General features: G+C 39.7%; 2 pseudogenes; one reads left to right on the top strand and one right to left on the bottom strand.

Moving 5' to 3' along the window:
• Nucleotides 1-14,135: 14,135 nt before the first annotated feature.
• Nucleotides 14,136-50,378, bottom strand: LOC111177956 (DNA topoisomerase I, mitochondrial-like; annotated as a pseudogene).
• Nucleotides 50,379-68,303: 17,925 nt separating this feature from the next.
• Nucleotides 68,304-69,690, top strand: LOC111175384 (lupus La protein homolog pseudogene; annotated as a pseudogene).
• The last annotated feature ends 2,399 nt before the right edge of the window (nucleotides 69,691-72,089 follow it).

Raw genomic sequence — 72,089 nt, forward strand, 5'->3', positions numbered from 1 at the left:
GCCAACGCGAGGCAGGAAGAGTGGATTTAGAGCAAAAGGCTCATTAGTCCGGGACCCACAGCTCAGTCCCCGGCTTGATTTACTGCTAATTCATGTTCTCTTCTCCATTTTCACTTCTGCAGCCAGTGAATCAGGGACTAGGGCTCACGTTCTGTTTTTCCTCAGTTAACCATCACCAGTTCCTGCTGCATTAGCAAATTGCTCTCTTGAGTATCTCTTTGCTGAAGGTTGGTTGCCTGGGCAATCTCAGTGGTCTTGACCTTTTGCAAAAGGACTTGGGGCAACAAGCTGCGATCATTAAAAACCACAAAATGGGGCCATAATAATGATTAGATTTGGGTTGTTTTTTTTTCTTTTTTTTTCTTTTTTGGTACTTTTATCCTCCGGTTCCTTCAAGAAAAAAAATATTTTTCATGATTCTTACATATTTCCAGTTTCCTGAACAGTTCACGAAGACAAGGCACAGTTATAGGGCTGCTGAGGGAAATACATGCCTCCAACTAACCACGCAGAGGGCATGGGGAGCAAGGAATGGAGACAGATGGAGAAAGGACAAAATTTCAAATGCTATTATTTAGATTTTACAAAGATTTATAAATATGCCTTACTTTAACCAGATATCAACTCTCTTAAATAGGTAAGAAACTAACAGAGCTTGTGTGTATATGCACTGTCTAGTGCTTCTAGAAAGTTCCTGTCTATGACAGTAACAAGTGTGATACAAGGTTGCCAGGCCAGAATGACAGCACCAGCTTTCTACAAACTAAATGGAAGCTTATTGCCTGGTTTGTTTCAACAAGTATATTTCTATAGTGTGTCTTATGTGTTTTCTAAGTGTTCCTAGGTGACTTAAAACTCTACTTTCAGCCTCATTGTGAACTGAATTAAATGTAATAAAGCTTGGATTCCAAGCCACGTAATTTCCACTGAAAAGCTGATAATATCTCGGTACTCATTTACCTCCCAGAGCAATAGTCCGTGGGCTCATACATATCAGTTACGAATCTGGGATTAGAAGGACTTGGAAAATGGATCAAGAAGTTAATTAGGGGCTTCCCTGGTGGTGCAGTGGTTGGGAGTCCGCCTGCTAATGCGAGGGACGCGGGTTCGTGCCCCGGTCCGGGAAGATGGGAGGATCCCACATGCCGCGGAGCGGCTGGGCCCGTGAGCCGTGGTCGCTGAGCCTGCGCATCCGGAGCCTGTGTTCCGCAACGGGAGAGGCCACAGCGGTGAGAGGCCCGCGTGCTGCAGAAAAAAAAAAAAAAAAAGCTAATTAAAATGAAGGTACAAAAATACAGAGAGAAAAACAAGAGTATGTTCTTAAACCCCTAAATATTAAGCACTGCCTATGGAAGCAAGCTCTACAGACCACCCGTAGTGGCCCCTGCGTGATGTGGACAAAGCCATTGTGACTGCACCTCATGGAGTCTTCCCAGCCATCTCAAGCCCAGTGGTTTGGAGTGGAGGTATGATCCTGGGTTTGCTGCAGGTCACTTACATGGGCTTCTTTAGGATACACGAGCTGCCTCAACTGAATAAATCCAACTTCCTGGATAAAATGTTTGTTTGTTTTATTACTGTGGATGTCCTACCCAACACTTCTCTCTCCTGGGATCCTTACCATACACTTCAGGATATCTTTGGAGAGATAAGTGTGGAAATTTTACTGGGTTTTCTGGGGAAAGAGTAATATATGTTGATAAAATGTTAATGACACAGGCACAATTAAGACAGCAGCTACCATATGGTTAATCATCCATTCTGCTCTTACAACTATCTAAACAAGCCATTTCAGAACCAGTAAGTGAGAATGTTGTGACTTTCATGAAATAATCGTAAACAAATACAGTATCATTAAAATATCCTCACATAATGTCGTAAAGTCTTCAGGATTAGATGATTACATACACCCGACCCTTAATAACAGAATATTTTCAGACGCTACACAAATTATTTAGATTTTTCAACTCAACATCACCTAATAAGATTTGTAATGTTGGGATTGATGGTATTTTGGAGGCAAAAAAATGAAGACACAAATTAACTGGAAGGTCGTCTTCATCACAACCAATCTAGAAATGCAAAAAGCCAATAAAACCATGGTTTATATTAAGTAGTCACTCGGTTTGGGCTCAGCTTATGGGAGGCAAGCTGGTATTTGGGGACCAGGGTAGAAGAAGACATGAAGGGGATTAAGTAACACATCCTAACGATAGCAAAAGATTCAAAAGAAACCAGCTATTATGAAGGTCTCCTAAGAGCAATCCTAGGTCACCTCCAAAAGTTACATTTGTTCTGATACAGACATTCAAGGACTTGATTCCAGAATTGAATAGATTCAAAGTATTCAGATTATTCAGTAATCCATGCCAGAAGCCAAGGGGATCTCAGAAAACCTATAGAGTATTAGGAACTCAATAAATGCTGATTCTGCTGAGAGATGATGGCAATGTCAGGACAGATACAGACAGCAATAAAAAGCAAAAGCTGAAGATTATGTTGGAAATAAAGCATAAGTTTCAGTTAGTAAAATATAATTCACCCAGACTGCTCCACCCTGATGAATCTTAACCGTAGACATCCAGCTAAGTGTCATATCTTAGACCTTGTATAAACCTTTACATGGTAGTTATGAGTCCTAGAAAACAGATTTAAACAAATGTGTCTTCTTTTATTATCCATCCAAAGGAGAAAATATTTCATGTATTGGATGTGGTTGGAGACTTCCTGACCAGTAGTGCTGACGTACAAGCCAAAGAGTTGGTCCTGCTAGCCTCAGAAAGAACTAGCACAGAAATAAGAGAGACCCTTAAGCTCATTTTCCTCAGAGACAAAAATGACATGAGCGTTTTGTCCAGCCTTGAATCCTTTCCCATCGTGTACATTCTGTGGCATCATGAGTAACTCACTTTATTTATTGAGTTATAACTTCCTCATCTGAAAAGCAGATACAGTGTTATTTAACTTGCAGTGCTTTTGTGAAGATTAAATAGGATAATGTGTGACAGAATGCCTAAGAAATAGTGGATAAGCAAGAGAGCCCACCAGCTCGTCACATAACGGGAAATGCATACCATAAAATTGGGGAAGTAAGTTATATTTATATGTCAAAAAAGACTTCTCCTGTGATTTTACTCAAAATATATTACAGAAGTCTAAGAGTATCATAAGTTCTTAGAAATTAATTGCAAGCTGCCCTGAGCTGAAACAAAGCATCTTTTAAGTAAAAGGGAAAATTCAGCTCTGTTTGGAATAATACAGATTCATGGTACCATCTTTTCATGTTTATTAATAAGAACAAACTGAAATAAGGAGAAGAAATAAGACATGTCGTGTGGACTTATTTTTCTAAAAAAAATGGAAATGCAAATATTTGGATAATTTTTTTAAAATTTTAAATGAATATGTTTCGTTATTTCACTAGTTAGGATGTTAATGAGTGTGCCTGGTATAAGGGATTCTCTCTCGGTTTTAATCACTACCACTAAAATTGTATTATTTTTGATTACGTTAACTCCCATTTGTCTTATTCTACAACTGCCACGACTGTGATTAACTTAAATAACTTGTAGAAATCATGGCACATAACCTGAACATCATGTCTTAAAAATTTCTTTAAAAATTTATACCAACCATATATATTTAAAATGTCTACCTAATATGTTGACTCACATCCCACATTTTTCAATTGATCTTCCCCATGGAGTTCTGACTCTCCCCATTCCAGGCCAGGCTGCCCTCGGCCGTGGTGGGGTGAGAGCCATCTCTTCCCTCTATCATGAGAAAACATTCCACATAGGAAGGTCTTGCTTCTTTGTCTAAAGCTCTCCCTCAGTGTTAAATTCTGAGCTATGTATTCAGAGGAACTAGAAAGCAGTGACGCTACCTGGAAATGTTACACATTAAACCTCCCTGGGCCCTTTCTCAATACAGCATTGGGGGTTTCCCTGGTGGCGCAGTGGTTGAGAGTCCACCTGCTGATGCAGGGGACACGGGTTCGTGCCCCGGTCCGGGAAGATCCCACATGCCACAGAGCGGCTGGGCCCGTGAGCCATGGCCGCTGAGCCTGTGCGTCCGGAGCCTGTGCTCCGCAATGGGAGAGGCCACAGCAGTGAGAGGCCCGCATACCACAAAAAAAGCAAAACAAAACAAAAAAAACCAGCGTTGGACCTGAAGACATGGATGTGGGATGGAAGGAAGGAAGGAAAGGTCAAAACTCCATGCTGTAGCGGGATCCTCGCTCCTGAGCACCATGAGTTCCTTGAGGAGAGTGGGGTAGCATCCAGTGTGGCTGGAGACATCCGGGAAAACCCAGCCTGGTTCACAATGTAACCCTGGACCAAAGCCGACTCCACTGGCATCTTTCCTTCCTCCCACAGCCCACAGAGTGCCCTGCACCCACACACCTGCCTCTCTGGTACATGGGATGCTGAGGACAGCCTCTGCCTGCTTTACTCAGCCAGTACTAATCTCACAGCTTGATTCTGAGGCTAATTATTTGACTAGGACGGTCCATCCTAACAGTTACTGTGGAGCTAACACCGTTGAAAAATAGAACCATTTAGCTACAAGAAACCCATAACCTAGTCAGGGCTCAGCCTCTACGCATTAAGAGCCACTGACAGCTCCAAGTGATGGGGCCCACCTTCTTCTCACAGAGCTTTAAGTGAGGAGCTTGAAAAGCTTCTCTTTTCAGTGTTCACTACCTTATTACCAAGAGAACATTCTTACAAAAAAAAAAAAATCCTTCTGGTACAATTTAAACCAATTTCCCCTTGTTTGGAGGTCCAAGAAACCAGGTGAATTGCTTGAGAGAGTGTAAACTTCTTAGGCTTCTAGAATGTTCACAGTGTCAGGAAGATCCTTCGAAATCATAGTTCATCTCCTTCATTGGAATTAAAATGCCAGGGCTTCTAGTAACTTGACCAAATCCATACAGTCAGTTAATCAGAGATCCCCATGTGTTTTAACCAGATGCCATACAAATAAGTCTAAGTCCTTAATTTCTGGAATTATGATGCTTGCCCAGGAAAAGAGAGAAACTCTGAGATACTCAGTGGTAGTATTCACAGGTAATTATCAATAAATATATTTTTAACGTTTAACGTATATGTTTTACAGAAATGCCAGTTTTTGCTTTAAATGTCTTTTTTTTAACCACTTACCCTAGCAAGGCATGAGAATATACTTTTTGGTTCATCTACATTAGTAATAGCTGTAATCTGTCTTTTAAGGGTGTGCCAGTCTTGATAGGTGTGAAATGATAGTTCATTGTTACTTTAATTTACAAATCTCTGAGTTTTAGCTTCTACTTAATGTTTTTTCCCCCAAAATTTGAATTTTCTCTTATGTAAATAGCCACTTAATTGCCCATTTGTCTATTGGTTGTTCATATCTGCCTTACCAACTTTTAAGAATTCTTTATGGGACTTTCCTGGAGGTCCAGTGGTTACGACTCCGCGCTTCCACTGCAGGGGGCATGGGTTTGATCCCTGGTCAGGGAACTAAGATCTCACATGCCATGTGGCACAGCCAAAAAAATTTTTTTACCATCTTAAACAAAAAAGAATTCTTTATAATATAAAGTGTAATTACCCTCTTTATTTAATATTTTCCCTAAATTTATAGTTTTTTGATTGAGTTTGTTCATGATATCTTTTGCCATATGAAAGTTTCAAAGCTTTGAACAAATATATCTGTTTTTCTTTCATAATTTTATCATAAATTCATTCTTGATCATGAAAAAAAATAGAGAAACTCAAACAATATGAGCAGGTTTAGTCAAGGGTCGGATCACCTGGATTCTACTCCTGGCTCTGCCACTTATATTGTGACTTTGGGGAAATTACTTCATCCGCCCTTCAGTTTCCTCATCTGAGAGACAGTGTCAGTGATGATACCGACCCTACATAATTGCCATGAGGATGACATGAGCTCACACACAATAAGAACAGCTAACGTGCTTTCCTATGTCCAGCGTGCTCTATGTGTACTCGATTTCCACAGCAAACCCTCGAGGTAGACACTATTGTCCTCCTCCTTTGACAGGTGAGAAAACAAGAGTCATCAGAAAGTCCAGGCACATGGTGAGGGATCAACAGACCTTGGCAGCAGGCATTAACACCGTCATCATTATCGTTACTAGTGATTTCCACACAGGTTTGCCTTCAAAAGTTTTTTGGGCAGATTGGTCTGCCATTATGGTCCAACCCAGGGCAGTTACCAAGCTTGGAAAATGGATACAATTAAAAAAAAAACTCACCTGAAAAAAAAAATCTGCAGCCCAAAGAAAACCACAAACAGCATTCCAAAGCCAAATGAAAATAACATTGGCATTGTGCACTCTGGAATTATCTCCATGCCGCTCGCTTTGATCGTATGGATAACAAAAAGGACAAAAGAAAACTTTTTTTCCCCGACTTGCCTGTGAAAATCACAAACATTTCAATATGTTATTATAGTATTAAGATTCACAAAACATATGACATTCACATATATTTCTTTTTTCCTGAAATGCTCTTGTGACACTTGACAGCTCATTAAGGATCCGTACCAGCCCAAGCTGGGCTTACACGTGCTGGGAGCCAGCTGCTCTCACCTCTCAGAATGGAGCTGCCACAGGTGTGGACCGGCCAGTTGGCAGGGAGGGTGGATCGGAGAAAGAGGATGTTTAGTAAGACTTCCTAGCCTCCCCTGCTGCCTTTTATTTTGACATACAGGGCTGTAACCCAAAGTGCACACGGATTAGAGACATCATTTTATGTCAGTTGTAAGACAGGATACAACAAAACCTGAGAGCAGATATCCCAGCATTTGTCTGTCGTGACACTTCCAGAAGGGAAGGTGCCACGGTCCAATCAAACAGCCACATTTTCACATTGGGTTTTCCTTTGCCCACTCAAGCTGTCAGCAGTTCTTACTGGGGGATTTCTCAAACTGCAAAATTTAACTTCTTACAAAAGAATTATGCTACTTCCCTACAAATGGGTCCATGATGCTGTGAATGGGTGGGTGTAACTTAGAAATTGTTGCAATCCTAGAAAAAGAAAGTCACAACTCAAACCCAAAACCTGATGCCATCGGTTTCCAAATAGTGACACCTACCTAGCATGTCATGGGTTATATTAGAACATAGCAATTAAATTTAACTTTTCAAAAATAGCCAATTTCAATCCGTTTGCTCATATAAAGAATAAACAATAAATACGTATTGAGGGATCAGCAGGGTATTAAAAGACGATTCTTCCAGAACACATAAATTGCATAGTAACAGATGGCTTAAATTTATTGAACACTTACTATATGCTGGGGAAATCATTCCATACTTCACATATGTTGTCTCAGTCAATCTTTAAAAAATAAGAACATTAGGCCCAGAGAGCTGAAGTGTGCTACCTACAATCGCATAACAAGAAAGCAGCTTAGCTAGAATTCAGACTTTCCATAGCTTGATTCTAAAGGTTATACTCTCCTCTAAAGCTCACTCTCTCAAGGAGGGACACACATTCCTCGAGGTGTTTTTTCATAGGCCAAGGTGCACGTCAGTCAGGCTGAACATGAAGCAACTTCCCAACTTTTCACTGTAGTCCTAGAGAAACAGCATGTTTAAGTGTTTGAAATTTCGAGATACTCTATCAAAAGTATTTCTGCAAAATTCCCTTTTTTTTGTTCCAGCCAGCATAAATGTTCGTTTGTTTCCTTGTGAAAGCTGGGAAAGCAAAAACATTTTATATGTAGCAGGGGATTTGAAAAGTTGGAGGCTGACTTGCATAGCTGATGGAGACATGGTGGCCTGTCTGATGTCTTAGAAAGCGGGCGGAGAATTGCAAACTGGAATTTAAAATGTGTTCTTCATTTTAATGCCATTTATTAAATTTCAGAAAACAACACAAGATCCCACAAACCGAGTCAACTTTAGAATCGATCAACAAAATATATACTGACTGTATTTAATTCGTTTCTCACCCCAGGCTGACCCTCAGTAAGTCAAAACTACGGAAAATTCTAAGGTTTGTGATTTTTGCATCATGTCTCACTTGACATCTTTAAAGTGAAATTATTTTGAAAAACATAGTTTCAAATGAGAATAGGGTTAGCAGGTAAAGATGGCAAGTTTTAAGTGTAGCACTGATACTAAGAAAATCAGGTGTCCGGATCAGCCCAGTAAGACAGTGACCACAGTGCCCTTGCAGGGAAGATGCAGCCACTACCTGTGTGTGAGGATGGTCTAAGCAGTAGGGAGGAAGGTAAGCTTCCAGGCTTACGTGAAATATGTGTTACGTTATTGTGTGGAAGAGAATGAATTGCCCTGAGCATAACCCTATGAGCATAACTCATGTCATTTTGTTTTCAAAAATCATGGACATTTTGAAAGAAAAATCAACAAATTATTTACAGCTAAACAAGAGAGAGGTCTTGGCTAGAATCAATTAAAAAAGAGTGCAAATCAAACAAAAATGTTTCTAATGCTTGACGTTTGTTTGATGGCCAGTTTCAGAATTACCCTGAAAGACGATGCTTATGAAATAAGAGAAAACTAGGTAAAGTCCTGTTCTTCAGATATGAAAAATGTCTCCTTTTGATGAAAAGAGACAGCAAAGCTAAAGAAAAAAGTTACTCTCCTCTCACTACATTGCCAAATAATGCAGTTTCAAGCGCCCCCCAAACCCAACTGATTTGGTTGAGAGGTTTTAGGTTCTTAGCTAATGAATTCATATTATATTTTGGATGTTTTCACTATATTTATAATGATCTTATCTATGAAGATATGTTCATTGAAATGTTTATCATTTTTCTTTTTTTAAATTTTCACTAGAGTATAGTTGATTTACAATGTTGTGTTAGTTTCAGGTGTACAGCAAAGTGACTCAGCTATATGTATAGATATATCCACTCTTTTTTTTAAAATTAATTAATTAACTTATTTAGGCTGTTTTGGGTTTTTGTTACTGCATGCGGGTTTTCTCTAATTGTGGTGAGAAGAGGCTACTCTTAGTTGTAGTGCGCAGGGCTTCTCTTTGCAGTGGCTTCTCTTGTTGCGGAGCATGGGCTCTAGGTGCACGGGCTTCAGTAGTTGTGGCATGCAGGCTCAGTAGTTGTGGCTGGTGGGCTTTAGAGCACAGGCTCAGTAGTTGTGGTGCACGGGCTTAGTTGCTCCGTGGCATGTGGGATCTCCCTGGACCAGGGATTGAACCCGTGTCCCCTGCATTGGCAGGTGGATTCTTGACCACTGCGCCACCAGGGAAGTCCCCATATACTCACTCTTTTCTCTTTTTTAAAATTTTAACAAGAAGCATACGTATGGGAGTAATTTGTCAATCTGGTACTATTCGCTTGAAGAATGGACAGGTGTCTGCATGGCTAGGGAATAATCTACAAGTAGTTAAAAGCATGAGTCATTGTGCATTAAGGCCACGGAAACCCTGTCTTTGCCAGGGTTAATGAAAAAGTTTTTTAAACGGATAAATCCTGGCATATATGTTTGTTGACCCAGTGTTGGCTTGTTTGCCATATGTCTTCTTAAATCCATGCCCTAAATCAAGGCAAACCTACATACGTTTCAACTTCCCATGAAGATTGCTGTAGGGAAGATAAGGTTGGGTGAAAAAATTTGACCTTGGAGAATTATTAGAGACTCTTGATTTGATACATGTTAAAGTATCTGTGGTAAAATTTTAAAAAATATCTTTCATCAACGGAAAGACTGTGAATGAGTTTTTCCCAGACATTGTAATAGAATCTGATCAGTGTATGAGAGACCCTTACAGTGAAGCCCCCTATAGTCAGCCGTAAACACAAGTGACCTAAGAGACACAGTTAATGAGCCCCCTCAGCAGTAGCCTGAAACACCGTGGCACAAACCTTAAACGCCCTCAGGGTGACATAAATTATTGAGCCAGGAGGCCAGAGAGAATGCCTGTCTGAAGGCTTTTATCTTCCTTTTTGGGGGGAGGGGCTGAATTTTGTCCTCAGGTTCACCGGTAAGTGGTCCACAACCCCCCAGTCCCCACTCCAATATGTCCCTTGCCTAGCAGAATTTTGGGCAGCTGTTCTTAGTCATTATTCTGACTTTAAAAGTATCAGAAAATGCCATTCGTTTGCCTATTACATGAATCAGGGTCCTTACGACTTGTGATGTCAAAATGGGACCAAATCCATCTGGGCATTGATCTTGTTACTCAAGATTATCTTTATGTAATAAGGTATGATTTTCTGAAATTGCAAATGAGATCTGCATTGAAATGCATTGTCTTTTAGAAATGACATTTAAATAAATTTTTATTCAAATCAGCCATTGTTCACCCGTTATCTAATACAAGAATTTGTTTTGTATTTTGTCTTCTGAAGGTGAATAATGTGAAATGTTATTACTATGTAAGGGAGCCCTGTAATAAAACCCTGTGCCGCTTCCTTTAAAGAATAAATCAAAGTGTATTTACTGTCATTCGATCAACATTAAAAAAACTCATCTCCTGGCCCCAAGATTTTTTTGATCGGCATATCTGGAACCTGATTATAATTATGTCTTTCTCAGTTACCTACTTTCTTTCTTATACCCTCATAGCTAAGCTAACATCTACTTTTTTTTTTTTTTTTTGCGGTACGCGGGCCTCTCACTGTTGTGGCCTCTCCCGTTGCGGAGCACAGGCTCCGGACGCGCAGGCTCAGCTTAAACATTTAAGTTCTCAGTCTATTCAAGGTGGATATTTGCACATGATGGGTGTGAACTGGGACCCCTTTTCATTCTCCCCTGCGCTGGGATAGCTTATTTTGAGCGCTTGATTTGTTTAGCAACCTTCCTTTCCACACTAATGTGTGACGCTGACTCTGTCCATCAGATTTCCCTACGCGCATGGGTATGTTCCTGGGCTCCGTTCCTTTGGTCTCTGTGACTTCCGCTGCATCCATGTATACTGTTCTCTGTTGTCCTTGTCTGTTAAGGCCGTTCTGCCGATGTGAGAATCTAAAAGCATCCATCCTTCCATCTCTTAACTTGCAGCGGCTTGCCTTCTCCTGTGTTTGGTGATCTTCGTGACAACATCCTTGACTTTAATCTGTGGGAATTTATCACAAGCCCAACTTAGGGAAACAGCCCTCCAGCGGAGCCCGTCTCTGCTTCTGTTGGTAGTCAGAGAACCTGTGCAGGATGAGATTTTATTGTTTTTCTTTTTCTTTTTGATGTCACTTGCTAATATGATTCTACGTTGCTTTTGTTTGTTTGTCTTTGTAGTTGTTTTAGTATTTACAGTCACCCGTGTGTACTGAGAGCCTACAATGTACAAAGATAAATATAATAAGATATTATGTCTTGGGTGTGTTGGACATTTAAAATATGATAGGTACTTTCAAACGCGTGGTACACGCATTATCTCCTTTAATCCTTCTAACAACCAGATGAGATGACTGTGATCATTATCTGCAATTTATGGGTGAGGAAACGGAGGCTTTGAGAAGTTAGGTTTAACGGCCCAAGATCGTACCGCTCTGTGAAGTTGGCATCTACTTCAGAGCCGACGCTCCTAAGTACTATGTTGGGCTGCCCCAAAGGCAAACATGCATCACTAACACAGCCCCTGTGTCCTAATCTCAGCTCAATCTTATTAACTGTTCAAACGTGCTCATTGATATGACCATGTGTGACATTCTATATGACTAGTAAAAGCAGGAATTTCAATAAATGAAAACAGGAGTGTGACGTGCCCTGTTGGTTGCAGGAAATTTCTCTGATTCTTAAGAGCGTATATTTTAAGATATCCAGTCTTCCTCCACATAGCCAAGTATTTCTAAGGAAGCTGACCCCATCATCTGATCCAGTGGGTCTGGAGGAGTCTAAGGAGCCCAGTGGTCAGAAGGCTAACCCTTGCCAAGGGTTGGTATGAAAAAAAAAGGTGGCCAAAATCAGGCCAATGAACCACGGGAGAAAATCTTTCCGAGCATGAGAAGTTGTCCTTTCCTACGGACACAAGAGATATAAAGGTAAACTCCTTTCCGCCACTAGTTACTATTGTCTCCAGGTGATATGTTACAGCCGTTTGTGATCACAAGAGGAAACCAACTATAGGATGAAGCCAAAAGCAGAGATAGTGGAATACAGACTCAGTGGAAAGTACTCATCAGACCTTACTGGGTACCCTACCCCCCCTCTTTTTTCATTATGAGAAATAATACATTACCTTTTGATTGGTAAGCCAGAGTTTTACGATACTTGTTGCTAAATCCCTTATATCTGATGAATGGTGGAAGGAATTTTATACACGTATCGCTAAGTGAAAGAAACCAATCTGAAAAGTCTACATACTGAATGATAATAACTGTATGACATTCTGGAAGAGAAGAAAAAAAAAACTATGGAGACAGTTAAGAGATTAGAGGTTGCCAGAGTTTCGGGCGGGGGAGGGTATATAGGCAGAGCACAGAGGAATTTTAGGGCAATGAAAATACTCTGTATGATACTATAGTATGACTACATGTCCTTATACATTTATCCAAACCCAAAGAATGTACAACACAAGACTAAACTTTAAGGCAAAACTATGAATTAGAGTGATTATGATGTGTCGATGTTGGTTCACCAATTATAACAATTGTACCACTCTGCTGGAGGACGTTGATAATGGGAGAAACTATGCAAGTGCAGGAACAGGGGGCATATGGAAAACTCTATAACTTCTTAGCTTTGCTGTTAACCTATAACTGCTCTAAAAAATTGTCTTAAAAATATCTTTTCAGACTTCATAAAGTAAAATCTAAAAAAAGGAAAGACAGTAACAAAAGTTACTTAACTCTGGGAGTAGGGGTAAGAATGTTATTAAGGATGGGAATTTGGGAAGTTTTTTAAATTACTGGTAATATTTTATTAAGTTAATTAGTGTGCACACCAGTGGAGCAGCATCTCCTTGGAATTGAGACCCTTAGCACCATGTGTGCTATGGGTCTTATCCCCTCCTACTTTATTAAGAAATATATTATAGGGTCATCTCTTCTTTCTCCTAGATGATCAACATTTCCCTTATAAATGTCCTTGTCCTGTAGTTTGGGGTTGTGAAATATAGAGACTGTCTTATACACAAAATATTCATAGCACTTAACTTAGTGTGAAACTTACTAAAGATGCTGTATTAATTGTTTCTTCATTTTCTGTATTGTATGATGGTTTGACACCTTCAAAAGCTTTCTGGCCGAAAGACAAACCCATTTCTTAAAGATAACAACGTGCTGAGCTGGGAGCACATTTTTCATGTGCAAACCAACCAATCCGAGTCTATGGCCTCAACCACTCCCTTATCTATTTCTCACAAAACAAGCTCCAAGTCATCCCTGGGCCGGGTACCACCAGCGAGACACCATCCTATAGCCCAGGCTTTCCTGTAATTATCCAAACCTAAACTCTTTACTCTGATTTGTCTTGCTTTTCTCACAGAAATCCCAATAAAGGCTATGAGCTGGAATTTCCCCTTGTTCCTGTCTTCTCCCACCTGACCCAAACCTGGTGCTTCCCCTGTGGCCCTGCATCTCATGTGGTGGCTCTCTAGGACCTGTGTGTATAATCAACTCTTCCTTCTAAGCCTCATTCTTATTTCCTCCTGTGGCTGCCCTGACATTATCATACCATATCCAACATTTACATTCTTAGAACACATGTCAAATAAACATGTGTATAGTCTTGCATTGCCTAACAAATAAATCAAAATTCTTGATGCCTAAATGTCTACCTGTAGCTTCTACAGGGTTTCACTATTTTGTGTATTATGTACATAATATATAAATGTTTCTTTACCTTGTGCTCAAAATATGTTTTTTTAAGTGAGCTCAAAATTTTCACTAGTTTTTTAAATTGATGCTTAACTTTTCCCCACATTTGGGCAGACTTTTTAAACCTTCAAATATTACAAGGCTATTGGTTACAAAGAGCCAGCTTCTGTGTACAGGTCAAAGCACCTACACAGAGAAGTTGAGTTTCTCCATGGAAATTCATGGGTTTTGTCAAACTTGTTTGGAAACCAATAGATTGTAAAATCAGCTCGGGATTGCTTTTAGTTTGTCTGAGAAGCAACTGGTTAATCTAATGGATCCTGAATCAATGTCATTTTGTCGGAACAAAGGCCATGAAGGTGGGAGGAGAGGAGGAAGGGGCAAACTCTTTTCTTAAACTTTTGACTTAGATCAAGTGTTACAAAAATAATGATAAGGAATGAACAGCCACCTAGTTTACTTTACATTAGTATACATTTGGCAGAATTGTCTAATATGGGTCCTGGTCTGATTGAATTGCATCCAGGAGGCTCTTAACATCCTTCCACATAAAAATCACCGTCAAGCTGCCAGAGTGTCCCCACCGACTTGTTTGGCAGCATGGAAATCTGTGGCCTCAGACATGCACCAACAAGAGCGTGGGCTCCCTGAGTTTGCAGGGACCTGATGTGTGCCTTCTGAGACAGCTCTTTTTTTTTTTTTTTTTGTACAAAATTCCCCGATCTGCTTAAATGGTGAAAAAAAATAAGTTCCAACGAGGCACAGAGATGCTCATTTAGAATTCAAAGTCTTCGCCTGCCATGTCGAGAGCCCTCTGTGTCTTGTTGTAGATCTTCTCCACGGGCACCCCAAACCTCTTACACCAGGCGACACTGATCCGGGGGTCCAGGTAGTTGAGCTTGGACGTGCCCAGGGCCACCTGCTTGCTCTCCTCCTTGTCTGTGGCCTGCAAGCTCAGTCTCCCCAGCTGCTCCTCCAGTTTCTCCAGCAGCCGTCCCCTCTTCTCCAGGAAGCTCTTGGACCTGCTGTCCCCTCTGGATTTGTGGTCGGCCCTTGCCTTCTTCAGCTGTGCCTTGGCCTCGGCCACCTGCTTCTTCTTCGCCTCCATCTTCTACCGAAGAGTCTGCATCGACATCGACTCTTGGGAGTCGCCCGCTGATGGTTGCAGAGAACGGCAACGGCCCGATTTGCTCGGTTGTAAGACAGAATCTTAGCGGCTACGCTGTCTTCAACTCTGGTCAGCGCTCTCAGCTGGCCCTGCAGGGTGAGGCTGCCGTTGCAGGTCCGGAACACCTTGGCCGTCAGGCCATCCAACAGGTCCCGCAGGTGCTTGTTCAGACTGGCGGTGGTCAGTCCGTCAAAGAGCTCATCCCCAGGGCCTTTGTTCTCCATGAACAGCTACAGATTCTCGTACACCGGCTTCTCCACCCGCACTCTGTTGTAGCAGCGGATCGAGTCCTGTCCCAGGAAGTCCAATTCCACGACGTACGGGCAGCCACCGGCCTCTGGGTGCAGCTGGATGTGTTCCACGCGGAGGGAGCAGTCGCCCACCGTGTCAGCCGCGTCGCCCTCCTCCGTCTCGTGCCCGGCTCGCAGCGCCAGCTTGTCGATGAAATAAAGGGCCACAGCGCGTCGTCTCGCCTTCATTTCTCGGGACTTCCAGTCGGCCCGGTACTGAGAACGGATCTCGCCCAGACTCCTTTCAAGCGCCGAGCCACTTCATACTTCTCCCAGTCTCTCTCCCGCTTCGGCTTGGAGCTGGGGTTCAGCATGGTGTACTTGATGGAGTTCTGCACATTCTCTGTCCACGCGGCCAGCCACGTGACCGTGCGGTCGCACCGCACCTCCTTCCACCGGTGACCTACTGGAGGCTCGGGTACTTCGGAGTCCCTGCTGCAGTTGATGGTCACGTCCTCCGGCAGGACCCTCCTCTTCAGCATCCCCATCTTGGGGTGGTCGCCGCGGCCCCGGAACAACCCAGGGGGCTCGGTCTTGAAATTGCTGATCTTCTCTCGGTGCTCGTCTAAGATACAGCTCTTTGACAGAGTCAGCCCAGTGCATTTTCCATGCGGGAAAAGTGTCGTTATACCATAGGAAACACGGTGAAAATATCTGAAGTTAGGGGTTCTGTGGGATCTGAGGATTGATTCTAAACTCTAAGTTCCTAAATACACACAGTAGAGGGCCACGGTAGAGTTTTCAGGAGTGGCAAGGGAAACGCAGCTTTCATTTCTGTGTGATATTGAAGCATTTATTGTATCAACTAGTATCAAACAAGCACAAAAGCTCAAACCTGTATCGAGTACCATGCTTCCAAAGAATGGCCAAAAAACATGGAGCGTACTAAAGAGCTTACCTAACTTCCACGACCAATAATTTAAAAACTAAAAATCTGAAACTTTCAGTGCCTATAAGGCTTTGTTTAAGAACGGGATGAGGGATTCTGAGAAAGCGTCGGAGGAGACTGTACACCTTTCCTTTTCGCATTCCCACGCCTGCCTTTACTGCAAACCATGGCTAGCAGCCACGCTGAGCCCCAAGCACAGACCAGCTCTGCTTTCACCCAGAGATTCCAGTCCAGGACCCAGGGGACAGGAGGGGAAGCTACATGCAGCTCAGGTTTGTACACTGAAGCCAAATAATTGGTGAGTTTGGCCAAGATTCAAGTTCATTCTGAAGCATTAAATCGAAGTGTTACAGGCTTGGTTCCAACATTTAGAACAGCCCAAGTAGTGAATTGCCAATCAGTTACCTTCCTCTCCCTGTAATCAATCTAATCTAGGTGACAGAAGCGAAGAAGTGCCAGGACCTGGCCTGAATGGCAAAAAATAAGCCAAAGAATTAGAACAGTAAATCTCATTGTTAACAACCCTTCTGAGTAAGGAGGAGGTATTGAAGAAGGAAAGGAATTAATCCAACAAAGAAGACACGTGGAGGAGAAAGGAAATACCCATTTCAGTGCAAAATTAGAGAATAAGAGCAGGAATAGGAAAAAAGGGGGGGGAGTCTTAACACACCCCAAAAAGTTGGTCTAGATTGTAAGAGACATCTGATAGAGGGCTCTGAACTTGGGGGAAAAAAAAATGAACGGAGCAAGAGAAAACAGAAGAGACAAGAAACAAATTGGGGCAAAGGTGCATTCCCACAGGACACCGCAAGTGGAAGCTGGCAGGAAGAGATCTCGAACAAAGGTGGTAGGTCCTGGCTGGGATGAGGTCTGTGGTAGGGGAGAGGAAAAACTCTGAGAGCCAGAGACATGAACTCTTTGGTTTTTAAGCATCGAAAACAATGAAGTTATTACTTGGAGGAAAAAAATAATTTGTTAAATAGATCAATAGCTCTCAGTTCACCAGAGATAACACTGAACTACATCAAGGGGAAATAAATGTAAATTACACTTTCCAGATCAAGATAATTTTGATGAACAGAATTACAGTCTCTAGCACATCACACACAGACTTAGGAGAATATTCAATGAAATCTGAAAATTTTTATACATAAATGGCAGATGTGAGGAAACTCGAATGCACTTTCTTTTTGCAAAACATAGATTGGACTGTCTTGATTATAGCGACACCAGCCTCCATTTAGTGCCTGCCAAGGAAGACTCCTTCATGGAAGAAAGTTTACTCTGCTGACACATGATGCAAAATGGGTTTTGGTCTAAGAGACAGAGAGGGATGGCTGCAGGTACCTGGGGAGGTGGAAAGGGGGTGATGACCTTCACTAATGAAAACGATGCAAAGACACAACACTATACCATTCAAGCTGCCCAAAGCAAAGACGAGTGACAATACTCAGTGAAAGCCAGTAACACACAAGCACACGACATACTACATGTTATTGCTCCAGGTGGAACATGACACTGTTAAACCTTTATGAGAAAACAAACATCAAATCAGTTCTTTTCCCTTTTCTCCATGTGGAAGTCCATATTATCATTCATGAAGGCTGCAACTTTTTTTTTTTTCTGACAGATTCTTCTACTCTCTTTCTAGAAAAGAACTGAACTCAGGGAACTGTACAGCCTTCTCCACAGATTCTAAATACTCCTGACTCCGTAGATTATCTTCCAGCAGCTGTGAGGAACGTAAAGCTTTTCCTAGAATATGGGGGAGGGAGGAATCCTGAAGCATACTCTAGGCAGTTTTTCCGCAGCTCTCATGTGATTTTTAAGAGCCAGCCGGTCTGGAAAATGTTGAATTTGTTTGTAGGAAAGGTAAACACTGCCAAAGTCAACAAGTTCCTTCCTTAGGGGGCTGTAGAGAAAATTGGTCTACAGATTAAGACAGTTCAGACAACTTAGGCTGGAGTAGAAGTGAACCCCCTCGGCACGCAGGTCTTACCCCAGAACTGTATTAGAAGGCTGATAAATCTCTGTTGGAGTAATTACAAACTGTGTACTCGAGAGGTAAAGGAAATTAAAATTGATCTTGTCTATAAATATCTTAGACAAAGTGAGTGTTTTAAATGAATAAGTAGGCCAAGAGGCTTAGTGAATTGGGTTAAATGGTTCAGCCACACTGGCTAGATTGCTTGTTCTGGGTGTCTTAACTGTGATTAGACCAATATAAAATGGTTTCATAGGTGATTGGTTACAAGTCAACAAAAATGCTCTGATTAAAATGGAACAGCTAAACATTTTCTGCATGTCCTGTAATTAGGGCTGCTGGATAAAAAGAAGGACACAGCTTCATTTGAATTTCAAATAAACAACAAATAATGTTTTTAGTATAAGCACGCCCTAAATATTGCTTGAGACATACTTGTACAAAAAGAATTATTCACTGTTTATCCAAAATTCAAATATAACTGTACATTCTCTGTTTTTATTTGCTAAATCTGGCAAATTTACCTGTAATACCTATAAAATAGGGTATGTGTTTTCTATACTCCCACTCCCAAATGCACACTGAATTCATATTTGAATAAGTTTAGCCAATACCTATGTACAGAACCATAAAGATTAAGTATTATTTATGAGATGAAAATCCAGGCAAGGTTTTCTAAGAAGTTAATTATAAGAGTTACTTTAGGGAATTGAATTTCCTGAGTTTTCTTCTAGATTGTGCTTTATAACTATCTGGGGAGTTTTAAAAATCCAGGAGGCAGCTCAGACCGATTAAACCAGAACCTCTGGGTGGGATGCAGGCATCTGTACTTTTAAAAAACTCCACAGTGAATTATTGCTGCCAAGGTGAGAATCACTGCTCTAGACTGATTGGTACGACCTGCCAACCTGTGATCGCAAAGATAAAAGATGAAAAGGGAGCTGACTTCTCCAGGCTGTCATTCAGGGTAGCACAAGTTTGGCTGCCTTTGCCCCTGCCTGCTTTGAAATTTATAAGAACATTCACATTCAGCTATGAATGGAAGATAAATGAAGGACTGAGAAATAGTGAAGATGAGAAGGTTTTTGAAAATCTACATCTTCATGTGGTACATATATACACAATGAAATATTACTCAGCCATCAAAAAGAATGAAATAATGCCAAGTGCGGCAACATGGATGGACGTAGAGATTATCCTACTAAGTGAAGTAAGTCAGAAAGAGAAAGACAAATACCGTATGATGTCACTTATATGTAGAATCTAAAATATGACACAAATGAACTTATCTATGAAACAGAAACAGACTCACAGACATAGAGAACAGACTTGTGGTTGCCAAGGGGGAGGGGGTGTGGTGGAGGAAAGGATTGGGAATTTGGGATGAGCAGATGCAAACTAGTATATACAGGATGGATAAACGACAAGGTCCTAATGTATAGCACCAGGAACTATATTCAATATCCTGCAATAAACCATAACAGAAAAGAATATGAAAAAGCATATATATATATATATATATATATATATATATATACACATAACTGAGTCACTTTGCTGTACAGCAGAAATTAACACAACATTGTAAATCAACTATACTTCAATAAAATTTTTTTTAAAAGAAAAAAAAAGAAAAGTCTACATCTTCAAATATAGTAGCCTATGAACTTTCTCAGGCTGGGTTTTATGGACACAACTGTTAAGCAAAGTTAAACACCCATAAATCTCTGCTCTTATCGGGGGATTAAAACTATATGGAGACATATATATTTACAGGGCGCAGAGAGAAGTCACAAAGTATATATTTCAAGTACATATTTCCCCATTGTCTTCTTTTTTTTCTGCCAAAACATTACCTATCAGTGTCAGCTATAGAATTCTGAAAAATTACCAAAAGACCCAACCAAGTTCACTACCTTTAATTCAAATGATGGGCTCCAACTCCAGTGTGCTCTTAAATTACTAAATGCTGCAAAGATCACTAAGGTTAGTTTTTCTCTGTAATTGTAACTGACAATGTATTGCCTGAAGATGAACATGGAGCGTTCTTTCTGTTTTTGTCCTGGAAGTTGACTGATGAGCCTGATGCAGTGCTGCATGCTTTCAAGCCTTCCTTGTCAGAAAGCCTGAAGAACTGTTATATAATTAAAACCCCAATCCTAGCACTTACAAAGAGAGTTCCAAAGCCAGCCTCCATATCTTATCACATACCACTGGCTCCACAGTGCATTGTGACACAGAGTATATTTACTTTCAACACCGACAACCTTCCCTTTGCTCTCCTCCGGTACCCTAAACTCTCCTGGATTTAAGAATCCCATGTATACTTTGCAACAAGTTGTTTTTGTAATTTCAACCCTGAAAGGGATAAAGAGTTAACTACATCTTTCATTAATAATGTAGGACTGAGAGCCTCTAGATTTGTGCTGATAGAGTTTTTAGTTCTCCTGACACGAGAAGAGATAAAGACCAGAAATCATAAAATTATTTCATGTTTTACTTCATCTCCAGCCCACTGTGAACACTAAGATCTGTCTACACTTAAATGCAAACTGTTTTCCTTTGATGCGATTGTGCCTTAGATATTAAGGGGCACATCTTGGTTAAGTGAAAAGAGAACTGAGCTGTCACCAGGTTCATCCCCCAATGTCTGTGATCACTCTGATTCTGTTCCCCATCCTGTTCTCTTCCTCTTCTGTATGTCCTTAACCAAGTCTTTAATCACCTCCTAGGTGTGTATTACCCTCAAATACGTATTTCCATCTCTAAATTCTCTTTAAGTTACAATTTCATTTTTCCTGTGGTCCATGGAATATACCTCAGGTCTGTAGACTCGAAATCTTGAAGAAGCTTATTTAACACATCACGCTTCACATAATCAACAAGTTCACTCTCCCATTCTTCTTTCACAAAAGCTTACATATGCATCCTTTCATATACATATTCCTACTGCCAACTCCCTGTATCAGGCTCCATTAGCTCATAACCAAACTATTACTGTAACTTCCTAATTGGGCTCCCTTTATCTACCCCATATGGAGTCCTGATAATGACACTCCCAAGGACAAAGGATTTAAAAATTTTAGAATATTCTCATTTTCCACTGACTAAAGAGCTCCATGCTCAAGATGCAGAAATGAGAGTCTGGGAATAACAGTGGAGAGGGATCCTAGCAAATACTTTGGAATCTCAGTGGGAATGGTGGAAGTTTATATCCTAGGAGTGTGGAACAGCCAGGGCTTGATTTAGCCATCAAAAACTGCAACCTAGGACTTCCCTGGTGGCGCAGTGGTTGAGAGTCCGCCTGCCGATGCAGGGGACACAGGTTCGTGCCCCGGTCCGGGAGGATCCCACATGCCGCAGAGCGGCTGGGCCTGTGAGCCATGGCCGCTGAGCCTGCGTGTCCGGAGCCTGTGCTCCACAACAGGAGAGGCCACAACAGTGAGAGGCCCGCGTACCGCAAAAAAAAAAAAACAACAAAAAAACCTGCAACCTATCCTTGAGTAAATCCAATTCCTGATCTGATTAATGTCATCTGACCCTACTGTATGGTTCTAGGACAGGTTAGAGTAAACCTACTTGGAAAAAAATACAGTAACCTCCAGAACCCACACAATGGCTGTCATTTAATTAAAAATCTACTAGACATCCCAGGAATCATGGCCAAGAGAAAACACTAGAAATAAACTCTCATTTAGCCAAGTTATTAAAGTTATCAAAGTTGGACTTTAAAACGGCTATATTGAATATTTTTTTCAAAAACGATTGACAGAGTAGAACGTTTTACTAGAGAATTGGAATCCATTAGAGAATAAGTAAAAATTCTAGAGTTGACAACGTGATAGAGTGAAATTTAGACTTTGATAGATGCGCTTAATGAGGAGATTGATATAGAACATGAGAGGATTAGTGACTCATCCAGAGAAAAATGATGAAAACACAGCCTGAAGCATAGAGACCAAAGCAAAAGAGAGAATAATACAGAAATGAGCATATGTGTTGGTGTATCTCTGGACAAGCCTCCCTCTCGATATAACATCTATTTATATATTTATCTATCTATATCTATATTTATATGACATGGATAAAAACTATAATCTACATAATTAAAGGCTCAGAAGAATAGAGAGGGAATAAAGGAAAAAATATTTGAAGAGAATAAATTTCCAAAATCTGACCAAAAAAATCAAGATACAGATCTTAGAAAAGCTGTGGACCTCAAGCAGGATAACCACACAACACCCCCCCCCCAAAAAAAAACCCCACAACTAGTCACAGCATAGAAAAATTACTGAAAATCAGAGAGAAAAGAAAATAGTAAAAAACATTCAAAGAAAAATGCTATCTTTAAAGGAGCAATAATGACATACAGCTGATGTCTCAATAGAATATGAAATCAAGAAGACAATGGAATATCTTTAATGAAATAAAAAGGAAAGCTACTGCCAAACTAGAATTCTATATCTAGAAAAAAAATCTTCAAAAAAATTAAAGATATTTGAATACATACAAAAACAGAGAATTTGTTGCCAGTACACTGAAACTAAAAAAAAAAAAAAAGTTTTTCTTCAAGCAGAAGGAAAATGATCCCAGGTAGCAGCAAAACAAAAATGCAGGAAGAAATTTCACACAACAGAATGTATCTCAGTGATTGGAATGTAGTATAATGATTGAATTTTATGACCAAATAGAAGAGGATGGCTCTTCATTTTGAGGGGCCCAGTACCAGCCTCCTTAGTAAGTGCTATGTCTTTATGGGCAGGAACTTTTCTTCTTTCTTGTATCATTAGTGACTAAAATGGTGACTAGCATATAGTAAGCACTCAAGAAATATTTGGTAATTGAATGACTAAATCAATAGTCTCTACAACTTTGCACCACATTTGAAAACCTTGGGCAATAATCAACGTGACTTTTGCTACCCAGATACAAGGAAATGATGGACTGAGGTGAAAATCTATGCTTATTTGAGGGGGAAAGGAAGAAGGGAGGAAGGGAAGAGAGAGAAACTCACATAATAGTTTGGAACTAACACTGAGAAAGAGAAGGGTAATGCTCAGCCCTTTTGTACCCTCCAGTCTTGATTTGTTGGAAGGAAAATTTTATAGCTGTGGTGCAGAAAAGGCAGTCAGGTTTCCCTTTGGAAATATTTAGCCATTTAGCGTTTGTGGATCAATACTTTTTGAAAGGTCATAGTAACAATTTTAAGAGCAGCACAGTAAGGCTAATAATGCCCACAATGAAATTTTATCATCAAGAAAAGGAATGAAGGCTAGTGCCTATGTTAGCAGATTTGTAATCAGTGAGACTCACTCTGTTATCCCGTGAAGCTGGAATGGAATGGCTGTGGTTGTAAGTGGATAATGTGACTCCCTGCCACCGTCACCTCAGGGTGCCAACAGCACGGCACGGCTATTATCATTCCAGGGTGGTCATGAGCTCCGCTATTCTCTTCCGCAAGTTTGGGGAAAGATATATTGTTGTTACAACAGGGTAATAGTAGACAGTATTACACAGGCAGGCAGAGAAAAAGGAAACAGACTTAGATCTTTAGAAAACTAACCACAGCCTCAGTTATAAGTTTCCAAAATAAGTGGTTGGCAAGTAAGAGCCTAAAACTGTCAGATCTCTCATTTAGTTGGGCCTTGCATTCTTGTCCTGGTGTTTGGATAACAAGAAAGAATATGTGTTGATAGATTACATGTTACAGAATTGGGCAGAAAATAACCCCCTAACAAGTGCAACTCCCTTTAAACCACTGAAGTTTCAGACAGTTGGTTCTCATTGTCTAAATAATGCATCAACTCCATGCATAAACAGCAAATACCAAACTGCTGCTAATATGCATGGTTTAAATTTGGATTATTTGAGGAGTCCACACTAGTCTAGCATAAACTGAGCTCAAGGGGTGATAAATTCTTTCTTTCAAATTCTGTCATTTGCTCTATATTTCTGTAAACAAATTTTGGAAAGTACACACACACACACACACACACACACACACACACACACAATATCCTGTATAAAATCCCTACCTAGGATCTTCCTCATTAGTAACTGGCATGCTTTCATAATTCTTTCTCAACCAGTGAGCTTGGTAAATTAGTCATTTGAGACTCACTTCTGTCCTTGTTTGTCACGTTTACGTCACAAGGGTGTTGGAAGGATTAATTAGTTAACATGCAAAATTCTTTGAAGATGAAAAGTGCTGTGAAATTGCTAAGTGGTGCTCACATTCCTTCATAGGACATATGTTTCCTTTTATATTTGTAAAAATTCATCCACCTCCTGTTAACACTTTTTGCTAGGATTATGTACTCAGATTGCTTTTTAGAAAATTGACTAGCCTTAGCTTTTCCTCCTCGAGGCTCGAAATATTTATTTACCTACAGCCTCATTTCTCTTCTCTGTTTTTTCCTACTAAGTATTATTTTTTTTCTTACTGAGAGGTCCTAATATTATTTATGAAATCCTGTTTCCTAGTTATTTTTCCTACTTACATTTTTTTGTATTCATTGGAACAGTGGACTGGTATTCCTAAAGATCACTAACGAGAAAAGGAAAAGTCACTATTCCTAACTTTTCGAGGCTTAAGCCATGAGAATCATTAGTTTGGTTCAAATGTTATAGTCCAAAGGGCAGGCAAGTCTATCTGTGAAACTCACTGAGCAAGAAAGAAGAAATTGCTTTTTTTCTCAAGACCTAAATTTTCATCAAAAGGAATTATTTAAAATGTCTTTTATGAAACTGGAATATATATTCAAGGAAATCTGATGAAGTGCCCCCCGCTCCCAACTTCTGACCCTGGATGCAGATGAGGGTACCTGCAGCTCACGAGCTGAGGCTCTGGATGCCAGAAGAGGTGTTCCTCTAGCAGATTAAAAGGCTCATTTCCAGTAAGCACCTAAATGTAGAGATATTCACCTAGAGTTATCACAATTATTTTAACTACCTAGATCTGTAAAACAGAGGTGATCATCTAGGATAAGCTCCTGAGATTTTCTTCACAGCTCTGACTATGAAGAACCCAGCCATTATTTTTCCACTACTTTTTTGACACTTTCTATTTTGATTATAAAGCGGGACCTTGAGATGTTTAAATGTATCAGCTTTTTAAAAGAGGTGTTCTTCATATTACTCCTAAAGGATATTCTCCCCAAGAGACTATGGTACTGACCAATATCTTTTTCATAAACAAAGGTAACAAAACACAGCTACATACAAATGCTTTTCACTTTGTGTAATGAACTTAATTCTGCTAATATTTAAGCACATTAAAATCATATATTTCTTATGCTTCCTGTCTCAGATAGACAACCAATGAAATATCCACAAAATAAAATGGGAAATGACCTTGGTACAATATATTTACGATTATTGTATGTAACATATATATATATCCTTAATTATAATACTATTATAAGAAAGCATATTTCACAAGAAATTTTATTTCCTTTTCTTTTTTTGATAAACAAAAAGTTATACATAATTAATATATACAATTTGATGAGTTTGGAGATAAATAAACACCCATGGACCCATCACCACAATCTATGCCATAAAACCTATCCATCACCTCCTGAAGTCTCCTCAAATCCTCTTACTTCTCCTCCTCCCTTTTCCTCCTTTTTCTCCTCCTCCTCTTTCTTCTACCATAATTATTAATACTATTAGTATTTTGTGATTAAAGCACACAACATAAGATCTACCCACAGTAAATTTTTAAATGTACAATGCAGTATTGTTAACTAAAGACCCTACGCTGTACAAATCTCTAGGACTTATTCATCTGGTATAAATGAAATTTTGTACTCTTTGACTAATATTTCCCCATTTTCCTCTCCCCTCTGGCAATCACCATACCACACTCTGCTTCCATGGATTTGACAATTTTAGATTCATCATGTAAGTGGTATCACATAGTCTTTGTATTTCTGTGTCTGGCTTATTTCATTCAGCATTATATCCTCCAGGTTCATCCGTGTCATTGGAAATGACAGAATTTCCTTCTTTTTTAAGGTTAAATTACATTTTATGGTATGTACATGAAAAAACATTTTCTTTTCCCACTCATTCATCAATGGACATTTAGGTTGCTTCCATGCCTTGGCTAATGTGAACAATTCATCAATGAACGTGGGAATGTATATTTCTCGTCGAGATCCTGATGTCAATTCCTTTGGACATACTCTCAGAAATGGTATTGCTGGATCACATGATGGTTCTGCTTTTAGTTCGTTGAGGAACCTCCCTACCATTTTCCATAGCAGCTGTGCCACTTTACCTTCCTATCAACAGTGCACAAGGGTTCCCTCGCCAACATTTTTAATATTTTTTCTTTAATAAAAGCCAACCTAAAATGTATAAGACAATATCTCATTGTGGTTTGAGTTTGCATTCCCTGATGATTGGTAATGTTGAGTGCCTTTTCATATATCTGTTTTTATATGGCTTCTTTGGAGAAATGTCTATGTTCTTTTGTCCATTTTTTAATTGGGTTATTTGCTTTCTTACTATTACATTGTATGAGTTTCTTATCAGATATATGGTTTGCAGATACTTTCTTCCAATCTGTACATTGCCTTGCTGTTGCTGTTTTTGATTGTTTCCTTGGCTGTGCAAAAGCTTTTTATTTTTATTTAGTCTCTCTTGTCAATTTTTGCTTTTGTTGATGTGCTTTTGATGTCATATTCAAGAAATTATTGCCAAGGCTACTGTTCACAATCTTTTCCCCTATGTTTTCTTCTAGGAGCTTGATGAGATGCCCTTACAGATCAGTCAGGAAATGATGGGCTACAGAAAGTACAATTCCAGGACCATGACTATCCATATAGGAAAGATAAAATTATACCCTAACCTTGCAATGTACAAAAAGGTCAATCCCAGGTGGAATAAAGGTCTTGTAAGCAAGCTCATAGAAATTCAGAAGAAAATAGAGATTATCTTTATGACCTTAGTGTAAGAAGAGATTTCTCATACAAGACAGAAAAAAGTGCAAATCATAGGGAAAAGATTAACAAATTCAACTATTTTAAAATTAGAAATGGTCAAATATCAAAAGACATAAAAAATTAATGGATAAATTATAGCATGGTCAGGTACATTTGCAAAGTTTAAAAGTAAGAGGTAATTAAAATCCAAAATATATGAAGAATTAATAAATAGAAGGCAAACGAGACATGCAAATAGGCAAATTCACAGATGAAAAAATCCAACGGCCAATAAACCTAGGAAGAGAGATTCTCAGTAATAATCAGAAAAGTGCAAAATAAAAGAACATAAGAAACATTTCAGATTCAACAGACTGGCAAAAAATTAAAAAGTTTGAGTACACCAAGTGTAGGTAAAGATAAGAAGCAATTAGAAAATCTTTACAGCACTAATGGGGTTATAAACTGTTTTAACTATTCAGGGGAGATATTTGGCGTTATCTATTAAAGCCGAAGGAGGATGCCCCAAGACCCATCAATCTTATTTCTAGGTATAAATGCTATAAAGATTCCTGTCTTTGTGGGAAAGGAGGCACGCACTAAAAGACTTGGGGCAGTATTTTTATAGTTAAATTCTAAGTACAAACTAAATGCTAATCAGAAAAATGAGAATAAATAAACACGTTGTGTGTATAGACACATGATGGGATAGTTATATAATAAAATAAATTTGTTACAGTTAACATGCATTAGAAATCCCAAAGACCCATTGATGGGGAAAAGCAAGATTTACCAAAATACATACAGTATGATGCGATTATACAAAGCTAAAAATATGTAATATATTGCTTAGGGATTTATACATATAGAGTAAAACTGTACACACTTCTTGAGACTAACAAATAACGAAAAAATGTATAGTGTTTACCTCTAATGAGCAGTGAGGGAAATGTGATCAAAAAACAGTTTATCCATGACTTCAGTGGTATTTATGAGGTTTTACTTCTTAAATGGGGTGATGTATACATGAATATTTGTTCCATTATGCTCAATAGCTGAAAAAATCTGAATGCCTGAAAGTTTTTTATGAAAGAAATAAAGGAAATAAAACATAATCAACTGGTTTTTTATTTAGTCTCAATATTTATTTATTTATTTATTTATTTGAATTATACATATATGTGTATTCTTTTTAAATTGGGGTACTGTTGTTTTGCAATGTTGTGTTAATTTCTGCTGTACAGCAAAGTGAATCAGCTATATGTATACATATATCCCCTCTTTTTTGGATTTACTTCCCATTTAGGTCACCACAGAGCACTGAGTCAAGTTCCCTGTGCTATACAGCAGGTTCTCATTAGTTATCTATTTTAAACATATTAGTGTATATATGTCAATCCCAATCTCCCAATTCTTCCTACCCCCCTTCCCCACTTGGTGTCCATACGTTTGTTCTCTATATCTGTGTCTCTATTTCTGCCTTGCAAACTGGTTCATCCGTACCATTTTTCTAGATTCCACATATATGCGTTAATATACAATATTTTTTTTCTCTTTCTGACTTACTTCACTCTGTATGACACTCTCTAGGTCCATCCATGTCTCTAAAAATGACCCAATTTCATTCCTTTTTGTGGCCAAGTAATATTCCATTGTATATATGCACCACATCTTCTTTATCCATTCATCTGTCAATGGACACTTAGGTTCCTTCCATGTCCTGGCTATTGTAAATAGTGCTGCAATGATGGGGTGCATGTGTCTTTTTGAATTATGGTTTTCTCAGGGTATATGCCCAGGAGTGGGATTGCTGGATCATATGGTAGCTATATTTTTAGTTTTTTTTTTTTTTAAGTTATTTTTAGCATTCAGGATTTCTTTTTTAAATTGTATTTATTTATTTATTTTTGGCTGTGTTGGGTCTTTGTTTCTGTGCGAGGGCTTTCTCTAGTTGCAGCGAGCAGGGGCCACTCTTCATCGCGGTGCACGGGCCTCTCACTGTCGCAGCCTCTCTTGTTGCAGAGCACAAGCTCCACACGTGCAGGCTCAGTAGTTGTGGCTCATGGGCCTAGTTGCTTCGCGGCATGTGGCATCTTCCCAGACCAGGGCTCGAACCCGTGTCCCCTGCATTGGCAGGCAGACTCTCAACCACTGCACCATCAGGGGAGCCCTATTTTTAGTTTTTTAAGAAAGTTCCATACTGTTCTCCAAAGTGGCTGTATCAATTTACATTCCCACCAATAGTGCAAGGGGGTTCCCTTGTCTCCACACCCTCTCTAGCATTTATTGTTTGTAGATTTTTTGATGACGGCCATTCTGACTGGTGTGAGGTGATACCTCATTGTAGTTTTGATTTGCATTTCTCTAATGATTAGTGATGTTGAGCATCCTTTCATGTGTTTGTTAGCAATCTGTATACCTTCTTTGGAGAAATGTCTGTTTAGGTCTTCCACCCATTTTTGGACTGGGTTGTTTGTTTTTTTGATATTGAGCTGCCTCAGCTATTTGTATATTTTAGAGATCAATCCCTTCTCTTTTGCCTCATTTGCAAATATTTTCTCCCATTCGGAGGGCTGTCTCTTCATCTTCTTTATGATTTCCTTTGCTTTGCAAAAGCTTTTAAGTTTCATTAAGCCCCATTTGTTTATTTTTGTTTTTATTTTCATTACTCTAGGAGGTGGGTCAAAAAAGATCTTGCTGTGATTTATGTCAAAGAGTGTTCTGCCTGTGTTTTCCTCTAAGAGTTTGATAGTGTCTGGTCTTACATTTAGGTCTTTAAAAGATTTTTAGTTTATTTTTGTGTATGGTGTTAGGGAGTGTTCTAATTTCATTCTTTTACGTGTAGCTGTCCAGTTTTTCCAGCACCATTTGCTGAAGAGACTGTCTTTCTCCATTGTATATTCTTGCCTACTTTGTCATAGATTAGTCAACTGTTTTTTTTAAAGACATTTTAATTCTAAGAAGAAAATAGTAGCCATGAAATATAATCATAGCTTATAAGGATGGATGTTTGCCTCAGCCTTGAACAATATCTACAGTCATAATTGTAAACACTGGATGTTAATGTAAGCAAAATTTTCAATATAATATGCTTTTCTTGGTAAGATGGGGGAATGGACATAATTTTGTAGCAAAGAGTTTGTATAGATAAGCCAAATCATCTTCTTTCATAATGTCAACCTAAAACAGAATATCAAAACTTGACATTTATTGAGGAATACTGAGGTACAAGAAGAATCAGATAAAAGTGAAGATGGTTGCTTCTGGGAAGCAAGATACAGGGGTTTGAAGGGGTAGACAGAAGACTGCTGTTTTGAAAGATAAGCTTTGGAGGACTGTTTGAGTTTTAAACAATTTTTAAATATGTGTTTTAAAATATGAGTTTTAAAATATATGTATATTTTTCAATAAAAATAAATTGTAATTAAAAAATTAAGGCTCCGTACAGAACAGAATCTGTAACCTCAGTTGAAGCTACACCTAACATTGACCTATATGTGTGGTTTGAGCCCCTTCTGTTCTCTGGCATTCTTCTGTTTATTCATGCACAGTTATCCAGAAAACTAATATTACATCTGTCATTTGAACTCTTGGCTACAAAATCCCCAAACATCAAAACAATTAAAAAAAAAACTATAATTCTCACTCCCTGAGAAATCCAAACCAAAGAGTATGTATGATACATATATACATTTAAAAAATGGAGTCCATAACTGTGACTGCTCACGTTACCAGCCATTTGTGGAAAAGCAAAAGATGGAGATGCAACAAATGATTAGGTAATCTTGTTTCCTGCAGGATGTATTCTCAAGTGGGTTTATACAGCCTGTCTTGTTTTGAATGAGTCAAGAAAGGGAGTCACTCAGCACTGCTACCCAGGGAAATCTATCCTGTGTCAGCAACAGAGCACCTGTGGTGATACCATCACTCGTACGGAGCAGAGGGACTAAGAAATAGAAACCACTGGGGAGAAAAAGAGAGACGGGGAAACAAGTTTCTGAAAAGGCATCCTTTGACACTAGCACACCATGTCATTTCCCAGGATTAAAAAGACTTCAACTCTATAAGGAAACTATTTTTTCCAAATCCAAATTCTCTGCCATTTCACCTGCATTAAAGACGATCATGGCACAATGGGGATTTAAGGAAAAGTCAGCAAGACCGCTAATTCCAAAAAATACTTTGTCGGGGTGTAAAGCAAGATGAGAAAATGATTCATACTGTAAAAATCAAGAAAATATTTTTATTCTATTCATCTGCATGTGAATAGGTAAATATAGTGAGCTGCAATGCGAAAACAGTATGGTACTAAATCATCATTTTTACCAAATTCTGCTTCTTCTATCCACACACTCCTGGTTAATGTTTGTTTCACGTCCCTTTCTTCCTCCTCTTCCCGCCCTCACTCTTCCCATCACCTGCTACTCTCCAGACACTTCTGCTTTTCGTCTGCTCTTTGAAGAAGCCAAGTTTGCTCCTTCCTTGGGGCTTTTAAACTCATTGTCCTTTCCACTCAAAATGTTCTTCCAGATCCAGATCCAGATCGTCATGCTCCTGGCTCCTTCTTGAGCTTAAATGTGTCCACAAAAACCCCTTCCCTGACCACCCAATCTAAAGTAAACAGTGTTACTCCCTGTCACATAATCCAATTTTAATTCTCTGGATAGCACTTTCCAGTATCTAATTTTATACGTAAAGATTTACTTATCAGTTTACTAACCTATACACATATACACACAGAGAGAGAGAGAGAGACAGAGACAGAGAGAGAGAAAGAGCAAGAGAGAAAGAGGAACCCAAACTCTATGAAAGCCAAGGTTCTGCTTGTCTTGTCTTCTGCTCTATCTTCAAAATCTAGATTAGTCTCTGTTCTGTATTTTTTTTTTTTTTTTGGCTGTGTTGGGTCTTCGTTGCTGTGCACAGGCTTTCTCTAGTTGCGTCAAGCGGGGGGCTACACTTCATTGCTGTGCATGGGTTTCTCATTGCGGTGGCTTCTCTTGTTGTGGAGCACGGGATCTAGGTGCGCGGGCTTCAGTAGGTGGCACACGGGCTCAGTAGTTGTGGCTCGCGGGCTCTAGAGCACAGGCTCAGTAGTTGTGGTGCACGGGCTTAGTTGCTCCATGGCAGGTGGGATTTTCCCAGACCAGGCCTTGAACCCATGTCCCCTGCACTGGCAGGCAGATTCTTAACCACTGCACCACCGGGGAAGTCCCCCCTGTTCTGTATTGAGTGCTTGATAAATATTTATATTTTTCTGACAGGACATTTTATTTAAGGATATCTTTAATTACTAGCATCAGCTAAGACTAATAACATTGATTCCGATGTCTTCGAAAAGTTAACACGGCAATGACAGGGGTTAATGAGTATAGGGATGGTAAAGGTATTTCCCTTATGTTCATATCTGAGTTGACTATATCATACAACATAAGAGATAAATACGTATCATCTTTCTATTCAGGTGCTTTGTAACACAAGATTTGATTTAACCCGTGAGTTGTATATAACCTCTCTCTAAACATAATGTCAATAGACAAATCAATACATACGTAGGATATTGTATTTGCATATCCTAACCTATCTACTTTTCTTGACAATTCTGGGTCTGCCCCAGAGTCCCCGGGGTGGCTCACGAGCAAAGGGGATTTGTTGGGTGGTATGAGTGAGGCTGGATTCAGTTGCAAATTGTTTTCTCTCCTTGAAGATGTGAATTAGCTGAGGTGTGAAGTCATCCTCATACTTTGGCACATGACTGAGGTGCTTGGTTGGAGGATTTCTAAAACAAATAAGCAGAGAATTAAACTGTGGGACAGCTTGCAGTGCAGCTGGAAATAGCAGTCTCTGATGAGCTTGTTGCACCAACAACCAAAATTAAATAATGCTCTGAAAAGCCACCCTGCCTCAAGTGCTCCATTGCACTTGTTCCTCTGACATACCCTGCTTAGGTCAGGAGCCAAGGACAGACACGACTCTTATGAATACTGCCCTTCAAGACTGACATGCAGCCAAACTGAAAACCACATGCCTACTTGGAAAGGAAATCAAGAGGCAGCCTGAAACGTGTTACATGAGAATCTTATTTATTTGATCATATATAAATGAAAGTCCAACCATTTCAGTCTCGAAATTGTCTTGGGTCACAAGGAGTGGTGCTATGAATGGACCTAGTAGGAATGAAGTGAAGTTTTGTGTGTTGACACAAGATCAACAACTATATTGCAAATATCTCAAGAGGGTGTGTAGAAGCCAAGACTTAATAAGCTACTAACCAAAATGAGTTTTGCCTCTTAATGCTTTATAGATTTTTATAGCCATGAATGCTTTATAAATCTCAGAATGGGCCCATGTATCTGTAAAGGAGATATTTCCTTATTTTCTATGAGGTGAACATCTTTCTTCAACAAAGGACCCTTAGAAAACCTCTCTGTTCTTGATAACTTCATTTAGAAACAACCCACCAAGAGGTACAGATGGTGAGGATGCAAGATTCACAGACATTCACTACCCCTGGTGTCAAAAGTAGTGAATACAGAAAATGCAGCATCCGTGACATTTTAAAAAGAATATCACCTTTTACTTATGACCATTTCTGAGTGTTATCGAAGTAAGAAAAGCCCTCTTGGTACTAACATAATATTGTAATTGGGTGAGTTGCATTTTTTAAGCTATAAAACTTGTAATAATTATACAATAGCACCTTTTCATTGAAACTCATTTTCTTACTTCTAACATTCAAAAATGGGTTCTCATTTTACAAAGTATCACCACTGTTTTCCTGACACCTTCTTCAACATCTTTTCCTGGAATATGGGCCAGACTGTCTTTCCTCTAAGTAAGGAAAAAGTGGTTACAATTTTTCCACCGAATTCTGGCCTGGGAGGGGTGGAGAGGTCCATTCAGCAAGTATCTACTAATGATTCTCTGTGTTCCAATGTGTTTTTAGGCATTAAACACTATGACTAGGCACTGGGCTGTATCGACTCTACACCAAGGTTATACTCAGGGTCACAAACTTGATTGGGGCTAGGTATTTCTATTCCCAGAATATAAGTTGTATTTCTTCCAGTACAGCATAAATTTGAACCCAAATATAAGTGGACAATAGTTAACAAAATGAGGTGAGTGACAAAATAAAAAGTTCTCAATAAGGCTCTACAATCATAATAATGTATCAGAAATATTAAAATGTGTTTCCACATGAAAAATTAGTATGGAAGCAAGAGTGAGAACATTGTAGGACATTCCTTGAATCCACAATCCTTTTAAGTTATTGACAAGTTTAAATATAAGTAAAAACCTAAAAATTTATTAAATGACTTATTTCCAATTATTTTCACAGAGCATTGTTTGAATTATTATAAGTTTGAAGCTTATTAAATACAAACAAATGTCAATTTTACAGCCTATATAAATGCACCATCTTCTTCTGAAATAAAAAAATTCACAGTAATTCTTTGTCACAGACTTTGTTTCTGAGCCGATGGTGAATGCTGGCCAGGAAGATGGATCAAAGTGAGTGAAGATACTGGTGAAGTACAGGGCAGGTAGACAAGGGTCTCCTGTTGTCCAGAAACACCTGCAAATGTCTAAAATGCACTGGTCCTGGTTCCCAGATGTTGTTTCTTCCTCTTTATGAATTAAGAATTCCTATGACCTGGTTAAGCAAATACTCAGTGGAAGGATTGTCCATATTTCATGACAAAAAGCAGGGGAAAATAATACACACCTTGTCTTTCTATGACTAATGCAAAAATCTAATCATTCCACTAGCCCACACTGGGTTTAAACAGCTAGAGTCTGTCTGCTAGGTAAAAAGACTTAATGTCCCTCTTGAGAAGAAATTAACTGCTAAAACAGACTCCGGTGAAATGGAGTTCTGTCTTCTGTCCTCAATGCCGCCATTTTTCTCTTTGAATCTGGCTCTTCCATTCAAGCAGAATGAAAACTTGGATCTTTGCCTTGAGCAAATTTCATTTCCCAGGCTCAGATTCTGGGAATCTGTTTAATTGCAGAGGTGAGCTCCACTTGTAGCAGCTCTGAAATCAGTCAAATCCACTGTTCAAGAGCCAGAGAGGGGTTTTAAGAGCCAGAGAGGCGTGAAGTAAAATCAGAGTTTTTTTGTTCTTCTTCTTCTTCTTTCTCTAATTGCTTTAGGTGTAAATTTAGGTTATTTATTTGAGATTTTTCTTGTTTCTTGAGGTAGGATTGTATTGCTATAAACTTCCCTCTTACAACTGCTTTTGCTGCATCCCATAGGTTTTGGGTCGTCGTGTTTTCATTGTCATTTGTTTCTAGGTTTTTTGTTTTTTTTTTTTTTTTGCGGTACGCGGGCCTCTCACTGTTGTGGCCTCTCCCGTTGCGGAGCACAGGCTCCGGACGCGCAGGCTCAGCGGCCATGGCTCACGGGCCTAGCCGCTCTGCGGCATGTGGGATCTTCCCAGACCGGGGCACGAACCCGTGTCCCCTGCATCAGCAGGTGGACTCTCAACCACTTGTGCCACCAGGGAAGTCCTCTAGGTATTTTTTATTTCCTCTTTGATTTATTCAGTGATCTCTTGGTTATTTAGTAGTGTATTGTTTAGCCTCCATGTGTTTGTACTGTTTACAGATTTTTTCCTGTAATTGATATCTAGTCTCATAGCATTGTGATCAGAAAAGATACTTGCTATGATCTCAATTTTCTTAAATTTACCAAGGCTTGATCTGTGACCCAAGATATGATCTATCTTGGAAAATGTTCCATGAGCACTTGAGAAGAAAGTGTGTTCTGATGTTTTGGGATGGACTGTCCTATAAATATCAATTAAGTCCATCTTGTTTAATGTATCATTTAAAGCTTGTGTTTCCTTATGTATTTTCATTATGGATGATCTGTCCATTGGTGAAAGTGAGGTGTTAAAGTCTCCTACTATGATTGTGTAACTGTCAATTTCCCATTTTATGGCTGTTAGCATTTGCCTTATGTACTGAGGTGCTCCTATGTTGGGCATATAAATATTTACATTGTTATATCTTCTTGGATTGATGCCTTGATCATTATGTAGTGTCCTTCTTTGTCTCTTGTAATAGTCTTTGTTTTAAAGTCTATTTTGTCTGATATGAGAATTGCTACTCCACCTTTCTTTTGATTTCCGTTTGCATTGAATATCTTTTTCCATCCCCTCGCTTTCAGTCTGTATATGTCCCCATGGTCTGAAGTGAACCTCTTGTAGACAGCATATATACGAGTCTTGTTTTTGTATCCGTTCAGCCAGTCTATGTCTTTTGGTCGGAACATTTAATCCATTTACATTTAAGGTAATTATTGATATGTACATTCCTATTACCATTTTCTTAAGTTTTGTTTGTTATTGTAGGTCTTTTTCTTCTGTTGTGTTTCCTGCCTAGAGAAGTTCCTTTAGAATTTGTTGTAAAGCTGGTTTGGTGGTGCTGAATTCTCTTAGCTTTTGCTTGTGCGTAAAGGTTTTAATTTCTCCATCGAATCTGAATGAGATCCTTGCTGGGCAATCTTGGTTGTAGGTTTTTCCCTTTCATCACTTTAAATATGTCTTGCCACTCCCTTCTGGCTTGCAGAGTTTCTGCTGAAAGATCAGCTGTTAACTTTATGGGGATTCCCTTGTATGTTATTTGTTGCTGTTCCATTGCTGCTTTTAATATTTTTTCTTTGTATTTAATTTTTGATACTTTGATTAATATGTGTCCTGGCGTGTTTCTCCTTGGATTTATGCTGTATACGACTCTCTGTGCTTCCTGGACTTGACTGACTATTTCCTTTCCTATATTAGGGAATTTTTCAACTATTATCTCTTCAAATATTTTCTCAGTCCCTTTTTCTCTTCTTCTTCTGGGGCCCCTACAATTTGAATATCAGTGCTTTTAATGTCCCAGAGGTCTCTGAGACTGTCCTCAATTCTTTTCATTCTTTTTCTTTATTCCACTCTGTGGTAGTTATTTCCACTATTTTATCTTCCAGGTCATTTATCCGTTCTTCTGCCTCAGTTATTCTGCTATTGATTCTTTCTAGAGAATTTTTCATTTCGTTTATTGTGTTGCTCATCATTGTTTGTTTGCTCTTTAGTTCTTCTAGATCCTTGTTAAGCGTTTCTTGTATTTTCTCCATTCTATTTCCAAGATTTGGGTCATCTTTACTATCGTTACTCTGAATTATTTTTGGGTTAGACTGTCTATTTTCTCTTCATTTGTTTGGTCTGGTGGATTTTTACTTTGCTCCTTCATCTGCTGCGTATTACTCTGTCTTCTCATTTTGCTTAACTGTGTTTGGGGTCTCCTTTTCGCAGGCTGCAGGTTCATAGTTCCTGTTGTTTTTGGTGTCTGCCCCCAGTGAGTAAGGTTGGTTCAGTGGGTTGTGTAGGTTTCCTGGTTGAGGGGACTGGTGATTGTGTTCTGGTGGATGAGGCTGGATCTTGTCTTTCTGGTGGGCAAGACCGCATCTGGTGGTGTGTTTTTCAGTGTCTGTGAACTTATTATGATTTTAGGCAGCCTCTCTGCTAATGGGTGGGGTTGGGGTCTTGTCCTGCTAGTTGTTTGGCATAGGGTGTCCAGCACTGGAGCTTGCTGGTCGTTGAGTGGAGCTGGGTCTTAGCGTTGAGACGGAGATCTCTGGGAGAGCTCTCGCTGATTGATATTACGTGGGGCCAGGAGGTCTCTGGTGGACCAATGTCCTGAACTCGGCTCTCCCACCTCAGAGGCTCACCCTGACACCTGGCTGGAGCACCAAGACCCTGTCAGCCACACGGCTCAGAAGAAAAGGAAGGAAAAAAAGAAATAAAAATAAATAAAATAAAGTTATTAAAATAAAAAAATTTTTGAAAGAAAATTTTTAAGTAATTAAAAACAGAAGAGAGCAAACAAACCAATAAATCTACCAATGATAAGAAGCTTAAAATCTGTACTAAGACAAACATAAAAACAGAAACTAGTCAGTTGCAGACAGCAAACTCCTTTGCCATCTTGAAGGTCCTCCAATAATTGATATTTCTTGATGTAACTTCTCAATCAAAAGACAAGGTCAACCAATATTTGAAAAAAGAGCAAAGGAAATTCAATGGAGAAAAGGTAGTTTTTTCAGCAAATGGTTCTGCAACAATTGTGCAAAAAAAAAAAAAAAGAACCTAGACACTGATTTATCCCTCTCACAAAAATTAACTCAAAATGGATCATAGAACTAAAAGAAGATGCAAAACAATAAAACTTCTAGGGGGCTTCCCTGATGGCACAGTGGTTGAGAGTCTGCCTACTGATGCAGGGGATGTGGGTTTGTGCCCCGGTCCGGGAGGATCCCACGTGCCACAGAGTGGCTGGGCCCATGGGCCATGGCCGCTGAGCCTGCGTGTCCGGAGCCTGTGCTCCACAACGGGAGAGGCCACAACAGTGAGAGGCCTGCGTACTGCAAAAAAACCCCACAAAAAACAAACCAAAAAAACCCAATAAAACTTCTAGAAGAAAACATAGGAGAAAATTTATGTCATCTTGAATTTGGCAATAAGTTTATTGATATAACACCAACAGTGTGATCCATGTAAAAAAAAAGTGATAAATTAGGCAGTATTAAAATGAAAGACATTTGCTCTGTAAAAGACATTGTTAAGAGAATAGAAAGACAAGTCACACACTGGCAGAAAATATTTACAAAACTTGTATCTAATAAGGGGCTTGTATCCAAAAAACAAAAAATCCTCACACTCCTCATAATACAAAATGCAAAGAAACCTCAGTGTCAACAAAAAGAAAAAAACCAGCCCAATTAAAAAAACAACAGTCAAAAGATCTGAACAGGCACCTCATGAAAGAAGATACACAGATAGAAAATAAGGATAAGAAAATTTGCTCATCACCAACAATCCTTAAAGAATTGCAAATTAAAACAATATTGAGATACCACCAAATAGCAATTAAAATGACAGAAATCCAAAAATCTGGCAATACCAAATGATGGTTTGGAGGCAGAGCAACAGGAACTCTCATTCATTGCTGGTGGCAGTGAAAATGACAGTCACTTTGGAAGGTGGTTTGTTGGTTTTCTTACAAAGCTAATCATAGTCTTATCAGATGATCCAACAGTCATACTTTTAGATATTTACCCCACCGATGTGAAATTTTATGTCTGCACAAAAACCTGCACATGATTGTTTACAGCAGTTTTACTCATAATCAACAAAACTGGAAGTAACCAGGATGTTCTTCAATACACAAATGGATAAACTAATTACGTATCTCCATACAAGGGAATTTTACTCAGCTGTAATGATAAATGCGGTCTCAAGTCATGAAAACACATGGAGGAATCTTAAATTCATATGATAAACAAAAGAAGCCAGCCTGAAAGAGGTAATATCATCTTATTTCAATTCAATTGCATTACAGAGAAAGCAAAACTACAATAATAGTTAAAAGATCAGCAGCTGTCATGAGCTTGGAGAACGAGCGAAGCCTGGCAAGCGTGGACCCCATGGGACATTTTAGACCAGTGAAACTATTCTGTATGACCATGTAGTTGTGGATGCATGACGCATTTGTCAAAACCCACTGATGGTTACAGCACTAAGTGTGACCTTAATGCATCTAATTTAAAAAAATTGTTCAGGAATTTGGCAGGTACCAGGATAGAAAGCAAAATGGGAAAGAAAAGAATCTAACTCTACAAATGTATAAAGCAACTTCACCGAGGGGGCTGGGGGATAAAGAGGCTGACCTCAGTAACTTTGCAAATGTGTGGACTCAGTGAGACTGAAGGCAAATGGAACTGCAGGTAAGCACTGTAGTCTAGCTGATGAGTGGTTTCCCACAGGGGTCTAGGTTAACACTTCTGATACTGCTGTATATGTTTACTAGAAGTGAACAACTGAATACGAATGGTGATGGTGGAAGCCAGGTTGCTCTCCATAAGATTTAAAGTTTACAGGTAAGCTAGGAGAGGTTGTAATGATCTATGTGGTAAAAGACTAGAGTCAAAGACATAAGTATGAAGTCATATCTAGCTTAATATATATAGATACACATGGCTACATATATAGTTATAAATATGTGTGCGTAAGCCATTAGTATACATATATATATGTCCTTCCTCTGTTGCCTCAGTGGACCTAGAAGGAAGAACACACAGTGGCAGCAAGCACACCCAGTACCCAATCTTGGTTTCTAATACGATTTTCCAATAAAAGAAACCAGCAATACTTGGAGAAATCACTGGTTCTAGGACTGAGGCAGGAAACACACGAGTGGAGTAAAGTAAGGAGAGTCCAAAGTAAAATCAGTGATGGGAGTAGGTCAAAGGAGTACAGAAGCCAACCTACAGAGCTCCCAGTTACCAAAGCTGGAACAATTTGCACAAAAAATAAGTAACGTACTACTGGATTATAAAAGCTAAAATAAACGTCTATGAGTCTATTTTGATGTAAACATATGATTGAACAAATAAAGGAGGTAGAAGAAATATACCTCCCATGCAGAAGAATACCAAATAATTTATGTAGATGTTCTGCTCCTGAGGAGCGGAATGTAACATCCCACTCCTGAAGTGTGGGCTGCACATCATGACTTCCCTCCAAAGAGGAAAAAAAAAGAGTAACTATGCAGTGGACGAACCTGACAAACACGACCTCAGCCAGGCTTTCAAGGTCAACATAACAGTGATTAGTCGTATTGACGGTATGTGCCCGGGATAGGAGGTCGTAAAAATGGCATTTTACTCCTGTGACCTTCCTGCCCACAATCCATAACCTTGGGCTGATCATGAGAAAAACTAACAGACAAACCCCATTTAAGGGGCATTCTACAAAATATCTGACCAGTGTTCCTCAACACTCTCATGGTCATCTAAACAAGGGAAGTCTGAGAAACCGTCATAGCCCAGATGAGCCTAAGTAGACATGACGACATGACGTCCTGGATGAGATTCTAGGTGAAAACTGAGAAAATCCAAATAAGAGATGGTCTTTAGATAACAATAATATATAAGTATTGATTCATTAATTGTAATAAATGAGCCAACTAATGTAAGACATTTTTAATAGAGGAGACTGGGGTATCTGGGAACTCTTGGACTATTCTCACAGTTTTTCTGCAAATCTAAAACTCTTCTAAAAAAAAGTTATTTAAAAAAAAGAATGTATCATCTAGTTACACGTTATCTTTAAATTTTATTCCAAGCACTCCATTGTAGTAATAAAGATTACTAATCCAAAATTCTAATATTTTGAAATATTATTTATTTTAAGGAGTCAATCACACTGACTGATTAACTGATCTTCTCCCAATTTCTTTTAGGAGATCATTTTTAAAAAATCATTGCAAATGAAAATCTGAACATGCCATTTATCTCAGAGATTACCCTGCCTACTATAAATGGAAGAGGCTGTTTCAGACCAGCCATATACAAAAATGAATTTTTTTAAATGGTTCTAACTGACAATTTATTTCCTATGCTCCAATGCCTTTTACTAGTATGTTTCACAAATTGAAATGCCAAAATAACATAAAATAGAATAAACTAAAGTATCAGAAGCCTGAGTAATTTACTAAAGCCTTTGAATTTACTAAATTAATCTTGTTGCTGTCAGATAAGACCACATCTAAAATAGGCAACTAGACAGTGGCCTATCTTACCCTTGATTAACCTCTAGTGAAGACACTCTGAGTCTCTTCCACATATGTAATAATCCCTCGGTCAAGGTCCTTTTTAAAGTCTGAATTCAATCGTTATACTGTTGCTTAATTTCATATCTTCCTATTATTTTTTCAAATAAAGATAGAAAACTGTTACTGGCCATTTCCTGTGTAGCAACCATGCATGAAGATTATCATTAAATAACCATTCTTTTAGGATTAAATGAGTATAGTCCCTTAAATCTTTCCAATTCAAAGCCAATCCTTTTGTCTTCTAGTGGGTGGTTATTATCTGAACACTTTTCTAATTTGCTATAGTCTTGTCTTTAATCCAGCACCGAAGAATTAAACTTGACATTCAAGACAATGTATTTGAAAACCCCTGTGTGATCTTGAAGAAAAATCGTCTACGAAAAGAAGAAGGCTACCTAATTTTATCATTGAGAATGAATTTTACTGAAAACATTTCCAGTTAGAATTTTCGCCTTCCTTTGGTGCACTTAGATACAAAAGAGAATATAAAATCTGATAGAATATAACTTTTCAAAGAACAACTCCTCTATGTGACCAGGAACATCTCCTCCATGTGACTACGGCTGTTTACTGGGACACTAGTGCGATGGGTTTCTTGGCACTATGTAAAGTGCTTAGCACAGGCCTGGCATCTACTAAGGACTGCGAAGAAAAGCTAGTGCTTTTTAAAAAAAGGAATTTGCAAATTATAAATTTGAGGCCTTGTAAGAATGGGAGAGAGATTATTTTTTGAAAAAAATATCCCCATTTTGAAATGAGGACTTTTTTTTTCTGATAGTTACTCTGAGTATTTTTTAAAATTTTTATTGGAGTGGAGTTGATTTACAATGTGTTTCAAGTGTACAGCATAGTAATTCGGTTACACATATACATATATTCATTCTTTTTCAGATTCTTTTCCCATATAGGTTATTGCATAATACTGAGTTCCCTGTGCTATACAGTAGGTCCTTGTTGCTTATCTCTGCTTATTATTTGGAATTTATTTCTACTGCCTGTGGGCCTCACGTCCTCAGAGGTTTACCAGAAGTGAAGCTAACACGCCCAACGTCGGCTCTCCATGGTGCCACACACTGCACCAGTTTGCAAAACCATATTTTAATCTGGTGGTTAAGGCACTAAGTCCTCTGACCTTTGAAGATCCTCTCCCCTGCCCACCTCCCACAAGGCCTCAGCTCCAGACATGCATCCCTGGGAGCCCCCTTGCCAAGGTCCCCCCTTCACAAGCCCTGGAACAGAACCTCTGCTTGTCCCTCCCACGGAACCTCAGCACTTCACCCTTCAAACTTAACACTTCCCCACCTGGTTCACCATATACGGAGATACTGACGCACCACCAAAGCCAGAGCAGCCAGGGCTGGGGGTGCGCGCGCGTGCGTGTGTGTGTGTGTGACTGTGAACAATAGAGAAACGAGCACCAGACACACGGAAGGGACACAGCAGTTCCCGGGAGGGTCCCTGACCAAACACCAAATGGAGGATGATTACCTGCCTCCTCTTGGGCTTGGTTAAAGTGCCCTGAAGACATGACCTGCATCATTTAAGTACTCTGTGGATCCTCCCTTAATATGACATTTCACGTCTCCGAGGATGATAATTACTATTCTGCAGTTTTCTGGAGTGCCGTCAGGGAGAAGACATCTAATAGTGCTGAGGACTTACGAAAAGCAGTTCCCTAGATCTTTGTTTATCGGTGTTTACCTGTAAACAAGGTGAAGGTGAGGTAATGCTTTCAGATCTACAAAATCCTTCTGGCTAACTTATCCAGGTAATGGTGATAAACTTGACATTTGTTGCTTGAGACATCTTGACAACTAAACTTTTCGTAAGGACTCACTGTGAATTTCCTCTTTAGGAATGTTCCTTTTCAAGAACGGTTTTGTTTTTCTTTCTTAAATCTAATCTCCTCCAACTTCTTCTGCACGCATGGACATGCTCAAACTAGGATGCACAAGCCCACACCTGGGGCTGAGTAACAAGTCTGCCCTGATAATACTTTTTTAAACCATATTCAGACTTTTAGAAAAATATATTCAGAGTTCATCTTTGGATTTTCAGTATATTTCAATCTTCTTGATGGAAAGGATATATCACAAGATATGACTTATTTATAAGATTCTCAATAAGGCAGCCTATGAGGGGAGTTATAAAAAAAAAAAAAAGGATGAAACAGCAACAGCACCAGGAGCCCAAATCTCTGTTTCAGGGGTGGATTGTAGCTCTCATCTCATACCTTGAGAAGCCTGATCGGTGGAAAGGGACACGGGTGTGACAGCTTGGTCACATCCCTGCTCTCGGGAGCTGTGTTTGGAATAGGGCTGTGCTTGGCAGGAATCCTGCTTTAGAAATGCAGGCAACTTCTGCTCAGAAAACCAAAATGGTACACAGGCCCCCAATCAGACTTACATCTTTTTACAAAGAGATTGCATTTTTTAAATGGTGCTAAGAGGGCATCTATACCACCTGTCTTCTGCTTCTCTGTTGCCTGTCACAGAGGGTCATGTGACTCGGGAAACATTTCCATTTTATAAATGGAAAGGGCATTACAAATAGATTTTGCCTAAAGAAAAATATTAATGAGATAAATAACCCAAATTTTGGTGAAGTGTCAGCCAAAATATGTTCATCACTGTCAGTCCGAGTCAGCCACGCAGTGTTCTCAAGTTCAGAACAGCTTGAGGCTGTTGTAAATTGGGTTTATAAAGAATGTCTTCGCACTCAGGGACCGTATTTCCAAGTAAGAAGCAGGATGAATTTCCCCTCCTGCGTATGAAAGAAGGACTGAAAATTACCTGGAGGAAAGCTTTCCTGTCTGCGTTTTGTTTTCGTTACAATCACCACCTCTTCCTTCCCTGACCACCGTTGCCACTAGAAGTCACTACCCTACTCCATAGATGGAAGATACAGGGGTGGCATCGTCTGGAGCCCAATTGCCTGGATGGAAATCCTGGCTCTCCCGGGTGACTCTGTGACAGTTAGCAAATCGCTTAACTTCTCCATACCTCAGTTTTCATCATCTATAAAATGGAGATAATAACAATGACCTCAGGGCTTTCATAAGGGTCAAAAGAAATAGTGTAAAGTTCTCAGGTGAACGCTTTGCATAGAGATCAATAAAGATGAGCTGTCATTAATAGAAGTGCCCAAAGCATGTTCTCTGAGCGTCTTTTATAGAACATACCATTCACATGCTGGATTCCAGGTCTTACCCCCTCAAAACATTGTGAGGGTCTGTACTGAGAGCATCTTTAAATCCATCCAGCCTTGTTCCTAAAACCACGGTCTTTGTGAAAAAACCGATGACCCTCTTTTGTTCCTTGCAGTGAAAAGTCTTCATAGTAAATGTTTAGCAAATCTCTGAAAACATTTGTTTAATGAGGACAATATTCTTTCAACCTAATTATTGATCACCTGTCATTCTACGTCAAAATTTACCAGTATTTGATTTTTTTAATTATTGGATTTTATAGGCCAACATGAAACACTTCTTTATAATTATGAAAATTGGAAATGTAGACCTTGCTCTGTCCAGAATGAGGGGGATGTAGAGAGAGTTGCCTGGGGATGACATTCCTTACAACCTGGCAGCCAGCACTGGAAAGTGCACACGTTTTCTGGAGGTGACTCTGCTGAGCGATGCTTGGGCAGGACAGCCAATCCCAATGCGAAGACAGCGCATCAACCACGGCAAATATTTAGCGGATACAGAACCTGCTACGTGTCTATGAAATACACGGTTTATAGTAAATATATTAACCCTTATACCTAAAATAACATTTTAATAATAATTTTCTTTGTTTTACTGTTTGGGAAAATAGTCGTTTCTTGATCAGTACATTCAACATATACATCTTTTAACGGTCACCAACACAGTCCATTTTATTGCTCACGTGAACCAATTAAGGCAGCAACGGGATGGTTGCCTGAACACATGTACTCCCTGATGAGAAGGGGAGGTTTGGACCAGGAAAGATTTCTGCCATCGTGCTCTGTGCATCTTTTCCCAGAAGGCCTCAAAACTGTGTAAGAGAAATCCCACACAACTCAGGAAATAGAACACTCTTTACTCGTACTATAAATAATTTTATCTTTGGGGGATAGGATTTTGTTTTTAATTTAGAATGAATTGAGCACCATAACGCACACTAGCCTGCCCTGGAAGGAATAAGATTTGGTGACAATTGTGATTAGATTTTTAAAATCGTTATCATCTTAGTTTACGCTATAGTTATATGAGTAATTGTGACAATTCCCACCAGTTTATTCTAACATTTCAGTTAGGCCTTTAGACCACTAAATTTTATTTTTACAATTCTTATGATAAAGGGAAAACATGGCAGGTTTTTGTTTCTTTTGGTTTTATTCATTCTTTTTCTCAGAATTCTCCCACATCTGTTTTAAAGCTGATAAACAATACTTTCTTCCTAGGAACTTGGCACTTTGTACATAAAGCAACCAAAGTACCATTATTTATGCCTTAAGATAAAACAGGAAAATACACAAAACATACAGACACACACAGACACACAGACACATACACACGCACAGAGTCACTGATCAAGAGCTCAGTGTTGACCAGGCCCTAAGCCAGAAGGCGAGTTGCTACAATTTTCCAAAATTAAACCAGACCAGGATTGACCCCGACCCAGCCAATAGCTGTCATCAGAGGCTTTGAAGAGGCTCTCCTAGATAATTCCAAATTGTTCTCTAGCCCCAGCAAAGGCGCAATGAAAGATCTATGGCGTTTAAAAGACATTTTCCTGATGATTCAACCTTTGCAAGTTCGGAGCATTCATTACTTTGGCCTTTAAAACCCCCTACAATTACCCAACTCAGTGTGGTGCAGTTCCAGGTGTCCAAACTGCCCAAATCATCCAAAACTTGGTGGTTTAAAACAACAATCATCATTTACCATCTCAGTTTCTGGAGGTCAGATGTCCAGAGTGGCTTGGCTGGCCCATCCTATTTCTGGCACCTTCCTGGTGATGCAGTCAGGTGGTTGCTCAGGCTAGGATATGGCCAGGGGTCTCCTCATCTGTCTGGTGCCAGGGCTGGGAAGACCCAAACAGCTGGATTCCTTGGCATCCCCTCCTGTTCCTCTGTGTCGCTCCATGGGATCTCTCTCCAGCATGGCATGTTCAAAGAAGCAAGACTTCTTAGGTGTCGGCTCAGGGCTTCCAAGGTTTGTCTTTCCATGAGTGCAGGAGCTCATAGGTCACCCAGCATCACTTCTCTGGTGTTCTAATTGTTAGAAGCAATCCCCTAATCCCATAATAGCAGGTATAGATGTTTCTTCCTTTAAAAAATTTAAGTTTGAAACACATATGTCAGACCAAAGATTGAGAGTTCTCCATAGGATGTAATAGTCACTCAATAGTGCTATGTTTTCCTGATAGACATAGAAGATTTAGCCACTCATATCCATGACTGGTGATGTGGGAAAGTAAAAATAAATATAAATATCTTCCAAGTTTTAAAAAACATATATGTCGTGTTTATTCATTTTTATTTTCTTAAAGTATTTTTTCACACCCTCATATCTTTTTTTTTTTTTCGGACGCGCCATGCGGCATGTGGGGTCTTAGTTCCCGTATCAGGGATGGAACCTGCACCCACTTCAGTGAAAGCATGGAACCTTAACCACTGGACCGCCCGGGAAGTCCCTCTTTAATTTTTATTATATGCTGAAATAATTCTTGAGCAAATCCTTTGTGAAATAAGGAGAGCTATAAATAAATAGAATAGATACAATAAACACATAAATCTGTGGATGAAGTGTTCACAAAGACCTCAGAGGGATGGCTTAGAAAATGTTCTAAGTCCCATGTGCCACTCTTTTACTATTTTCCTGAATATTATCCCTCAGAGAAGATGAAGGTTGGTGCCTTAAGCAGTAGTATTCACAATTTTAAGCACGGGTAGAATGATAGATGTTAAAATAAACATCCTTCTATGTTCTCTTACAAAATCACTGCCCCCAAACTACTGAGACTCTTTTCTGGACAGTTTCACTTTGAAATCTATTCTCACTTGAAGCTCATGGAAACTAGAGTAATTATTCATTCAAACCCAGTAAGCAATAATTAATTTTTGCCTTCTTGTTCATGCTTCATGAACTATTTCTGCAATCAACCAATATGCCACCACCTGGGTTAACACTAAGATGTTTGGTTGGTATTCGACAGGTGTTAACATTGACTAAGAATCAGAGCCTTTCAATTAGCAAAACCCATCCATGTTGCTGCAAATGGCACTATTTTGTTCAAAATTTTATTTTCAAGGTGACGTTTGTCACATGTTATGGAATCAATATATTGATCTATTATTTCAGTTCATTTCCACATTTTTTGATAATAAAACCTGATCAAGAAATTAAAGAAGGAGAAATTCTCAGTTTTAAATGTGCTTTGTATTTGCCAATATTAGTAGCCACACTAAAATTATCAAAAATAATTTAAGAAACAAAGAGAGACACATGTTAGGGGGACAGGCATCCTTGTCTGCCAACTCCCATTGAGAAACTAGTGCCAGTTCTTATGGAGAATGTCAGGGCTGTGGTCAGAAGCCCCAGGTAAGAACTGTTTAGTTAGGCCTTTGGGTTTAGAAATAAACAAGAGAGAGAAATTACAGAGTTAAATTGCCAAATATACTAAATATGTATCTTAAATATTTATCTTCCTGTTACGGATAATAAAATTAATTAATTTCTAAAGCTGAGGTATTTCCTTCAGAGGTATCCTTTCTATTCTCCACAGGTAGGAGGCAGGGTGGACCCAGTGACTCTTTCACATGGAGGATTAGAATGAACCGGACCCTCATGTCTGAATTCACACACTGATATAAAGGTCCTTACCGCCCAGAGACTTTGTCATATGTCCTGGGTTTTAATTAGTATCCTTTTAAATACAATCAAAGCTGAAATTTTATTGTTAGCTATCTCCAGTAAAAAGCCGCCATGGAGCCAGGGCTAAAACTAGAGAAGAGAGACTCAGCTGTGTTAATGTTCATTTCCCACATAAGGCAAAATTCCCAGAAAGGAAGTGATGCATCCAGGTTCTTAATCTTCGGACACCGGCAAGCTCTGAGCCTTGGGACGAGACTCACCCTCCCAGGCCCTCCAGCTCTGAATCTGTACGCTTGATGAATCATCTAAGCTCTCAACTGTCAGGATAATTTGAAACTAATCCTCAGGACTTCTGTAATAAGGCCTAAAAACTAAAATTAAATACCAAAAACAAGATCTCCGAGAAACAAACTTTATTTAAATTCCCCTTTTGAGACTCTCTTTGACTCTGACACCCCGGGACCCAGCACGTGGAGACAAGCCAGCTCCTATGCTGAGCAGACATTTTTACAAAGTAACCATTAATTCAGCCATAAAATACTTATTGCAATTCAGCTAGATATAAAACAAGGTAGCAGAAGCTCAGAAAGAGGCAGGTGTGAGCTGCAGTTCCTCCCAGGAGTTGCCGATAGCACACACAGCCATCTGAGATAAGCATACCTCAAAAGATAAAACAATTAGGAGGTAAAACAAGTGGTTATGATATTGGGGCAGTGATGCACTGAAGGGGAAATGTCTAACCTATTTTGCTAAATGTAGAAATGGCTGGGGCTGGGCTCGGGGCTTGAGTCTCCCTGTAACGTCCTTCTGCTCCCTGTAAAGTCACTCACTGCAGACAAACATCAAATCTACACAAGACACAGTGCGCTTGCCATGCAAATGCATTTTCAAGGTGAGTCCCAGGGTTCCTGCTTCCAACCACTTAATCATCCCAAAGACACAATCCACAAATAAAAATGCTGGACGTGCCCTTGACTGTGGTCACTTTTTCAAGAAACCAGTTTTAATTGGTCAGTGACTAATCAATTCACAATTCCGGGCTTGTATCGACTAGTCTGACCTAGCACGCATTAAAAACAGTGAGCAGGATATTGAGCTCTCCACCTAAAATGAAACGTGGACAGTTGTGCCTATAACGAGGAAGATTTATGAAACCAGGTCAGGAATTTAGAGCAACACATTAGACACAGGAACCCAGTCAAAAGTCTTCCTTTCAGTCACTAAGGTTTTTTTTTTCCACAGAGCTGCCCTGCTTCCAAACAGAAACTTGCAAAATTATAAACACATCCTAAATAACTTCTCCAGCACGCCCACATTAGATGAACAGGTAAATTCTGTGGAAATCGAGGGAGATTTCACGTTCCAGTTTTTAATGGTGTGTGGCCCACTAGCTCATGGAGTCTTTATCCAAATAGTTCTTTAAGTTTTCACTTTCAACCTCCTCTTTTCTTTACCCTGGACCACAGATCTCAAGGGCCCAGAGCGGAAGGTCCCGTTTCGGGGAGAGGAGACGGGAGGTGCACGGCCGGGATGCGGGAGTGGGGAAGGCAGAACAAGCGCGGCCACGGGGACTGAGGACGTGAGACCCTGTCCCGCAGGCGACGGGAGCGCTTAGGTGTCCCTGGAGAGAAGCGGTGGCAGTGGGAGAAGCATCATCTCTAGTTGAGCATCTCTCCACAATCTCTCAGACCTCAGGATGGAGGCCGCCTGGTTCCGATGCACGGAGCTGCCTTCCTCGTGGGCGGGCAGTTTGAACAGCACAGCGGGGAGCTTGGACTTGGCGGATGACCCTGAGCGGGGAGGACACAGCGACCCAAGAGAGGCTTTGCAAGCGGAATCAACAGATTTGTAGACAGACTGCATTGTGGGCGTTGAGGTTTGCGGGGTTTACACGTAACTCACCGGCTTCCGACGGACCTCCGGGCCCCTTCCTCTGTTTGCGGGGTCCCCTCCGTGGAAAGAGGCGCAGCCTCAAGGTCAGAGGTGGAGGAACGGGCACCACCTTTCCACGACCCAATGCTTTGCAATGACTATTGGCCCCTGAGGCCCCAAATTCAGATCGAATGCAAGATCGAATCGTTCTTATAGTTAAAAGAAAACTCTTTTTAAAAGATTCACAACAATAAGGCCCTTTGTTTTCATCTGCTTCCACCCTTTCTGTTTCTCAGAAGGATCTGAAACTGAAATTTCAGAATATCCTGAGAAACAAGACCTCTCTTCTGTTTCTGACCACATGGAAGAAAAAATAATAAGAAGGCCGAGAATCATCATGTTTACAGACCAATTCTTTAAAAAAGAAGATTAAGTATTTGATGTTCTGAATCCCTTTTCAAACGGATCCACATTGCTTGCATTTTGGAAAACATCAACTTGGGAGGATTTCCTAGTTATTGTTGGCACTATTCAAGTGTATGTTCTACAACCAGCTCTCTTTGAGGGCTTTACGCCTGTTTGTTTTTCACAGTGCCTAGCCACAATTCAGATAGGCTGGATTTTGACAAATACACACATGTCTGGCATAAAAGTTTTAAGGAAGGGTGCATTATCACCATTGCTCTATGGAGATTAATCTTCCCCCACGAAGTTTATACATCCAGAAAATATTTATTTCCATCAAGAATGTAAACAGTACTAATAACTAAGTAATATGAGGATGAGGTTTTGGTGGAATCGTTCTAGAAGCTGATCACACTCTCCAGGCATAAATCCCTTGAAACTAGCAAAGCACAATGGATGTAAATTCTCAAAGTGTCAAAGAATTATCCTCAAATAGCATAATACTAGGAAGTAAAAAGAGCAAAATGGTGAACAAATCCAATTTTCCATGTAAAAGTCTTAGAAGGTCATTTTCCATCGGTGCTTCTCATGAAAAAGATTTGAAGTGGTTTACAAACACACACAGAGACCAAAACTACATCAAAGCATTATTAAGAAGATAGCAAATATGTAACACATGGAGCTCCTGGGAGGGTACCAGTGGCGCCCCAGCCCTCCTTCTCCCCTTTGGGGCCTGTGGAAGATGCTCTTCTCAGCCCTTCGTGGAGTGTAGGCCAAGGAAATAAGAGGGATGTGGCCTGAGCCCTTCCCAGTGGGGGTGATGGCCATCCCACGTGGGATTCTCAGGGTTCTATCCTCTTGGCTGAGTCATACATCTAATATACATTTCAAATAATGGAGAAATTATCATTGTTTATATATGAAATTTGGATACCATGGGTCAAGTACAGATATCCTGAAGGACAAAGCCATGAAAATGACTTTGTTCTTGAATTGCTTTGCAGTGATTAGTGTTTGATTACATTCGAATGCCAAGCTAGAGAGAAGTGGAAACTCAAGGCTTCACCAGGAGAAATGACAGCATTTTCCATGGAAGAGCAAGAATTATGTAATATAATTAAAACATTTTATTATGAGGAAGGCACATGCTCTAAGAAGTTGTCTCGCATCACGATTAGGACCGTAGGCTTCAGTCACACTACCATTTGACTGGCTCAGTAACTGTTTTTGCTGGGGGCACAATAAAAATCTTAATTTAATTTTTTTCACTGTGTTCGGGGTCAGATATCCCCAGCAGGCACTAGAGCATTTGCCCACTGACCTGCACTTTTCTGAGCAATGTGAAGGAGCAGTGATAACTAGACACCAATTGAGCTTTGATTCTGACCCTCCACACTCCCCCTGGCAGTGCATTTAAGTCCCAGCCATAAAAAACTGAACCTCTACCAGTGGATTGACATCGTGAGAACTGTGCCAGCCTGAAGGAAAACTTAATCAATTCTGATGGAGTAAAAAACCATGGGTAAGATGGTCAGCAGAGGAGGAATGTCTTGCGTTTATTTTTTTCCATCTTTGACTTATGTTTTATTGATAACATATATATTTTCTTTCTTTTTTTAAATTTTATTGCATCTTGCGTTTATTACACTTTCGGTTTATGAAATACGTTTACATAGAGGACCTTGTTTGATACTCCTACCCACTCTGTGAATTAAAGAGTCAAGGAGTTTTAGCCTCTTTTTTCAAATTACAATTTTTGTCCTTAATGAGCAGGGAACATCAGGGGTCGTGGTGTAATGCATCAATCCTGTACAAAATGGGGCGAGCTCCCCAAACCATCGCTATGGTACCATTTCCAACCACTACTGCCAACCAGAAGCAGGGAGGTGAGCGATGTTATCGAGAGGTCCTTTAGTTAACAGTCTGAGCATGAAATAATGGAAGTTTCCCTTCCCGCTGTCTTGCCTCGTGCCGCAGACAACATGCCATAGATCTGGTCCTCTGCTTTCCCTTACTCATCGCCTTCTTTCTGAAGCTTAACATCTGGGTGGGACCTGTTTTCAAGTGAGTACTATGGACAGACCCCACCACTGTTATTCCAGGCAGCTCTGCGAAGAGCAAAAGGACATAAAACAGGAGCAGTTACAGGGGGCATTCATGTTTACCTCTCTGGGATTTGGTTCCCTTGTCCTTAAAGAGTTTTTTTTGTTGTGGACCATTTTTAAAGTCTTTGAATTTGTCACAATGTTGCTTCTGTTTTATGTTTTGGCTTTTTGACCACGAGGCATGTGGGATCTTAGCTCCCTGACCAGGGATCGAACCCACACCCCCTTGCATTGGAAGGCGAAGTCTTAACCACTGAACCGCCAGGGAAGTCCCCTCTTTGTCTTTAAAATGAGGAACTAGGACAAAAGAAATCTCTAAGATCTAGGCCAGTTCACACATGAAGGTTTTGCAGTTTGGTAAAAATATTGGTAAGTCAATCATTCTTACAAAATTTAAGAATCTTTAGAGGTTCCATGAATTTGTACTTTCATGGCCAATGAACATCGCTCTCCAAACTCATATCTCAACAATCCCAGAGCTATTATCACAGATTCATAAAGGGTAACTGACGCGCTAGGAGAGACACCCCCTACCTATAAAAGACTCAGAAATATCAACAGCGTGTGCAAACGCCCCTTCATCCCTTGTCTCCTCACCTTTGGAACCCCTGGTGCTACTGCCAAAAAAGCCATTCCAGGCAGGCAGAAAGCTTTAGAGAAATTGGAGGTAAAGAAGTAAAGAAAGGAATGAGACTGAAAAAGGAAATGCAGCATGGAGCTGACCAGGGACAGGTGCACAGAACGAGCTGACCTTCGCCAGCCCAAAAATATCTTTCCCCCACTGTGCCCGGCTGGCTGAAATTGCCTCACTGAGACATGCTTTTGGGATAATAAGCAGGGTTTTTTTTTTTTTAATGTCACTAACTCTAGGAGAGTTCAGAGACTGTCAAGCCCTTCCTGCATTTGTGTGAGTTGGTTCAGATTGTTTTCCTCCTAACAGCCAGCTGAGAGCAACAAGCCTGAGTTAATCAGAGTTTTGAATAGCTGGGAAGGAAAGGAGAGTAATTTGGGTGAAAGATAATCTGAGGGAATGGGCTCCCTTTGGCTGTTGGAGATGAAGATGTTGAGAGGTCTGTAAATTAGGGCACTAGAAAATGGAGCAGCTGCAGAAAGTTCCTGCTCGAGAAAGAGGACTGGACACCGCGAGATGCTGTGTACTCGCGAGATTTAGGGAATATTATCTCTTGCGCGAAAAGGAAACTGAGGCTCAGAGAGATACGGGAACTTGCCAAGGTTACTGCCACCGTTTCATGCCCCTGAATTCTCTTTCTTACGCTTCTTTCTGTTTTCTTACCATCCCCCTCTTCATGGCCACCAGGACTTAAATGTAGAGACCAATGAAGAGAAAAATGTTCAGCGGCAATTTCTGTGATCTAAGAAAATGTGTTTTGGGTTCCGAATAGCTAACCTGTAACTGAGCTATTGAGATACAATTGTTCTTAAGCTGAGTAATTCATATACTTTTGATTTTTTTTCCCAGTTACATAAGTAAATTGATGAAAACTGTAGAAAGAATTCCTTATTTGTAATCTCAATCATTACATTGCATCGTGGCTGGTATTGATTTGTGGTCCTGCTGTACTACAAACCTTTCGAGCAGTGACTCTCCTGCACCAGCCATACTGGGAATTCAGTAAACATATTCAATGAATTAATAAATGTGAATGAATAAAGCCTTATCAAAATGGCCTGCTCAATAATGGAGTTGTATGCACTTATTTTTTCAGGCCAGACACCACAGGAGACCATGAGCTGGCTTTGATTCTGACTGATAATGAAAGGTCAGTCAAAAGCAAGTATGGGCAGTATAATTTGGTTTAGAATGAAGAGTCTGGACATGAATCTGTTTACTATCTTACTGAATTTGTATCTCCCTTTTTTTTTGGTTTTTAATCCTTATTTTTCCAAGAGTTTTTTTGACCATAGAGTTGAGAAGAATGGAATAATTCTGGGACCAAAAATGAGTTAAACTTGGCATTTTAAGAACATAGATCATTTCAGGATCAGAAAAACACAGAGAAGGAACATTATATCATTCATGATGAATTTTAAAACATCACATTTAGTCAGGTCACTGAGATGTTGATGAAACAGTACAGTTTTAGAACTCTGAGGGGACAAAAGCTTAAATCTTCTGTTTCCATGATCAGCCTTGGGTCTAGCCTTTGAATTCCCAGTCTGACAGGAGAAGGCTGACAACTAAGTAATGGCAGATCTTTTGTTAATTGAGCTATCTGAAGCAGCAACTCAGAAACCGTGCTTATGAATAAGGAAATGCCTGCAATGATATCAGCATTTCCAAGGCATGATTTACATGTGGAAGAACAAGACAAATGATCATTTGAACCATGATCCCCCTGCCTGAAGGAAGGAACAAAGGTGCCCCATCAGAATACAGGAACTGGGTGTAGATGAAAGGATTCCAGAAACCCAGCAATAGTACTCCATGTACTTCGGAGCTATGGAGTAGAAGTGTGTGGGTTCAAACCCCAGGCCCACTCCATCTGGACCCCATTTGCTCCGTCAAGAAGATCAGTGACCTTAGCACCGGGCCAAGGCCGTGCTTTCCAAGCAGAATTAGTGACCCTCCGGGGAGGTGGGAGGTCATCTTTGTGCCTCCTCAGAACCATAGTGTGGCATTAAAGCTAGAGAGAGTACAAAGTTCACTGCAAACATTTCCCTGTTAACCAGGGAAGTTTCCGAGCTGCTGCTTCAGAGAGTTCAATTATAAGGCATCTACCAACTAGTAGCCAGACTGCTCCCTTAGTTTGAAAATGTGAAGTCTTGGCCAAAGACTGCCCATGGAAATTGAAGCTTTTACTCCTAAAATGTTCTAAGACGGTATCATTTAAGTCAACGCCTCAGCTACTTTACCGTGATGACTGATGTGTGACTGTATTTTTTTAATTCCTGATTTATGATTCAATGCACCGACTATAAGTTATTCTGATCCTGAAATTTTCTATGCCCTTAAAATTCCAAATTTAACTCTCCCTCTTTGCCTCAGTAATGTCCTTCCCTGAAAGCATTCCTTTACATACCCATGAATTTCACCTCCAGTCACAATCCGTTGCCCTTACAGTCACTCTGGAGGCTGAGTCTGTCATAACCTCTACGTATAACTCTCCCATCATCATTTCAGCCCAGAAAATTCCAGTCACAATTGCCTTCTGGGGCTCTAAATCAGGTTATGGTAATGTGACAGCTCATTCAATATCCTCAAAGTCCCCAGCCTCTTGCCATCAACTCCCATTCACAGATTCATATTTTATAGAAAAACTTTAAGTGAAAGCTTAAATTAGGCAAAGATTGTAGTTTGGTCCAGCTACCTGCTGGGATTCAGATTCTCCTTGGAGGAACCTGACTAAATTCTATACAGCAATTAAACACATTCACTATTACTTAGAAGTGGGGGTTTCTCAGGAAAGGGAGTTTGACTGAATCCAGGGACAGTCAGCCTGGAACTTCAGTCTGGAACACTCGAATCCACAGATTTCAGCTTTCAAACTTACCTTCTAACAACGTAGCTGTTCCCCAGCTCTTTGAGTCTGGTAGGAAAATGTCCATGTCCAGATGTTTAGGTGGGTCATACTTTTGAGAATATTGGAATAGTTGAGCAGAGAAGGAGTACTGTATGTGGGCAGAGCGCTGGGTGGACAACCCTAAGTTTGAAGCAATGAGCTTTGCCTCTAAACCACTAAAAGGCTGTGTGACCTGGGCGAGTCACAATCTCTGAGCATCATCTTCCTTATCCGTGAAATAAGGGTTAGGACAAGGTGGCCGCTGGGTCTCACCCCACGATCCCGTGTTGAAGGGGTATAATTCTGCATAATTCAGTGGCCAAGTCTAATAGGAAAATCCTAAAGGGCCAGAATCTAAATTTAATTCTCGGCTCACACTGCAGGTTCTCTATTTCTCTACTCTCTTTGGAAGTGTATTTACAAGATGCTATCATTGTCTTACTTATCTTAATACTAAATTGTTATAACTTATTACCATAGTTTCCCCTTTGATAGGAGTAACAAGATAGGTTTTCAGTTTTGAAAGCATGTCTATCAGTCATATGTAAATGCAAACTTACTAGTTGTATCCAAAAAGCCCAAGTCCATAGACCTTCCCCTCAACTTTAGAAGTCCTCACTTATGAAATCACTGTTTCACTCAGGAAGACATCAGATAAGGAAGACACTGGTATGGTAGAAGGAGAACAGGCTAAACTGTAGAAAATCTAATCCCAGTTCTATACCCTGGATAAGTGACCTCATGTTTGTGTCACTTGGCTTCCCAACAGAGACATAGGTATGATCTTATTGTATCTCCCTGCACAAAAATTCTGTTACTCTGGAAACTAAACTCCCCTCATTTCAGCCTTGATTCTTAGTAAGCTTGTGTGGTAAAAATGAGTGTCAGATACATGGAAAGCTGTCCGTAAATACTAGTTTAATATAAAACAAGTGGAGCAGAGTTACCCATCCATTTCTCCCTGGCCCAAATGCATTACCATCACGGAGGAAGAAAAGAAGAGTTCAGAAGAGAGATAGAAAGGTGTGCCATCGCTTTTTCTGGTGGCTCCTTAACTATGCACCTACAAGTTCACTTTTCAGGACTGTACCCCTCCCACAACAAACTTAGATGACTCGTATGCCATGTTTGCAGCTAAGCAGAATATTTTCTGGAAAATCGTGTTATCAGAAGATGTGTCCCGGAGCGCTACCGTTTGAGATCTGTACCTCCTATCATGCGTGGCTACTGAAAGATTCAAGGAAGCTTGTTGTAGTGTCCTGGTTGTTCAAGAAAAACTGTCCAAACCAGGTCTGAAGACAAAGAAATCTTAGCTTTCAGAGCCGGCCCTTTTCGTGGTCTAGTGAAAAGTTCATCTTCCAAGAGACTAAATTCTGTTGTGTTATCTGGGGAGAGATGTAAATGGGCTGTGTGACCTTGGGCAAGTTGCTTAGTTTCCTATGTATAAAGTCAGGAACTTAAATCAGATAACTTTTCCAGGTCTAAAATTCTGTACCTCTAAGACTGAATGCCTTCCTGGAGATGAAGTTTAATCCTGTCATAGACTGGCCTGTTATTACGATACAGTCAGTTCAGATATAACCCAAAGAAAATCGGGTCTCCCACAGCACAAAAACAATGTCAAGAGCAAGCTTGATTTACATGGGAATTAGACCTAGACTTAGATTTCAGCATTACGATGGGTTCCCACCAGCGTGCCCTGGATTATCCTCCACCCTGTTCAACTGTGCAGTAAATCTTCAGGATGTGAGATCAGTACTTGCTCGGATAAATAAATGAATCAACGTTAAGCAAAGGCAATAAATCATCGCTGCCCTCCCCTCCGTCTCCCTTCCCTGCCAAATTCCTATGGAAACAAACAAACAAAAAGAAGTCAAAAGAGAAAGGAGAGCAGAAAATCTTTTCAGCATGGTTTGTTGGACCGAGATTGCCCTACATTTTGTCAGCCTGGCCTCCACTGGCCTCCCACCTAGCAGGACTATTTTCAGCACAGAGGCCACTGCTGATTTTTGTGGATGTACTAAGTAAGCCACATCTCCTGTCAGGCAGTTTTTGTGAAGGAAGTTAGTCCTTAAGCCCATCCAGCTGTTTTCTCAAGTATACCTTTAGGACTAAGGGGACAGGAAGCCTGAGAGGACATGGCTAGCTCAGCACGACTCCTCACAACTACAGCCCAAGAAAAATATGTCCAAGGAGTGTACCTTGTGAATAGCATATCAACAGCACCTCTGTGTACGAAGGACGGTCATCTCGTTTCTTTACTTGGCCATTGTAAGTCCTGGATAATTACTTTTCTCGTTCTAATTTAATTTGCATTAAGCCCAGTGTGTTTAGTTTTTGAGACCTAACACTCAAATCTGGCCTGTGGTTAGGAATGCAAGACTCCTGGGAAAACATCTGGTCTTATTTGGAATAAATGTCTGAATTCACTTTATTCTCATCAAAAACCTCTCTTAATGTCCTTCCTAATGAAGTATATGCTGCACATATATTATTTAAAAATAAAAATAGATTCACAGATGACCATTGAGAGAATGGTGAATAGGAGAATGTTGGACACTTTGTCACGAAGTAATCATTAAAATGATTCCTAAAATCATACTATTATTTGAAAGAACCACATGCCAACTCAAGGCATTCCAATTTGACAAATGAATTTTGAATGGCTTGCAGCCCTTTCCAGCTCTCTCCTTTGTTCTCACTTTGTCATCCTTTAATTTGATTGAGCCACTGTCATACTGCAGAGTGGAAGGTGCTGGATAACCTTTCTATACAGGACCTGTGGGTCCTGAGCGGTGTAAAACATAATGGAAAAGATTATGGAACTATGTTAGCTGTAAAGTAACGAATAGTCACTTAATAGATACTGTTGGCCTTTTGCTTACATACAAACAGGCACACATATATATAAGGTGTATGTGTGTATAGATATATATATGTACGTATATATACGTATGCATCTGTGTATGCATACAAGTAGGTGTGTATATGTATATATTGGACAATAAATTGGGAGTGTTTCTATCTCAATTTGTGGGCTATGTTTGAGAAGAACCAGTTTCTCTAAACAAACATTGATGCATCTCTAACTACAGCAGGAAAAATACCATGTATCTACCCCCTCTATTGTGTGAAGTTAAAACCTTCAAGAAAACACTTAATTCTAAGTATTTATCTTTGTTTAGTGCTGGAAAGCTGAGAGGCTCTTCACACTTAAGGCGATAAAATGTTGAACATCTGACATAAGAGGACAGGGAGTTCACTGGGGTTTAATGAGAGCAGGAATGGTGCAACCCCCGCACTTCCACATTCATTCAGTAATTCTCAGGAGTTAACAACAGTTATAGTCTAATTTGACACGGGCAATTGACTGGTATTTTATATTTTATTTTTTACAGTAATTAAATAGAGTAATGTTTCACTCCATCGTATTTTTTTTTAGTAATTCTCCACAGCAGGTAGTTCCGTGGAATACTGCCATGGTATGTGTTATATTCTTCTCTTCCAGCCCTCCTGGAAATATTTAAAATCTGCAGAAAGTTACATAGAAAGATCTTATTAACAGAGATTCAAGATACCACAGTCTTCTAATATTTACTGTGGACTCCAAAGAGTCACTGAGAATTCCTAAGTGACATTAGCTTGTAAAAATCATGCCACCTCAGGACGTGTTTGATGCTGGAGACACGTGCCTCAGTTTCCTCATGTTTTCTAGACTCTCCTGGATTCCTTGAAGTTGATCCTCTTCGAAAGGTACACTGCTCATCTCGTTAGCATGCCTTCCTCAATCCTTCCCCTCCCACACCCAAGCTACCAAAATCCATAGGCTGCCAAAAATACCCTCTCTGTGGAAAACGTTTGTAACCTCTATGACCTTGTTTTTCCACTGCTACCATTTCAATACCAGGCGCCTTACACTGTCACAGGGTATTTTGATCAGTGACATTTTGACCCATCTTAAAAGAATAAAATATTATAAGATAAGCTTTTATATTAGTTACGTATGTGCAAAGCCATCCTATCCTTGAGCCTTCCTTACCAATTTCAGACCTACAGCCTATAAAGTGAGCATCAGGTGTAGGTCAAGGATGCTGAGTCAGAGCTGGGCAGACAAACTTCAGGTCACTGACAGCCAAGTTCAGCCACAGACCCTCACCCCCAAAACAGACCTCCAGCTGCTCTGAGCAGACTACCTGCTTTTTCTCTGAGAAGTCACTTATATTTTGAAAGCTCCACATCACGGCTTCTCATATTTCTCCCTTACATTCAATAATACATAACTAGAGACAATGAGTTAGAGCAACATGCCGTTCAGGTTGCACAAAATATCTGCAATTACCTCTCTCTCAATAACATAGTTCATATATAAAGAAACATTTTTGGCTTTGGAGAATAGGACTAAGAGCCCATCTGGAGGCAAATCCACTTTATTTTATTTATTTATATATTTTAAGACACACATAGTTTATGGTTAAGAAAGAAATTTCTAGAAGAGTAGCATTATAACATTTAGATAAATGTGCCTGATTTTCTTTTTGTCCTCCCATCCAAGTTTTTATTTATTTTTATTTTTTAAAATTAAGTTTTATTGGAGTATAGTTTTTACAATGTTGTATCAGTTTCTACTGTACAGCAAAGTGAATCAGCTGTACGTATACATATATCCCCTCTTTTTTTGGATTGCCTTCCCATTTAGGTCACCACAGAGCATTAAGTAGAGTTCCCTGTGCTCTACAGTAGGGTCTCATTAGCTGTCTATTTTATACATAGTATCAATAGTGCAAAGCCACTTTAAAAATGAGGTTCCACCTCTGACATGACAGCATGAGACCCCCTTCCCAGCAAAACTGGTCAAAATTATTAATACATATATATATTAAATGGCTTAAATTGTTACATTATTTTATAATTATATATTATATGTAAATTATTAACATATATTTAACAATACGTGTATGTACACACACCCACACACGAGTCTTGATTGTCCTTGTCTCATATGGAAAGATGGAGGTTCCACACTCAGAGAGAAGCCAACAAGACCTGAGGGTATTGCCCTGTCTCCTGCACTGAGTATTAGGCTCCCAGAGCCGTGGTGTCACGCAGAGAGAAGCACGCACTGTCTCATCCCCAGCTCCGGAGCCGTGGCACAGAGATTTTGCCTGGGAGGAGAAAAGGAGGCCCTGGAACACCTTGTATTCTCTTCCCAAAGAGCTGCCTTCTTTTGAAACAGAGTGAGGAGAAGTTCAAGCCTCAGGACCCTCTCACAAGCAGTGGAGGTCGTGATGATGGGTGCCTAGGAGGAGGTTGGGGGATTCGTTGGCTATAGAGGTTAAACTGAAGACTGAGTTGTTTGCAGGAGTGAATTGGGGAAAGAAACTGTAGGGAGGAGCCCTCCTACAGCGTCAGAATATACCTCAAATACTGACGAGTGAGTAGAGTGTGCAGATCATAAGAGACAAAGAGAGCCCTGCCTGAAACACTGCCATCCCAACATGACTGTGGACATACCCAGGGCCGTGCCCCCTGAGGCTTCACATTGAGGTGAGGAAGCAAAGACGCCACCACAGTAATCCAGTCAGTCCCCAAACAAAAACACAAGTAAATAAAGTGAACAAGCCCCCAAAGTACCCCCGGGTGTGGGTGGAGGATGACTAGTACCCAGAGTTGCTGCGTATAATGTCAAGAATATCGAAAATGTCCACGTGTACAAAGAAACGGGTAAGTAGGGTCTATAAATGGGGGGACCATTTGCCATATTAGAAGCACACATACACACATAACAAATGTGTATATATAGATGTGTGTATATATATATACATATATGTATGTATAACTGAATCACTTCGCTGTACACTCGAAACTAACACAACATTGTAAATTAGCTATACTTCAATTAAAAAAAAAAAAACACTTCAACAAACTAGAAATACCAGTGAAATTCCTCAGTGTGATAAGGAGCACCATGAAAAATCAGCTAAATTTGAAAGACTGATTTCTTCTCCTTGTGGTCAGAAGCAAAGTAAGACTGTCTGCTCTCACCACTTCTATTCAACTTTGTATTGGAGGTGCTTGTCAAGGAAATTAGGGATGAAAAAGAAATAAAGTGCATCCAGATTGTAAAGAAAAAAGTAAATTCTTTCCATTTGCATGCGACATGATCCTGTATAGACACAATTCTAAGGAATCCACTAAAACTATTAGAATTCAGCAAGGTCACAAGATACACTCAGTATAAAAAATCAGTTGTATTTCTATACACTTGCAATAAACAATCTGAAAATGAAATCAAGAGAACAATTCCATTTACAATAGTATAAAAAGAATAAAACACTTAGGAATAAATGTAACCAATGAGGTGCAAATCTCAGACTCTGAAAACTACAAAACATTGTTGAAAGAAATTTTAAATGATCTAAATAAATGGAAATTATTCATCTTCATAGATTGGAAGATTTAATTTTTGTTGTTGTTGCTGTTGCGGTATGCGGGCCTCTCACTGTCGTGGCCTCTCCCGTTGCGGAGCACAGGCTCCGGACGCACAGGCTCAGCGGCCATGTCTCATGGGCCCAGCCACCCCGCGGCACGTGGGATCCTCCCGGACCAGGGCACGAACCCATGTCCCCTGCATTGGCAGGCGGACTCTCAACCACTGCGCCACCAGGGAAGCCCAGGAAGATTTAATTTTAAGGTGGAATATTTCTCAAATTGATCTAAAGATTCAACGCAATCCCTATCAGAATCCTAGCCTAGCTTCTTTGTAAAAATTAACAAGGTGACTCTGAAATTCATGTGGAATTGCAAGTGACTCAGAATAGGCAAAGGAATCCTGAAAACAGAAAATAAAGTTGGAAGATTTACATATCTTAATTTAAAAATTTACTACAGAGGAGCAGTAATGAAGACAGTGTGGTACTGACATAAGGAAAGACATGGAGATCAATGGAATAGCATTGAGAGTCCAGAAATAAACCCATGTATCTATGGTGAACTGATTTTTGAGAAGGGTGCAAATCATTCAATTTGGAAAGAATAGTCTTTTCAACAAATGGTGACACACAACTGGATAGCCACATGAAAAGAATGCAGCTGGAAGCTTTATCTCACATACAAAATTAACTCAAAATTGACCAGAGACCTAAGTGTAAGAGCTAAAACTATAAAACTCTTAGAATAAAACAAAGAAGTAAATCTTCATGACCACAGATTTGACAATAGATTCTTTTCTATGACACCAAAAAGTATAAGCAACAAAAGAAAGAAAATAGCCAAATTTGACTTTATTAAAATTAAAATTTTTGTGCTTCAAAGGACACTATCAAGAAAATGATTTTGTGCTTCAAAGAATACTATGAAGAAAGTGAAAACAGAATCCTCAGAATGAGAGAAAATATTTGCAAATCACATATCTGATAAGGGATTTACATCTAAAATGTATAAGAACTCTTACAACTCAATAATGAAATGACAAATAGCTCACATAAAAATGGGCAAAGTATCTGAACACTTTCCCCCCCAAAGATATACAAATGACCAATAAGCACATGAAAGAATGCTCAACATCATTAATCATTAAGTAAATGCAAATCAAAACAGCAATAATATACCATTTTATCCTCACTAGGATAGCTATAATCAAAACATCAAATAATAGCAAGTGTTGTAAAGGATGTGGAGAAGTCCTTTATACACTGATGGTGGGAATTTAAGATGGTGAAGACACATTGGAAAACAGTCTGGTAGTTCCTTAGATGGTTAAACTTAGAGTAAACATGTGACCTAGCAATTTCACTCCTAGATGTAGACCCAAGAGAAGTAAAAGTATGTCCACAAAGAAACTTGTACACCCATGTTCATAGCAGCATTGTTCATTGCAGCCAAAAGGTAGAAACAATTCAAATGTCCATCAACTGATGAATGGATAAAAAGTATGTGCCTATCCATACGATGGAGTATCGTTTGACTGTGAAAAGTAATGAGGTACTGGTACATACTATAACGTGGGTGAATCTTGAAAACATTGTTTTAGTGAAAGAAGCCAGTTACAAAAAACCACATATCATATGATTCAATTAATATGAAATTTCCAGAATGGGCAAACCTATAGAGAGAAAAATTAGATTTGCAGTTGTGGTGAGCTGGGGGGATGAAGGATGGGTGACAGGTAGCTGAAGGATAAGGGTTCTCTTTTTGAGGTAGGGAAAATTTTCTAAAATTGACTATGATAGCAGTTGCACGTATCTCTGAATATACTTAAATCACTGAACTATACATGTTAAAAAGGTGAATTTTATGGTATTTGAACTATATCTCAATAAAAGTGTTCAAAATCTATAAATTCTGAAAAAGGTATTTTTTGTTGTTAATGGAAAAGAGAATAGTATTTTAATCACCTTTTTGGATAATTGTGGATAATTTTTATCCAAAAAAAATTGTGGATAATTGTTTGGATAATTCTTCTTTGATGCTCAGTGTAACCAACAAGTAGTGGCTTCTTAACAGACTCTTGCAGACTCTGCAACCACCTCCATGAACCTCTCATCTCTTTAAAGCTTATTTGCCTATCTTGCACTTTCAGTGGCTCCTTAATCATGAATGATTTTTGTGATCACCCATTGGTCATTTGGAAAATATTGGTTTACTCAGTTATGCAGATCTTCCATCCAACAGCAACCATCACATTTTAATACCACCATGTGTATTTTCAGCCTCTGTCCAAAGGGACAAATTGCCTTAACTTGTTAAAGCCCATTTGAAAAACCATCAGTGGTACGTTACTGGGTTTGGGTTGCAAAACATATCTTTATTGTCTTTTCTGATTATAAGTTAAAACACTATTGATATATTATGATTATGTTATATAAGTCAGTATTGGTAATAATAATAAAAATAGTTTTAAGTATCTTTAAAATGAATAAAATGTAGTTAAACTAAAAGAACAAAACAATAGTTGCAACAATACAAAAAATGAATAAAAGGGCCCCATAGTCTTGGCGGGTTGGGCTAGGTGAAGAGGCAGGGTTATAGCTTTAAAATATGGCTTTACACCTTGATAGGGTCATTTTCATACAGTGATGTCAAAACTGATTGTTTAAAATGGCCTTGTCAAAATGCCCCACATTGCTATGGAATTGCCCTCTTTGTTGCAATCAATTCATCTCCTGAATTTTTGATCTGCTAACAGCTATTGTTGCCATCTCCCAAGAATCCATGACCCGTTCTTTCAGTTCAGGCCATTAAATCAGCTTTTTTAAATCCACAATTCAGCACCATTAAATTTCTACTGATTTTACTGAGGAAAGAGAGTGAGTTGTCTTACCCTAAACCCTAATCATTCTCTCTTCTCTTTGCTTTGCTGGCCAAAGACTCACATCTTATTTGCTTTGAGTTTTTTTTTTTCTTTCTCAGTCAATCCTCCAGGACACTCTGCCCATATTTTTCCAATTCTGTCTCTCTCTATTGCAAATATTTACATATGTATTTAAAAGCAAAATATTAAAAATTTAACATCTTAATTAAATAATCATATACATGTTTATATAAAATTGTTATATAATTCTCTTCAGCAACAACAGTGTATTTTTTAGCAATGTGTTCTATGAAAGTAGAACCCTAGACTAAAAGGAAAGACTAGACTAAACGAGATGAAAAAAAAGAACATAAATCCAAAAGTTCACATAGTTTGTCTTTTTATCAACCAGGAGACGAGCTCGTTTGGATTTAGCCTGTGAAACTTTACATGCAGCATAGTTGTTTGCAAGGTAGACTTTCTCCTGTCTTTGGACATTTATAAAGACTCTTTCAACAAACCATGGCTGAGCATGTTCTCAGCTACTGAGTGGGTTTCCTTCGGTTTGTTCTTGGCTTTAATTGGTCTTTGGGGTTATTTTTCCAATTACCAAAAAGGCATCCATCGCTCAACTCTTATGTATAGATGCTGCTAAGCTTGCTTCTGTTCTGATGGCATTATTTAACATGATCCTAAAAGAGTTGTAGCAATAAAACCAATTGCATGTGATTTCAGAGCTAACACTACCGAAAGCGTACAAATTCAAGAAAGAATATAGGAGAACAGGGAGAAACCCAACACAGATGTTTTAAATAAAAGTGCTTTAATGAGGGAGTTACACAGAGAGCTGTGGCCAGGGATACTGAGACACCCAGACTTGGAACAATGAGAAACTGTTAACACCAGTGGAGCTCAAAGGACAGGGAAATGAAGATGTGCTATCAGAGCCCTGGGAGGGCATCAGCCTGCAGGGTAGAGGCACCCGGAAGAGCGCCAGTCACTGAGGGACTCAGACACAGACAAGGGAGAGGGGAAGGCAGAAGTCATCCCAGATCTCTCTCTTTTCTCTGGTCTTTGATTTCTGGTGAGTGTCTCCCGCTGGCCAAATCTAAGAAAAAACTGCCAACCAGGGATCCCAGGGAATGAACCCTACAGATTCATACGGAGAGAAGTCCAGGACAGGGAAATTTACCTGTGAAGGTAAATTTAGACTAAGCTACACAGGGACTAAGAGAAAGAGGCCCAGGAAACTCAAGAGACGTCCCTGCACCAATATCCAAACCCAGATGTAACTGCCAATTTTCAGCTCTTCTGAAAGCACAGTATAGCTTCCAAGAGGTATTTCCACGGGTGAGTAGAATCCCTTTGCCGTCTCCTCACGAGTTCAGTTCTGGGAAGGGACCCTTCTTTCATGGTCATCCTCTAGTTACCTAGACGATGCATTAAAATTTCCCTGGGAAGAGATTCAGAAATTGAAACAGACAAATCAGCATTCCTTTCACGGAGTCTGCACTGAAAACTGGAATGCTCTATCGGACCGGGGAAGTAGGTTCATTGGTCAAGTGGTCACAGCCTACCCTTTTTTCCTCAGGCTACTGCCTGCCCATGGAATAATTATCTCTGGCATCCTCACCCCATTTAGTCTCAAAAGGAAGGGCTACTTGTCAGTACCTTATAATTGTGATAATAACCAAGGCTCTATTGTTGAGCGGTGCAAAGTCATCAGAGAATAGATTCAAAACTCAATGGTGCCTACAGCCCTGATTGTAAGGTAAGCGCTTGTGAAGTACATCATGCTATTTGGTCTGTCATACAACATCAACATCATTGTGCCCGTGTCAGCCGGGGTCACAGCAGGAAAAGAATTCCGCTCTGATGACTCAATTGAAGAGGTTTTAATGAGACAATTTCAGGGGTGTGTGCAGGGTTAAAGGTACCTACAAAGGATGCTGAAGCACCCAGAAATGTTTAACTGTGGGAAGCTATTACCACCCTTAGGGCAGAAGGGGCAAAGGTGGGTGGTGGGTAATGTGACCAGATCCCTGTGAGAGCCGGAACTCTGGATAGAGGGGGACACCGCTGTTTCTATATAGGAAATAGGAACAGATGAGCTCCTTTTGCCACTGTCTCTGGCTGATCCCACCCCTGGCTGCACCTCACTACTGACCAGTGGCAGAGGTGCTCAGGCTGTGTGGTCCATCGGGGCAGCCTGCCTGGTATGAACAAGGCAGAGAATAGCAGGTTGGGGGAGGAAGGTGTCAAGTGGAAAACAACCAGCACAGATAGCATCCCTCCATAATAATTCACTAGAACGACTATATAATAGGGAAAGTATTGGGAGAAGCCTAGATTTGCATCCTTTTCAGGGGGACTCAGCTACTGAAGTGCCAAAAGATCTTGCTGGTTATATAAAAACGCCTAGTCAAACCTGAAAACAGCATCAGCGTTTCCATTTTTGGGCTAACGGTGCATTTCAGGCACAGATGTACTAATACAGTCTGCTTCGTAGAATTTACTATATTAAATACATGTATATTGTATATCTTCCATCTTTGTCTTATCAGCAACCTCTTTCAAAAATGCTTGTGGACCCCATCTTCTTTAGGCGCGTTAGGCAAGCTGGCGGCGCTAGGGATAGGAGACGTCGGTGTCGCTGTTAGTGACCCTGTGGCGCGTCTCTGTGGGACCGGGAACTTAAAGATAGCCAGAATGGCAGAAAATGGTGATAATGAAAAAATGGCTGCTCTGGAGGCCAAAATCTGTCATCAAATAGAGTATTATTTTGGTGACTTCAATTTGCCACGCGACAAATTTTTAAAGGAACAGATCAAACTGGATGAAGGCTGGGTACCTTTGGAGATAATGATAAAATTTAATAGGTTAAACCGTCTAACAACAGACTTTAATGTAATAGTAGAAGCATTGAGCAAATCAAAGGTGGAACTTATGGAAATAAGTGAAGATAAAACTAAAATTAGAAGATCTCCAAGCAAACCCCTCCCTGAAGTGACTGATGAGTATAAAAATGATGTAAAAAACAGATCTGTTTATATTAAAGGCTTCCCAATTGATGCAACCCTTGATGACATAAAAGAATGGTTGGAAGATAAAGGTCAGGTACTAAATATTCAGATGAGAAGAACATTGCACAAAGCATTTAAGGGATCAATATTTGCTGTATTTGATACCATTGAATCTGCTAAGAAGTTTGTTGAGACCACTGGCCAGAAGTACAAAGACACAGACCTGCTAATACTTTTCAAGGAAGATTACTTTGCAAAAAAAAATGAAGAAAGAAAGCAAAATAAAATCGAAGCTAAATTACGAGCTAAACAAGAGCAAGAAGAAAAACAAAAGTTAGCAGAAAATGCTGAAATGAAATCTCTAGAAGAAAAGATTGGCTGCTTGCTGAAATTCTCGGGGGACTTAGATGATCAGACGTGTAGAGAAGATTTGCATATCCTTTTCTCAAATCATGGTGAAATAAAATGGATAGACTTTGTCAGAGGAGCCAAAGAGGGAATAATTCTGTTTAAAGAAAAAGCTAAGGAAGCACTGGATAAAGCAAAAGATGCAAATAATGGTAACCTACAATTAAGGAACAAAGAGGTCACCTGGGAAGTACTAGAAGGAGATGTGGAAAAAGAAGCATTGAAAAAAATAATAGAAGATCAACAAGAATCCCTAAACAAATGGAAGTCAAAAGGTCGCAGATTTAAAGGAAAAGGAAAGGGAAATAAAGCTGCCCAGATTGGGTCTGCTAAAGGAAAAGTACAGTTTCAGGGCAAGAAAACTAAATTTGACAGTGATGATGAACATGATGAAAATGGTGCATCTAGACCAGTGAAAAGAGCAAGAGAAGAAACAGACAAAGAAGAAGAACCTGCATCAAAACAACAGAAAACAGAAAATGGTGCCGGAGACCAGTAATTTAGTAAACATTTTTTATTCATTTTAATTAGATTTTAAGCTGCTTTTGTCTCTGGAGGCTTTTAAAAAGAAAACCGAATTAGGGCCACTTCAATGTCCACCTGTAAGAAAGGAAAATTTTTTTGTTGTTTAACTTGTCTTTTTTTGTGGTTGTTATTGTTATCAAAATGAGTATTTTTTTATGTATAATTCTGTTTGTGTTCTTTCAGATTATTCAAATATCAAAAGAAACATCCTTCCACTAAATTGCCTTTGTAATATGAGAATGTATTAGCACAAAGTAATAAAATGTATACTGCATAAAAATAAAATTAGTTTATTTTTTAAAAAAAAAAAAAAAAAAAATGCTTGTGGAGTAACTCAATGTTATTTCCTAAACCATCTAAAATCTGGTACATTCTTTTGAAAGAGTGGTATTGTTAATTTATGGAAAGTACTTCGAATATAAATTGAGTACTATTATTTAGCATCAAAGCACAGTGGCTAGGGATTTACTATGTCACCTTTTACTCCTGTTTAGTATACACAAAATTATATGTCTCCTTCTCATTCTAGCTTCATTGCATCTGTCACATCACAAATAATATGATCAATCACAGAATGTCCCTATGGGCAAGTGTACTGTTTTTCTAAATCTGGTATTTTAACTGCTTTTCATTTTATAACATGGACAGCAAAATTGGTTATAGACTCCCAAAGTAAACCATATTAGTAAGTTGTTGTAAGAAGAAACATCACTTTGCAAATGAAAATTTCACGGAGTAAAGTTTCATTGAATCCTAGCCTTTATAAGGACAGCATCCCTCCAGTTAATCTCCAGATACAATTGTTGCCATGCATTTGGCTCTCTTGCTGTTAGAATTACATCTAATGAGGTTAACTCTCCTTTTGATATCATTTGAAGCAAGTTATTTACACAGTTGTAGCTATAATGACTCTGGAGACTTCATGCTTCTCGATATTTTTTAACATTGTAACATCTAGGACAAAAAGTAAAATATATTTTACATTTTAAATATTTACTTGGTCCTTTTATGATTGGTAATTTTTTAATCTCATGTGCCTTCAGAGAAAAAAAATTTTAAGTAATTTAAATATATCTTTCCTTGAAACACAATGAAACTTTGTAAATGGCTTCTACTTCAAGAAAAGTCCGCTTTTCCCAAATCCCGTTGACTGGTAACTCTCATGTGTACACACACACACACACACACACACACACACACACACACACACACATACATTATAGCACTAGAATAAAATAGATGAAGCAAGATCATACTAATGACCCAGAAACTATATAATTTCTATAAAATAAAAACAAAAGGATCATTTTGCAAAACACCTAATTATAGATGAATTTCCTAAGACCCAGTTCAGGTCGAAGAGGGGACCTCTGGATAAGGTAAATAAACACATTTTCTGAACTAAACTGCAGCTAACTTCTACCTTGAGCCTGCCTGGAACATTCTGCAAGCCTGGGGGCTGTGCCCTGCTCTGCTCTTCTTGTCCAGGGTGCAGTTGAAGCATATGCCACGTGTCGACTGGCAAACTGCTCCTCTCTGTGAAATGACGCTCACGTGGTCCCTCACGTAGACAGTGAGGCTGGAGGTGCATGAGGCCATCCTCCATTTCACTTGCGGCTTTTCACATTCCTTCCTCCAGTAAGCAGTAACTTGCCAGAGATGGCAAAGAAATCTCTCAAGTGTTCCTCCTGTAAGGATGCTTTCCCTGCTGTCAGCATGCTGTCATCTCTAACCCTAACCCTAACCCTAACCCTAACCCTTCCAACACCTTGAACAGAAACATGCCAACCAGCCAACAATCGGGACCAGAAAGCCACCTGCAGGCTCAGTGCGTATGCTTCTTCTCCATCTACTTCTCTTGTGTGAGTCCATAGCTTTAAATACCACTGTGAGCCCATGACTCACAGACTAATATCTTTACCCTGGACGTCTCCCATCCTCATATGTACATACCCGAATGCCTTGGCGACATCTATACTGTATTTGGATGTCAAACAAGTATTTCAAATATAGCATGTGCAAAATGGAATTCCTGGACTCTCCCTAAAACCTGCTACACCCCAGCATTCCTTGTCTCAGTAATAGCTACTCCTCGCTTTAGGCACGTAGACCTAAAATCTGGGTGTCATCCTCACCTCCTGTCTTTCTCCCATACCCCACGTGCGAGATATCACCAACCCCCATTGTCTTCAAGTACATCTAGAATCCAAGTGACCCTCACTGCAGGCACACTAGCCTCATCACCATTGCTGTTCCTCTGATCATCGTAATAATCTTCTAGCTGGTCTCCTGGCCTCCGCTCTCGCGTTCTTGCTATTATTCTCAGCATGACAGCCAGTGTGATCCTCTTACAATTAATCAAATCAGCTCATTGTTTTACTGAAAACCTTCTGACGGCTCTCCATTTCACTCAGACTAAAAGCCAA

This window comes from Delphinapterus leucas, chromosome 2, assembly GCF_059928025.1.
Source record: "Delphinapterus leucas isolate spDelLeu-1000000601 "Yukka" chromosome 2, BTC_Dleu_Yukka2, whole genome shotgun sequence".
Taxonomy (NCBI): Eukaryota; Metazoa; Chordata; class Mammalia; order Artiodactyla; family Monodontidae; genus Delphinapterus; species Delphinapterus leucas.